At 45.8% G+C, this 72,089-nt stretch overlaps 1 long non-coding RNA gene across 1 annotated transcript; it reads left to right on the top strand.

Moving 5' to 3' along the window:
* The first annotated feature begins 23,669 nt into the window (after positions 1 to 23,669).
* On the top strand, positions 23,670 to 43,078 carry LOC117066533. The gene is made up of 3 exons (XR_004430382.1): positions 23,670 to 23,754; positions 42,473 to 42,647; positions 42,975 to 43,078. It is a non-coding gene; the product is annotated as an uncharacterized LOC117066533 (long non-coding RNA).
* Positions 43,079 to 72,089: the final 29,011 nt, after the last annotated feature.

Genomic DNA, 72,089 nt, shown 5'->3' with positions numbered 1-72,089 from the left:
CTGCACCACTGCATTCCAGCCTGCATGACAGAGCAAGACCCTGTCTCAAAAGAAAAAAAAAAAAAAAGAAAAAAGAAAGAAAACAGAAAATTTAGAATAATGCAATACCTATTTTACTTTTCTATTCTCCAAAATATTAGCTTATGCACAACAGCTCAGGGCAGCAGGTAGAGCTCTGTGGCAGATCACTAAAGACTGGGTTTCTGGTTGGTCAGTTCTCTCTGAGATTACCTGTTTGCCAGCTTGATGGTCACCTAACTGGACTGTCACCTGGTTCCATGGTCACCAAGTGTTTTAGTTGCTCACCCAACTTTGTATGAGAGAATGCTTATACTTTTTGAGCACCCTGTCTTAAGACAGGCACATTTATTTATAAGTCATACTATTACCAATCTGCAGAATAGTGGTACATTCCTGAACTATATGTTAATATTTAACACATAGTTTAATTGCTTATTTTTATATAGAAATATAAATGTTCTAATATTTTCCTCCCACACTATTTACTGATTTTCTCACACCCCACTGATTTAATCCATTTTGCCCCAGTCCAGAGACAGTTTTGTAGACAGACATGATATCTTGTGAAAAAGGGTTGAAAAAATGTGTCATTTTGCACCAAATCCCACTGTAGGAACTGCTGATGGGGTTGGCACAGTCTACCTCAGTGGGAAAACAAATCCTATCTTTCACTTACAAGACAGGTCAGGGAGGGAGAAGGGGAAGAATGAAATCTCGAGGCCAGGATCTGTGTTGATGGAGGATGCCTGCAGAGACCACAGTCATGCCAGTTTTTTGCCTCTTTGGCCTGGAAGGGTAAGCGCTGGATCCTGATGGGGTTAGGACTGAATGATTGGCATAATAAAGTGAGAGGAGGCACACTGAATGGGGGGTGAATAATATTCCATTAGTATTAAGTAATTAATTCCATCCAATAATAGCCCATTATATGTATAAACCACATTTTCTTTATCCGTTCATTAGACAAAGATGGACAGTTGAGTTGCTTCTATCTTTTATTATTATTATTATTTTTGAGACCTAGTCTCGCTCTGTTGCCCAGGCTGGAGCGGAGTAGCACACGGGAGATAAAATGTGATGAGGCTGGGCATGGTGCCTCACACCTGTAATCCCAGCACTTTGGGAGGCTGAGGCAGGTGGATCACCTAGGGTTAGGAGTTCAAGACCAGCCTGGCCAACATGGTAAAACTCCATCTCTACTAAAAATACAAAATTAGCCAGGCGTGGTGGTGGGCGCCTGTAATTCCAGCTACTCAGGGGGCTGAGGCAGGAGAATCGCTTGAACCCAGGAGGCAGAGGTTGCAGTGAGCCGAGATCACACCATTGCACTCCAGCCTGAGTGACAAGAGTGAAACTCTGTCTCAAAAAATAAAAAAAACAAAATTCTGATGAGATGGAGGCACTGGAGGTTAGGAACTTGGGCGCTGGTGCCTGACTTCCATAGTTAGTGTCCTAGCTCTGTGTCCTTGGGCAAGTTACTTAGCCTCTCTGTGCCCCATTCTCATCATCTGTAAAATGGGGCTAATAGTTTCTACCTGCCAGGGGGCTGTGAGGAGTGGATGGTCTAATATGCACAAAGCACTCTGAACAGCTTCATAAATGTTAGCTGTTACTTTCGAGATGAACACCAGCCAGAATGTGAACCTACAATGCAGAGTTGAAAGTGATCCCCAGATGTTGAGCCCCTGAGAACTCGGAGACATCTTAGGATTCAGTGCTTGGGCCAATCTTATTCCAATGTGAAAGGACAGGGTGACCTCAGCTGAGCAGCCCAATTGCCGTGGTGACCGGGATTTGGTTCTCACCTCTCAGCCTGGCCTTTGTTTTCTAATATGATGAGGCCCTAGTGCTGTCATCTCGAGAGTAGGAAGAGAGAGGTTTTCTCTTCTTGTTCAGTGCCAACCAGGCTCCCCCTACCATAGAAATCCCCAGGGGACTCTTCCATCAGAGCGAATATTCGTAAAGTGCTTTAGAGTTGATGGAGTCCCTTTATATCCATTATCTTATTTGATGACCCCAATAATATTATGACCCTTTTACTGCGGGGGCACTGAGGGGAGTGAGAGTGGAGGAGAGAGGTAGGAGGGAAAGGGAGGAGGGAGAAAAGAGGAAATGAAAGGGGAAGGGAGGGGTAAAAGTAATGCTGAAATGCTGAGACTGGCTTTTATTTTATTTTATTTTTCATTTTTTCAAAAGTAGAGATGGGGTCTTGCTATATTGGCCAGGGTAGTCTTGAACTCTTGGACTCAAGCAGTTCTCCTGCCTCAGCCTCCAAAAATGCTGAGATTACAGGCTACCACACCGAGACAACTCTCTAATTTTGATTTTATTATATTTATTTTTGTTTTTAATAAGAGCCCGGGTCTTTTTGGCTCATATATCCATGTGCTTCCTGCTTTACTAGCTGGCCTTTGGGTGGGAGTGAAAGGACACAAACACATCACAGCCTTGAGCACATCACATCCCCCCATATGCCTCCACTTCCTGGGCCGGACACAAACACATCACAGCCTTGAGCACATCACATCCCCCCATATGCCTCCACTTCCTGGGCCGGACACAAACACATCACAGCCTTGAGCAATGCCTCCACTTCCTGGACCCGACACAAACACATTCCTCCATATATTTCAAAGAAAAACAACACCTGGAGAACCTCCGATAAGGTTACAACTGTTTGTAAAAGCGCAGGAACCAATAAGAAAGCTGCTAAAAGCATAATTTAAAATGTAAACCAATTGTAATGCCTTGTTCCTCTGTAACCTGACAAGTCCTGTTTACCCCAAGCTATAAAAAGCAAGCGCACGCATTGTTCCGGGCCCTCTTGTATGTTGTAGAACGGAGGGACCAAGTTTGAACTTGTATTAAAGATCCTTGCCGCTTGGCTTTGACTCTGGACTCTGGTGGTCTTCTTCGGGGAATAAACGGTCTGGGCATAACAGGAGAAGCAGGCCCTCTGTTTGCTCAGCCTGGGGTCAGTCACTGACCCAGTGCCCAGCACAAGGTGGGTGGACCCCCCAGGGGCTCTTGCTACCCTGACCAGGAGCCACGCTGAGCTACAGATCTGATACCTGGGTCTCTGCCAAGGGCTTGCGCTAACGCACCCTGTATGGACTCAGCCAGGTGAGCCACGATGGTAACAGCTGGCTTGCCAGCCTCGCCTTCCTTGCAAGAAGTTATTGAATAACAGCAGAGCTTTTTGAGGCAGGTGTTAATCATGTCCCCATCTTACCGGTGAGGATGCTGAGTCTTGGAGCAGCTCCCATGTGTGAGTAAGTGTTGGAGCCAGGCCTGTCTGACCTCGAAGTTGAACTTCTACTCTCCATTCCAAGGAGAAGCGTGCTTAGGGAGGCACTGCTTGTAGAAAAGGATCCTGGAGAACTATTCCTTTGCCATCACTCAGGCTAAAAGAGCAACAGAAGAAATGATCAATGAAAAACCCTCCAAAATTTGTCATTGGCTTGGGTTTATCCTGCTTTAAATCATAACCTAAGCAGCCTGAAATGCTATTTCCCAAAGATGGGAATGAAATTCTGGTTATTCAGGGAAGAAGCCAAGGGCTGGGGGTTTGCAGGAGCAGTTTCCAGACTCCCAGAGTGCAGGTAAGCTCTGAAGAGGTGGAGGGGCAGGGAGGGAAGAGCAGGGGAGGAGAAGGGGCTGGAGCCCACCAAGAGAAGGACAGGCCTGGCTAAGCCCATACTGCACTGGGGACAGCTCTTCCCCTGGGGCCAACAACAGGCTCTTATCATCAGCCTTGTCCCAAGATGCCCCACGGCACAGTTAAGTGCTTTAAGTGGCAGCTCCGAAAAAGGCCATTTCCCGCCAAGAGTATAAAATGGAAAAATGGAGATGCTATATTCACGGCAAAGAATCAAATGAGCAGAGCCTTAACACGGAATTTATAAATCAGTTACCAGGAACATTAAAATGCCTCTTGCTGCACTTAATCTCCAGCTTCCTTTCTTTTCTTCTTCCAAATACCTAACGCATCAGTCTTTTTTACTGGCTCTGGTGGACTCTTCAATGAAGTCTGTTCCTTTTTCAGAATAAATATATGTGTATTCTCTTCTCTGACTCAACTCTACTGTAAAACAAATAATGATACATGCTTACTCTGGTTCTTCAGATAAATACGAGAGGAGGCAGTTTTGTTTTTCTTTGGCCTGGGACCTCCCTGGGAGCAGGAATCAGGGCTGTGCCAAGCACAGTTTCTGTAGCTGCATCCCATGCGATCTTGTAAGTAGGAACACTCAGAATGTAACACCAGCAAAGCGTGGTCTAGATGTAGTCAAGCTTGGCCCAGTAAAATCAGGAGAACCAAATTGCACTCCAAGGCATCGCCAAGACTCTTGTATAATAAGAACAGCCAGCGCCTTCTACCTTAGGCAGGCTGCTGTCCTAAGCACATTGCATTTATCGACTCCATTTAATCCTCACAATAACCCTAGTATTGTTATGTTCTCCATATTATAGATGAGGAAACAGAGGCACAGAGATATTAACTTTCCCACTTTCATACAACCAGTGACTGGAGGAATTGGCCTGTGGACCCAGACAGTCTGACCCAGCAACAGGGCTCATAAATTTTATGCTATACGGCTGTAATAAGCAGGCTAGTTTTACCATTTACCCTATGATATGGTTAGGCTTCATGTACCCACCCAAATCTCATCTTGAACTACAATCCACACAATTCCCATAATCCCCATGTGTCAAGGGAGAGACCAGGTGGAGGTAATTGGATCATGGGAGTGGTTTCCCCTGTGCTGTTCTCATGATAGTGAATTCTCAAGAGATTGGATGGTTTTATAAGGGGCTCGGCATTTCTCCTCCCTGCTGCCTTGTGAAGAAGGTGCCTTGCTTCCCCTTCCCCTTCTGGCATCATTGTAAGTTTCCTGAGGCCTCCCTAGCCATGGTTGTAAGTTTCCTGAGGCCTCCCTAGCCATGGTTATAAGTTTCCTGAGGCCTCCCTAGCCATGGTTATAAGTTTCCTGAGGCCTCCCTAGCCATGGTTGTAAGTTTCCTGAGGCCTCCCCAGCCATGCTGAGCTGTGAGTCAACTAAACCTCTTTCCTTTGTCAATTACCCAGTCTCAGGCAGTTCTTTATAGGAGTATGAAAACAGACGGATACATCCTCCTTCTGGGAGGATTCAGGGACCCAGGCCGCAATGAGAGGGCAGAGCTGTTGGGAGGCACTCATTTGGTTATTCCCTGGATGTCTGTTTGCTGGGCTGGTATGTTGTGGGTTGTTTTTGTAATCACTTTAAAGCACATTTGGTCAAATGTTATGAGAGGCTTCTGCTGGAGCTGTTCAAGTGGTGGCAGCTGAGGCAGGCTCCGTCACTCAGGGAAGGCAGCCCTGTGAAGGACGCCTGAGTCTGGATATCTGCAAGGGAGAGGCTTTCTCCTGGAGAACTGTGGGGAAGTCTGGCTCAGTCAAGAGGAGGCAAGGTGGCCTGAACACAGACACTGGGCTGAGGTACCTCCCTAAGATGCCTGTTGTGTGAGCAGGAAGTGCTTCTGACCCTGGATTGCTGGTGATATTCCAGCTGGTGAATGTAGCATCCCAGCCTGAATTTCAGCATTTGGGTCCTCCTTGAAAGGTTCTGAGAATTTCCTTGCCAATATCTGTTTCTGGTCCTTGCAGACACCCAGACACTGCTGGACTTAGTCACTAACTCTATAGACCAGCCCTTTCTTTCATGCCTTTCTGATATCGGTCCAAAGAGGGCCCCACTGGCTCCCTTCTGGCCTACCCCCACCCCCACACACCTACCCAGGCTTCTGGAATATTGAGGCTCAGCATGAGTCCAGTGTCCTGGAGTCCCCTTGTCTTGAGGGGGCAGTGGGCAGTCCTGGTCTATCATCCTTAGTGTGAATTCCTGACCTCTTTGAGCTTAGTTGGAATTGTCAGCCTGGGCTTTCCTCATTTTCCATAGGTGTGGCCGTGAGGCTGCACTGGCACTAGGGCAAACTTCACCAGGATAATCACATCCACCATGATGAGGTGGCAGGAATTCTGGGCGGCCAGTGAGGGAAGTGTATTGTAGAGGCCTAGAGTGAAATCCAGATGATTTCACCTGTACAGTCTCTTCTCACCCTGAGATTCTGTCATTTAACATGGAAATCTAAAGGGAGATTGCAGATGAAAGACTGCAGCTAGTGACTTAGATGACAACCTCCAGCTCAACAGCTGAGTTGTGAGCAAGGAAAAAGTAAATAGTGAAGCCAGGCAGCCAGTGTGGGTTCCCTGGGAACAAGTCATACCCAAGGATTTCCCTGAGAGAATTATTAGCCCATTCTAGCATGAAAACACTATAAAACAATCTCATAGCTAGAAAATACTTCCTGGTTTTCAAGGCATTTTCCTTTGCTATTATTTCCCCCCCTCTTTCATAACAGTCGTGGGAAATAGGCAGGGGAGTATAACATGCCCATTGTACAGACAAGGAAACAGAGAGAAAATGGGATTTACCCAGGATCGCGCAGCTAAGTTATGGAATGTAGACTCAGCAAACTGAGCTCTTCTGTCTCTGCTTTAGGACCCTTTCTATGACTCTGCATGCTGTATTTTGATTTTTGCAAAACGCCTGACAATGGGCATGATCTCCTTGAGAACCAGAGGGAGCAGCGTCCCCGATGTGATGAATAAGCACGGTGGGTTGAACATTGAGGCCTATTTGATGGCTATGAGCCCATTTGATGGCTGAATGCAGAGATCTCTGGTGCACACCTGCCACAGCCCTTTTGTCTGGGATGACTTCCATGAGACACCGCAGTGTTTATCAGGCTTCCTGATGACACAGTGCTGGAAGTGATAACTAATCCACTACCTCGGAGAACTGAGTAGAAAACAATTGAGAATGTTTGATATATTGGAGAGGGCATAGGCTGTGGAATCAGACCAGCTGCAGAACCTTGGGCAAATTACTTAATAAGAGCAGATGCTCATTTAATGCTCCTTCCCCTTCCTTTCTTCCTTCAGGCAAAGAAAAGGCAGGGTTGCTGTCTTCTGATGTTTGAAGCTCCATCTTAATAAAGCAGGTGCTGCCTGTGTCAATACCCTAGTGGCTACCAGCTCAGCCCCTGGAAACTGACTGCCCTGGTTCCTTTCCTGGTTCCACTACACACTAGTTGCAAGATGGCGGGCAAGCTACATCTTCTCTCAGTGCCTGTCCTGTAAAATGGAGACAACAACAGCACCCATCTCACAAGATTGTCACTAGAAAGCACTCACAGTGGTATCCAGCACCCAACACGTACTATGACAAATTTCCTTTGTTGTCGTTATCGTCCTGTGGCCCCTAAAGGTAAAATGGAGCTGAACGCTGTAACTTACAGATAGTGGGGTTTTTATTTGTGTAGGCGAGAACTTTTTGCATCACTGCTCTGCTGAAACTTTTCAATTCCACTTCATTACCTTAGGAGAAAGGCAGAAATCTTTAACGTGACCTCCACGGTCCTGCTCATGTGGCCCTTGTAACACTGAAACCGCCTGTGCAAAATTATCACTGAGATAGTGAAAGAGATCTAACTTAACTGATTCCATTTTGCTTCTAACCTCCAAGCTGTCCTTGTTCATTCCTTGGTGTAGGCTGAACTAACTTTGGGAGAAACTTTATAGTTTATAGTTTACAGTTTAAACAAAGACAGTAACAGCCTTTCCCAAAGCAGATCTCTTTCCTTGCCTGGGGACTAGATTGCCTTTGTAGGACTAACGTGCCACATTAGAAATGAGCCGAGATTAGAAACATAAGCCAAGAAATGTGCCAAGATTAGAAACATAAGCAAAGATGAGAAATTATGGTTTTGGAGTCATGCATCTGGAGGCTACAAGATCCTGACCCTCCCTAAACTGCTCCTAAGATCAATGCTTGAGATATTTTGCAGACCCTGCCCTTGATGGATCAGCTGGCCCCACCCAGATCAATAAACTGGCTCATCTGATCTTGTGGTCCCCACCTGGGAACTGACTGCGCACAAGAAGACAGCTCCAACGCCCTATGATTTCACCTCTGACCAATCAACACTCCTGGCTCACTTCCTTCTCCCCGCCCACCAACTTATCCTTAAAAACTCTGCTCCCTGAATGCTCAGGAGACTGGTTTGAGTAATAATAGAACTCCGGTCTCCCGCACAGCCGGCTCTGTGTGAATTACTCTTTATTGCAGTTCCCCTGTCTTGATGAATTGGCTCTGTCCAGGCAGCAGGCAAGGTGAACCCCCTGGGCGGTTATAACAGGCTTATCTTGCACCCCTCGGTCCCTTGCTCACTGGACTCTATCTGTCATCCTTTGAAATTTCTTGTATGCACAATGCCACCTGCCTCTAGCCTCAGGGCCTTTGCACATGCAGTTTTTTTCTGCCCAGAACAATCTTCTGTCTTCCTCCTGGCCAATCTCTGCCAACCCTTCAATTTTCAACTTAAGTATCATTTCCTTAGAGGAACCTTTCCAGATCTTCTAAGTGAGTCTAGTCCTCCTCCTTACATAGCCTCATAGTATCCTATTCTCTGTAGCGGTTACCACAGTCGTACTTTTTTCATATAATTATTTAATGTCTACTTCTAATGGTACCAGAAACAATCCTTGCCTTACTCACTGCTGTACCCTTAGCTCCCAGCACAGTGCCTGGCAGCAGGAAACATTTGGGGGTTTAATGAATATATTTTCTCACCAGCTTCTCTGGGCAGGGCTACCTTTAGGGGCCATGCGATCCATCCCTGGAGATGTGCAACCACAGCCGGGGACATGGTGAGCTGAAGAAGCACTCAGGTGAATGAGGCCTCTCTGCTTCCTCCGGGGAGAATTCGCTGTCGCTAACCTTCAAGCTCTGAGCCTGCAAAATTGGCAAGACACCAGCTGAGAGTGATGGGGGCTGAGATTGGATTATTCCTTCAGGGAGGGGTATCACCTCCTGGGGGAAAAGAGAAGGGGTGGACACCCCCCAAGTGGGATGGGGGAAAGGAATAGCTGCAAGAAAGGAAGGAAGAGGGGCCCTGGAGGATTAGCACAAAGGCAGGATTTAGCAGCTATGCAGATCAACATCCCGGAGTCTACAACAATAGAAGCCCCTTCCCTCTCCTCCCCTCCAGCTGCCCCTGCCCTCAACACTCACAAAGCCTCTGAACAATTGCCCAACCCATATGGTAAAATATTCATAGGGGCGCCAGGCAAGGCAAGAGACTGAGGCAGCCTCAGAAGAGGGGGTGGGGTTTCCTTGCCGAGAAGTCCTGGGTGCATCCTCTTTGGGCAGCGAGGCACGATATTCTCTCCTTGGGAGCTGCGTGAGGGTCACAGTTTGAGCACGGCTGAACTCCTGAGGTTAGCACGAATATATTTAACATTCCACCAACGTCCAGCTACTGGGGACTTCTGCATTATTTATTTATTTTTGTACTAATGGCCTGAAACGTCTACAGAGCAGCTCTTGGATAGCATGGTGACTAGAAACCCAGGCCCCTTGCTCCTCATCTTCTGCAGTGTGGGTAGAATTTGCAGCCTCAGGTCCCACTGGCCAGCCCTGGGTCTGGAATCCCAGGCAGCACTGGGGTGATTTTCCTCCTCGCCAAGACACAGATTCCTCTGAGGAGAGCCTGGTTATTTTTGAGTCTTCTGTGCTCAATCTTATCCCTCATTTCCAGGAACTCCATTGACACCCGAGGCTCTTGCAAGTGGCAATTTTCTAGAACAAAATAAAATCCCTAGTCAGATGTAAAAGCAATGAAACAAATAGAATTGCATTTTTCACTTGGCGTCAAGACGGTGGAGACACACCTACGCACAACTTGAAAGCACCTTGTTTGCTTCCTTTTAAAGAGGGACTGCGGATCCATCAGCTGCTTTCATTTAAACTCAGGGACACAGGGGAAAAGACAGAGAGCAAAAGCCCCTTTTCTCCTTCCTGGAGTCTGAAACCAACTGTTCCTATTTCTTAAATCTGTGGACCTCCCCTCCCATCCTCTGAACCTTTTCCCTACTTTTTCTCAGGATATATTTCACAGGAATTGAACATCTGGCAACCCAGGTTTCCATGGAAAGGACAGCAGGCTGAGTTTTTTCTCACCTGCAGCTGATGGAGATGTGCCTTTCACGTGGCAGCAGGAAGCCACTGTTAGCCACCGCAGGCTGGAGCTCAGAGCCCAGCGGGTCATGGCAGCGCTGGGAGCTGCCTCTGATTCTAGCTCTTTCCTTTTTTGCTGCACTCTTCTCCATGCTGACTTTCCTCCAGACCTGGCTTTATCCTGCCAGGACATAGAGAATGGTCTTGGAGCTTCCTTGATTGTTTCCAGTGTCTCCAGTCTCTGCTCTAACTCCATGCGGTACTGCCTCCCTCGACATGACCTGGAATATTATTTCGGCTCTGTTCATTGATGGCTTTAGGGGGTGGCCATTTAGGTGGCCAGGCTCTGGCCATCAGTCGGACCAAAGTGGCCATTTTCTCATCTGGAACCCAGAGAGATGGGGGTGGGGTGCATTGGAGATGGTAGAGTCCAGCTGAAGACCCTCGGGCCCAGAGAGACTCAATAGCTGGCCCAAGGTCATACAGCGAGTTAGACCCTGGACCTCCTGGTACTGACTCAGGTGCTCTGTCCAGTGCTCCATAAAGCCTGAGATTTGAGTCAGGCCTTCTGAACCATGTCCTTGGCAGGGGAGGCAGAATGAGATGTCTGGCAGAGCTGGGCTGTGTGGCAGAATGACAAATTGGCCCCTTGTATTGCTAGGAAGTGGGTTCTGGGAACAAGGGCAGCCAACAGAGCCATTTATCCACCTCCCAGTGACTCGGCCAGCCATGGAGAAGTTAGAGAGAACAGGCGGGTGTAACGGCTATGGGTTCCCCAACTCATTACTGGCAGGGACTGCCATCCAGGGCTGAGCAGTACTTCAAATGTGAAATCTGTCGTCCTAAAGGCCAGGGCCAGGTGAAGAACATCCTTTTAATATAAATTGCACGTAAAATCAGTGTTTCTGAATTTATGTTAATTGCAAATGGAAGTCTTGCAATTTCATGTGTGTATACATAGACATATATTTAATTTTTTAAACAGCATAATATACAGGATGTTCTAAGACAGGAGTTTTCAAATGGAGGTGATAGAAGAATAATTTTTTAGGGAGCATTTGGCAAGCATTATCAAAGCTTTAAAATATGTATACTCTTTATCTTAGGAATTCCATTTCTAGAAATACAGCCTAGGAAAATAATCAGAGATAGATACCATAATGTTTGTTGCAGCATTAAATTAGATCTAATCTTAATATCCCACCATTAAGACAATGTTAGAGTGTAGTATATCCATTTGGTAAATTATTAGGAATCATTCAAAAATGATGTAAAGAATTCTAATGAAATAAGAAAATGCTTATGATATAATGTCAAACAAAAAAGTCGACTATACAACTGCATATACATACTTTTCAACCATTAAATCTATATGTTTATTTCTCTTTCTCCACATAATCTTAGAAAGACGGGCAAGAAAAAAACCATGGGAAATATGTATAGTGTTTTCCCTCTCGAAGGAGGTGACTTGGGTGATTTTTAAACACCTTCCTCAATTTTTTTTTTTCTCAGTAATTGAAATTTAAAGGGAATATATTATTTTTACTTGAAGAATTATTATTTGGACAATTGCACTAATACTGATCAATATTTTCTGGGTTAGTACTCATATATTACACGGTATTTGTATCATGGATATCCTATTTGCTTCTTAAAACATCGTTTACTAGAGCTGGAAGTACATTTCATTTTTAAAAAGTGCAAACTGGAGGATTTAAATAGTTTGTCCAAGATCACAACAGTTACATCTGGCAGACAGGAAGGCTTTAAATGGTCTTTTGACCCAAATAGCACTCTTACATTTCTGCAGTGTTCTGTTGTTGTTGTTGTTGTTGTTTCCATAAGTTATTGGCTGCAGGTGGCATTTGATTACATAAGTTCTTTAATAATGATTTGTGAGATTGGTGCACCCATCACCCAAGCAGTATACACTACACCATATATGTAGTCTTTTATCCCTTGCCCCCTCCTACACTTCCCCTCAAGTCCCCAAAGTCCATTGTATCATTCTTATGCCTTTGCGTCCTCACAGCTTTTCTCTCACATATCAGTGAGAACACACAATGTTTGGTTTTCCATTCCTGAGGTACATATCTCAGAATAATAGTCTCCAATCTCATCCAGGTCGCTGCAAATGCTGTGAATGCATGCATTTTTATGGTTGCATAGTATTCCATTATATATATATATATACACACACACATAGATATATAGATATAGATACAGACATATACACAATGCAATACAACCTGTAGTTTTTCTGTATTTAGATTCAAATGGTTCCAGTGGTGGAACACCAGTAACTTGTGTTTTGGGGAAGACTGGAGTGCCAAAGGGGTTCTCAGTGTTTGTGCTCAGCTCCAAGAGTCCACACATGGACTGTAGAGAAGGCCGTCTTTCTACACTCATGTCCCTCTCCCAGTATAGCGGCATTGCTTGTTAATCAGAGAAAACTTCATGGTGGGGCAACGGGAGCTCTTCGTTCTTCTCTAGCTACTGCCCGTCTACGTTCCTTTGCCTCCGATGTGGGGCCTTTTTAATGCTCCTACCATTCCCACAACAAGAAAAACTGCCTAAAACTAGTGCAGGACCCTGGTTGAAAGCTGGTTTTCTTCCCTTCCTCCAGTGGCAATAGATGGCTTTCCCTCGGGGTCAGCATGGGAGTCCAAGGCAGGCAACCTTCTGGCCCTCCCTGAGTGTCAGTCAATCAATGTCTTGTATCACTGGAGGGTCTTGACATCATCAGATTAACTGTCCCCCTTCCTGCAGCAACTGGCTTTTTCCTGGTGTTCATGCAGAGTCCAGGGTTAGTGGGTTTTCTGCCCTCCCTCAGTGGCAGAGCCTTTCCATTTAGCCAGCATGCAGTCCAGAGCAAGTGAGTTTCCTGGACTTCCTCTGTGGCAACAGATCTCTAACAAGTATCATGCAGACCCAGGAGGGCAGGGAGGTTTCTTACCCCACCTCCGGTGCCAATTAGCTATTGCCCAATATCAGAGTAGGGTCCAAGCTACAGTGGACGCCCTGCCCCTCACTCAGCAGCAGGCAGATTTTGCTTAATAAAGATCCAGAACATGTGTAGTTTTCTTGCCTCTCCCCTAGCACTGGCCAACAACCACCTTTTACTCAGGCAGGTGTCAGTGTAAATGGGCTTCTCCAGTTTCTATTACTCCTCCTTAAAACTTAAGAAGACTTTGTTCCCATTTGTTTTAGATTTGCACTGCAAGCTAAAATCCAGGTGTCAGCAAGGCTGCATTGCTTTCTGGAGGCTCTAGGGAGGAATCCATTTCCTTGCCATTCCCAGCTTCTAGAAACTACCTGCAGACCTTGGTTTGGGTCCTCCTTCATCTTCAAAGTCAGAAGTGTTGCATCTCTCTAACCCTCGTACAGCGTCTTCTGCAAGGGGCTCTCCCGCACCCTGCTCGCCTTCTTCGAGCTGGCCTGGCAGCTGCGCATGAACTTCCCGTACTTCTACGTCGCGGGCTCGGTGATCCTCAACGTCCGACTGCAGGTACACATTTAGAGTCGTGACTAAGCTAACGGCCTCAGGGGCTAGCATAATGGCGTACTCACCTTCCTCAATTTTTTATACGTGTGTGTGTGTGTGTGTGTGTGTGTTTAGGATTGCACACACATAGCAGACGTTTTATCTGGGCTGGAGCTGAGATTTGGGTATCTCTAATGGGTGGAGGTGACAACCTCTGTCTCTCACATATGTTTACCTCCATCGATCTCTAGGGGCCTGCAGACTGTCCTTGACTGGTGCTGTGATTTGAATATGTGCCCCAGATTTCATGTGTTGGAAACTTAATCCCCAAATTCATATGCTGATTAGGAATGGGAGTTTGGGAGGTAATTAGGGTTAGATAAGGGAGTTAGAGTGAAGCCCCCGGGATGGGACTGGAGGCTTTATAAGAAAAGGAATGGGCCGGGCGCCGTGGCTCAAGCCTGTAATCCCAGCACTTTGGGAGGCCGAGACGGGCGGATCACGAGGTCAGGAGATCGAGACCATCCTGGCTAACATGGTGAAACCCCGTCTCTATTAAAAAATACAAAAAACTAGACGGGCGAGGTGGCGGGCGCCTGTAGTCCCAGCTACTCGGGAGGCTGAGGCAGGAGAATGGTGTGAACCTGGGAGGCGGAGCTTGCATTGAGCTGAGATCCGGCCATTGCACTCCAGCCTGGGCGACAGAGCCAGACTCCATCTCAAAAAAAAAAAAAAAAAAAAAAGGAATGGAGACCTGAGCTGGCACGCTCTTGCCCTCTTGTCATGTGATAACTTTAGCCTTATTATGACAAAGCATGAAGGTCCCTACAAGATGCTGGTGCCATGCACCTGGACTTCCCAGCCTCCAGAACCGAGAGCTAAATAAACTTCTTTTTGAGAAAAATAAATCACACAGTCTGTGGTATTCTGTTATAGCAATAGCAACAGAAAACAGACTAAGACAATGGGCACGCAGGCATTTATGGATGAGCTTAGCAAGCCTGGGTTGGGGCCCCAACTCCTATCCATGTAAATGGCAAGGCACCCAGGACAAAGGGAGCAGAGCACACAATGCTCAGCAAGCGGGCCTGGGAGTCAGAGAAGGGCTTGTTCTGAGAAACAACATAATGGCTGCTGCTTGAAAGTCCTCCCTCCCTACCTGTTGACCCAATCACCATGGCAACTTGTGTTTACTCTGGGAAGAGATGCTATTGTCAAAAAGAGAGCTATAACTCCCAAGGGCCCAGGCAACCTTTGGAAGAACCCATCTAGGTGTATGAAGTTAGTGGTGAGGGAGCGTGTCTGTAGCCACTCTGCAGTGGCGATAATGAAGCAAGAGCAGAGGAGCATCCCGGGGGATCTGCCCCCGGGGCAGTGGAGAAGTGGGCAGCAGACTTGGCTCAGTGGCAATAGCAGAAAGTGTGGGAAGAACAGGGTGTTGTGCTGGAGACCAGGATCCCAGTGGAAATTGAGACTGAGAGAGGAAGACAGAGGGAGGGAACTAGGGGAAACAGTCTTGGGGTTTGATGTGGTGACTTCATATGTATCATTTGGGTTGCAAATATGAATATGGGATAGTAGGGGGATGGTCCAGCTGGCCTCAACCTGTCTTTGTAACAGTCATGACATTCTGCATAGTGAAAAGATCAGAATGGAGCAGGAGTTTATAAGCTCAAATTCATCTTGCAGACATGTTTCACGGAGGTCAAAAATTGGGTACTTTTAGGCGGGTCCTACCTTCTAATTGCCACGCACCCCACCCCTTCCTACTCTCTCACACCTGGCCCAGTTCACTTACTGCTATCACTTTCCTAAGCCCTGGAGTCATGTGAGTTTGCAGCCCCTGGGTGGATGTCCTCCAAGGGCCTTTCTAGCTCTCCTGTTTGCAGCCCTTGTCTCACTTGCCATCCCTCATCCCACCCCCTCATATCCAGAGCTCCCCTAAGAACCACTCCCCCTTCTCCATGCACATTTGTCTCATGCCTGCCTTGCTTAGGCTGCCCTACCTGCCTGCAAGCCCTTCCACTCTGGAGACCTCCAACTTGTCTTCCAAGTCTCCACTCAGGGTTCTCCAGCTTCGTGATGTCTCTTCCTGGTCTTCTCTGATGCAGTCTGAGCACTCCAATCTTTGTGTCCTCACGTCGGCCAGACACTGTGATGGCTTTTGTCCTGTCTCCCTTGGCTGCTAGCCTTGGAGCAGCATGGGGCCTACGCTCTGCTCATCTCCCAGTTTTTGGTGCCTAGCATGGTGCTATAGGAGGGAAGGTATTATATCTCCATACACTGCTGAGTAATCAGTCACAGGCTCAGAGAGGTTCATGATGCTGTCCAGGGTCACACAGCTAATGAGATAAGCAGAGTTAGTACCAGAATTCAGGTCTTCTTCCTTCAAGTGTCCACTGGGCTTTCTCTGCACCAGGTATCACAACTTGCGGGGAAAATCCAGGATGCTTTAATCATTTAAAATGAACCAGGCAATAGATTAGTGATGACAAATAATGGATATGGCTTATCTATCTATCTATGTAATATATATATGAGATATATATCAGTATATATACTCCACAGAGATGACTGAGTGGGTGCTATTCAGAAAACACATCTGAGTTAGTCCTTTCCCCAGAAAGTTGACTTCCTCTCTTGGGCATCCTCTTCTGGATCGAGGAAGGCCCTGTTGGGTAAGGACTCCCAAAGCATCAGTTGAGTACACTGGCATTGTTCCATGTCAGGGAGTGGACGGAAGAATGCGTGTTTAGTCATGTGGGCTCTGCAGCCACAGTTCAAATCCCAGCTCTGCTACTTATGAGCTGTGTGACCCTCGATAAATGAGCTAACCTTTCTGTGCCTCAGTTTCTTTATTTATAACTAACTCATGGTGATAGTTCCTAGCCTCTTGAGGTGTTGAGAGGATTGATGCTGTGACCTCATATGTATCATTTGGGTTACAAATATGAATATGGGGTGGTAGGGGGGTGGTCCATCTGGCCTCAACCTGTCTTTGTAACAGTCATGACATTCTGCATATATACACTGCCATATATATGAGAGGATTAGATGAGTTAATCCATGTAAAGCACACAGTGAGCCCTAAGGCGAGTGCCTCTGCCATTAATATTGTCAGTTTGTCTGTGAGTGGGCAAGAAGGCCTGGCACTAGAATCAGGGGACGTGGCTCTGGTCTGGCTCTGCCTTTGGCTATCCTTCCCTAACTCTCCTGCGGGGGGCAGGATGGCTGGGTTCCATGTTGTTGGGGATTTTTGCAGTTCATTTGCCCCTGCAGCACTCTCATCTGTTGCTTCTGCAACTGCTTTGGGACAAGCCTCTTGAGTAGACGACAGGGAATGGGAAGTTGAGAGCATCCCCGCTCCCTGCCACCTCCTGCGTCTTCTTAATGAACTGCCACTATCTCTGTGGGGTGTGGGGTGGTGCTAGCTCCCATCTGGAGGGAGGCTGGCTCTGACCTTGTCCTCCAGGTGCCAGCTCACCTCCAGGGAGGTAGTTTCTCAAATGCTGACTCCAGGCCAGGCCCTGTCCTCCAGGGACTCAAAGTCACTTTACACTTCAGGGCAGCGAGTGCAGTGCAGGCCAAGCGCAGGGGACTGGGTGATCCCAGCCTGGAGGGGAGGGGCTCAAGGAGGGGGTCGGGAGAAGGTGGCCCTGGAATCCTGAAGGCCCAGTAAGAGATGATTAGAGAGTTAAGAGTGAGCATTCCAGGAAGACAATGGCCTGGGGTGAGGTCCCAGAGGAATAAGCTAGCCATGTTCAGTTGTTCAGTGGGCTGGGCTGGAAAGTGGCCGGATTACAACCTCCTAGCTTGGGAGGATAACTCCTGGGAGGGAGAACCTAGGCCTCGGCCAGGATCCTTGTGGTCAGGTTGGGCTGAGGAAGGTGGAATGCCGAGCCCACTCCTTCTCTGGTTTTAAGCCCTTTTCAGTGTATCTTGGAAGAGAAAACACACCTCTGGTCTGTGCCCCTTCTTCCTGGGTGGGCTTAAAAGTGGCATTAAACACCTTATTCCCAAAGCCCTGGGATGTCAATTATGGGGTTCCTTGAGGAGCTGCTGGGTGTTGCTCATCTTCACGCCAGCCTCCCAGCCTTCCCGCATTATGAAGGAAGCTCCAGAAGCCCAGCTTTGGCCAGCTGCAAAGCCAGTGGGGGCCCAGTGCTGGGAGGCCAGATGGGGAGCTGTGCAGAGGGGTACCGTGGCCGACCCAGGGACTTCAAGCTGGCCCCTGAGCTAAGCAATCGGGAGTCAGGGCAGGCCTGCCCTTCTGGGCCTTCAGACTTCCCACCATCTGCTTAGTTGGACCCTCTGTTTAAATTCTCCACTTGTCTCGCCTTCCACAAAATAATTAGCATCTATTCGTTCCTAGAGCTCGCTTGGCGACATTAGTCATTGTAGGAGCTTTCAGTGCGGCTCGCAGAAATTTCCATTTGTTGCAAAGTGGAAAATGGCTTAAGTGGGACTCTACAGGCCCCACTTACTTTACTAGCATCTGGTGCCTTGGTTTGTTTCCTCCCACCCGCTTCTTTGCTGCCTTCTGAGCAAGTGTGGGGCCTGATATGACAAAGGGAGAGGAGGGCACTCAGACAAAAGGGGATGCTGTCCTCCTAGGACACCGTGGGGAAGGAGACTCACAAGGAAAACCCATCTGGGGTGGGAGAGGGAGGAGGAGGTTTTTAGTGCTGCAGCCACCTAGGCCCTTCCCGCAGGGACAGAGCTTTTGTAAGGGAGCGATTCATGTGCTGAACTGCAAAGGAGCTCACGTAAACCCAATCCCAGCTCAGGCACGAAATCCGCTGCAGAACAGTTCTCTAACATATTTGCTGTACAAAACTAACATGCACAATTGCAGAGCAATCTGCTCTCTGAGTCATGAGTGGCTCAAAGCCCTTTGGCTTTTCTTGAAAGCAGTTGCTTTGTCTCTCTGAGAACCCAGCTACTCTAGCGTTGGTCAGTTTACATATTCCTGAGCCAGAGAAAGGGAGAAGGTGCTGCCTCCTGGCTCTCCTCTGGGGAATGAATGTGGGGCGAGTAAGTTCCTGAAATCGTGCTTCATGCTCCCTGGGCTGCAAAGTGCTTTCCTATACGTGGTCTTCTTTCATCCCCCCAAACAACCCTCTCAGGTGGGTGTTAAGGTCTTATCTGAGTGAATAGGGAGATGGACATTCAGGGAGAGGAAGGGCCATGCTTGTGATTCTGGCCTTTCTTTGCCTATCTGTAAAATGACCTGGTTGCCTGTAATCCCAGTACTTTGGGAGGCCAAGACGGGCGGATCACCTGAGGTCAGGAGTTCAAGACCAGCCTGGCCAACATGGTGAAATTCGTCTCTACTAAAAAATACAACAATTAGCCAGGTTTGGTGGTGGGCACCTGTGGTTCCAGCTCCTAGGGAAGCTGAGGCAGAAGGATCACTTCAATGCAGGAGGCAGAGGTTGCAGTGAGCTGAGGTCACACCACTGTACTCCAGCCTGGGCAACAGAGTGAGACCCTCTCTCAAAAAAAAAAAAAAAAAAAATTACCTGGTTGGACAAAGTAATCTCTGAGGGCTGTCCACATTTAGTCTCTCCCTTATGGTGTACATTGAGCCTGAGGGATTTTACCCCTATGACGCTCCACAGGGAAGGCCCTGCCCTGGCTAGTGGCCCACACAGCAAGCTGCACGGTGCTGTGCGATGCTTTGGGTCTGCAGTGTAAGACAGATCTGGGTCCAAGCCCTGGACTGGCCCTGTTTTAGCTGTCTGGTCTAGGGCAAGTTGCCTTCCCTGGCTGGATCTTGGTTTTCTTCTCATCCACAAAGTGGGGTCAGCTCCTTCTTCTGCCTGCCTCGTGCCTCACTCCAGTGTGAATGTCAAAGAAAAGAATCGATATGGAAATGCCTTATGGGTAAAAAGGTGGTGTTTGATTTTCTTTTGCAAAACACGATAAATGCAAATTATACCAAAATTCAGATGTCGCAAAAAGATGATGAAAGGTCCCTTCCCACCTGTCTCCCACTTCATCTCTCTAGATATAACCCATTATTAACTCCTTGTGTGCACTTCCTTAGAGCCTTTCCATATGTCCAATATATATGCGCAAAGAGTGACATCTGAAGTATTTATACATCCATCTATCTATCTCACTTACGGATGATTTTTAGGACTTTTAGAAACATTCATTCAGCAAATGTCCACTTTCCTTCTCATCCTCCCAGGAATATGCTTCCTGGCCCCATTGGTGTTGGACTTGGCCATGACTTACTCTGGCTAATGGGATATGAACAGGTGTGACACGAACAAAGATTTGAAATATAGTATATTTCACTATACTTGTGGAATGACTAAATTGAGTTATTTAACATATGCATTACTTCACATCCTTACCATTTTTTGTGATAAGAACACTTAAAATGTACTCTCTCAGCATACTTTTCAAGAATACAGTACATCCTTATAGCACAGTAGAAATCTGTGCTTCTGCCATGACCATGAGAGGAACAAGCCCTAGCTAGCTAGCTGGTCCCAGAAGAATGAGAGTTGTGGACTGGAGCCACTCCAGCCTATCTATGGGAGAGTAGAAGAAAAAGAAAACAGTCCCAACTGATGGCACACCTTTGAGCCTGAAAATAATACTTCTTGTTGTATGTCATTGAGTTTTGGGGATGTTTGTCATGTAGCAATTGCTAACTGATACAATATATATGTTTACTTTTTTTCTAAACTGTGTAGGAATATATATACAATATTGTGCATCTTGCTTTCTTCACATAATGTGTGTTGGAAATTGCTCTGTATTGGTACATGTACATGTCTCTCAATTTTAATGGCTGTATAATATTCCATCTTATAGGATGTTCCTTACTGATGGATGGTTAGGTTGCTTCTGTCTTTTCCTATTATAGGTTGAATATCCCTTATCTGGTGCTTGGGACCAGAAATGTTTTGGAGTTCAGATTTTTTTTTTGATTTTGGCATATTTGCATTATACACTTACTACTTGAGCATCCCAAATCCAGAAATCTGAAATCTGAAATATTTCAATGAGCATTTACCTTTGAGTGTCATGTTGGTACTCAAAAAGTTTTGAATTTTGAAGCATTAAATGATGATTTTGGATTTGGGATGCTCAACCTGTACAACAACATTGTAATGACTCATAATTATATTGTAGGACAAGTACCTAGAAGGAAAAATTACTGGGTCAAAGAGTATGTTCAAAAATGTTGAACCAATTTGCACTCTCACCTTCACTATATGACAACTGCTGTTTCCCCACAACAGGGATATTACTTTGAGGATGACTCTTGACTGCAGCAGAAGTTCTGATTCTTGTTCTATAGCCCCACAGTCTTCAAACCTCACCATGAGGTTTCAAAAAGCAGTGTTTTCCCAGAGTGGTATGTGATTTTAGGTGGTACCAGAGATGATTTTTGAAAGGTACACATAAAATATACTAACGAACAATGAATCAGATAGTGAGAAAATGATTCACTTTCCAAATCTCTTTTGCTCCTCTGATTCCATCAGGGAGAAAGTTGCAGTTGGATGCTGATGTATTTTAACACTTCTCTAGCAGTTGCTAATTTCCCTTTGAGCTCAGAGCCTTCGGTGGGCAGTAGTACTTAGCTTTCATTGGATTCATTTAAAAAATTAATTTGTTCTTAATGGACAAATAAAAACTAAATATATTTATCATGTACAATGTGATGTTTTGAAATGTATATGTTGTGGAATGACTAAATTGAGTTATTTAACATACACATTACTTCACATCCTTACCATTTTTTATGGTAAGAACACTTAAAATGTACTCTCTTAGCATAATTTTCAAGAATACAATACATCCTTATAGTCACTATGTTGTACAATAGATCTCTTGAACTCATTCTGCTTATTTAACTAACATTTTGTATCCTTTGACCAATCCCCATTTCCTGGTAATCACTGTATTCATTTTTTACCAGTTAACATTATTTAATGGCTATTGTTCCTGATTTTTCTTTTTTGGGGAGTGAGAGCAAGTTTCCTTTGAAAATAAATTTATTTCATTACAAAAAGTTTGTGCTCAGATTTATTTACTTTTTTTTTGGTTAAATAATGTTAGACATACAGAAGAGTGGCAAAAATGGAACAGGACTTCCTATATTCCCTTCACTCAGCTTCCACTAATGCTAACCTCTTACATAACCACAGGACAATTATTGAAACCAGAAAATTAACATCGATTTGATATTCTTGACTAATCTAAAGACCTTATTTGAATTTTGCCAGTTTTCCCGCTAGTGTCTTTTTTTCTGGTCCAGATCTAATTCAAGACCCCACATTGCCTTTACTAGTTGATATGGTTTGAAGCTGTGTCTATGCTCAAGTCTCAGGTGGAATTGCAATCCCCAGTGTTGGAGGTGGACCTAGTGGGAGGTGATTGGATCATGGGGTGGATTTCCCCCTTTGGTGCTGTTCTTGTGATAGAGTTCTCATGAGATCTGGTTGTTTAAAACTGTGCAGTACCTCCTGCTCCTCTCTTCCTCCTCCTCCAGCCATGTGATGACGTGCCTGCTTCTGCTTCACCTTCCACTATGATTGTAAGTTTCTTGAGACCTGCTCGCCACCAGCCATGCTTCCTGTACAGCCTGCAGAACCATGAGCCAATGAAACCTCTTTTCTTTATAAATCACCCAGTCTCAGGTATTTCTTTGTAACAATGTGAGAATGGACTACTGCAGTAGTCCTAGCTATTTAATTTCCTCCACACTGTGACAATTCTTACATCTTTATCTTTCATGATCTTGGTAAGTTTGAAGAGAAATGGCCAGTTTTTTTGTAGATCGTCACTTAACTTGGGTTTGTCTGATATTTTCTCATGCATACCACAGAAATGATGTTTTGCCATTCTCAATGCATCTTATAAAGAAGTACATGATGTCATATGGCTTAGGTGACCCATGCTTGGCAGAGGTTTGGGAAGCCCTTGCATAGATGGAGACAGTTTATGGTTGTCCTCTGGTAACTTTTGTGATGTGGATCTGTGTCTGGGCAATAGTCCTCCCAGTACTGGCCTGCCATGAGGAGGCTGACCACCTTCTGCCCATGTCATAACTCATGGTGCAGCTCTGAAGTATCTATGATGGAAACCAGCACCCCCATCCCCAGCACCCTGCTTCCTAAGGTTGGTCCCGAATGGTGACTGAGCTAAGACTCTATGGAGCTTTTATTTCTGTGCCTTCTGAGACATGTTCATGCTGGTTCAGATGAAAGGTGCGAGACAGCTCTTTGGATTTGATCTTCCCTCAGATGAAACATTTTAGGCTAGAAAATAAAGATGTCCCAGGCAGGTGGGAGTCAGTGACACCCTCGATAGAGGCATCTCTGCAGTTTTTCCTTTCAACCCCAAAAGAGATTTTCTCAACTGATTTTGCTCACCATCTGTTGCCAAGCTATTGCTTTGTTTGACTTTCTTTCCCTTCATGTTCAGGAAAATGTCCTGTGAATTCCCAATCTCTCTTCCCTCTGTGATCTGAAGAAACACTCTCTTTTGGCTTCTTCCCCACCTACCTCTGGAAAGACACTGGAGTCTTGGACAGCTGCTGGCTCCTGGGCAGCTGATGCTGGTTTAGGTCTCAGATAATATTGCCCTGAGGAGAAAAGCCAATTACCTTAAGCTAAGACTAATTAACTACCACAGAGGGTAGGATTTCTGAAGAAAATGCCTGACTCTCCCTAGGGTCTGCTTAATGAGCCCATGACTCTGCAGGGATGCCTTTGATAATCCCAGGGCCTGAAACGGATCCCATCACACAACTCACAACTGCATCTGGATCCCAGCGTCACCTCTGGCTCATTTCTGACTCACACACTGACTGGTTTCATGGACTGTTGAAGTTGGTGGATGAAGATGAAAAATAATTTTTTTATTTTACTCGTTAATACGAGTCAATTCCTCCTTTTTCCTCTTCTGTGTGCAAAGTCCTGGTTTAGGTACCAAAAATACATGGGAGACACTACGTGGTAGGCACTGTTATTGCTGCTGGGGAGACAGCAGTGAATGGGCTATAGATACATCACTTGTCCTCTTGGAGCTTGGAATTTAGAATTTAGTGGGAATCCAAGATAGCTTAACGATGAAGAGGAATGAGGTATAGGATAAAGTGTCATGGGAGGGAAGAAGAGGAGACCTAATCCAGTTTGGGGTTGTGGAGCCAATTTCAAGGTGAGGTTTGAACAGTGGGCAGGAATTATGCAGCTAGAGGAGCCAGAGGTGGGTGGGAAGGGAAGGTGTGTCTCGGGCAGAGGCACCAAATGTGGCACAGAGATTAGAACAACACAGTGAAGTTGAGGAACTGTTGAAGTCGAATTGGAACCCAGAGTTCAAAGAGAAGAGTAGAGAGAGATGAGCAGGAGGAGGGTTGGCAGGGAAGGCCTTGTAAGCTCAAGGGTTTGACTTCACTTCTCTTTTTTTTTTTTGAGACGATGTCTCGCTCTGTCACCCAGGCTGGAGTGCAGTGGCGTGATCTCAGCTCACTGCAAGCTCCGCCTCCTGGGTTCATGCCATTCTCCTGCCTCAGTCTTCTGAGTAACTGGGACTACAGGCACCCACCACCACGCCGGCTAATTTTTTGTATTTTTAGTAGAGACGGGGTTTCACTGTGTTAGCCAGAATGGTCTTGATCTCCTGACCTCATGATCCGCCTGCCTTGGCCTCCCAAAGTGCTGGGATTACAGGTGTGAGCCACCGTGCTAGGCCAGGTTTGACTCTACTTCTAAGAGTCAACTATTGTATATGAGAGGGAGGGCTCGAATCTCCATTTTAGTTGACTCGGCTGCTGTGTTATAATCCGTTTGCATTGCTATACAGGAATACCTGAGACTGGGTAATTTATAAAGAAATGGTGAAACCCCACTAAAAATACAAAAAATTAGCTGGACGGGTTGGTGGGCACCTGTAATCCCAGCTACTCAGGACACTGAGGCAGGAGAATCGCTTGAACCCAGGAGGCAAAGGTTGCAGTGAGCTGAGATCATGCCATTGCACTTCAGCTTGGGCAACAAGAGCAAAACTCCATCTTAAAAAAATTGTATAAAGAAAAGAGGTTTATTTGGCTCACAGGTCTGCAGGCTGTACACGAAGCATAGTGCTGGCAAATGCTCCTGGTGAGGGCCTCGGGAAGCTTACAGTCAAATGCTCCTGGTGAGGACCTGGGGAAGCTTACAGTCATGGTGGAAGGTGAATGGGAGCCAAGTGTCACATGGTGAGAGAGGGAGCAAGAGAGAGGGAGGAGGTGTTGGGCTCTTTTCAACAACCAGATCTAATGTGAATTCATAGAGTGAGAACTCACTCACAACTGCAAGAACAGCACAAAACCATTCATGAGGTGTCTGCCCCCATGATCTGAACACCCACCATGCTCACCTCCAACACTGGAGGTCACCTTTCAACATGAGATGTGGAGAGGACACAACATTCAAATGATATCGGCTGCATTGGAAAAGAAATGGCCTCGGGGCAGGGAGAACAATGGGGAAATATTGTGCAGTTTTAGAAAGTGGGGATAGTGTCCTGGTCTAGGGCAGGATAGAGAGGAGGAAGTGGATGAAGACCAGGGTTTTTAGTAACACCTCCCACCCCAGGAGTAACAGCATGGAAAATACAATGGTTCTGAGTCCTAATAGGCGCTACCTTTCTTTACCAACAGAAAGTGACATTTCTGTGTGGCAAAGTCAATGTTATTGTCTATCACACATTGAGTACTAACCAGCGGGGTATGGGCAGAAGTGATGTAAGTCTTTTCTAGGATTGAGCTAAAAACATCCCACTCAACCCTCCAGGCTTCCAGAATGGTGGTTTTCTAAGACAGCTGGAACTTGAATCCCTGAGTCCCCGCTTGGAGGAGAGCCCTCAGGGACAAATGTCTTATCTTGTTTCAAGTTGTGACAGGAACAAGAAACCACCCCGTGTTCAATCATTGAAATTTTGAGGTTGGTAATTATAGAAACTGGCATTTCTTACCAGACTTACCACAAACCAGTTGGGCTCACATTTTTCTTGGCTCTTTCATGGCACTTTGGTGGTTTCTAACTCTCTGTTCATCCAGAGAAGAGGAATTGTTGGGTGTGGAGAAGGAAGGAAAGGCCGTCACACAGAAACAGAAATTATATATACACACAGGTACGTGGGACCCCTCAACCAAGATATCCATACAGGCCCAGAAAATCACTCAGTATAATGAGAAAACAATAAAACTGAAATTCCTTGAATGTCATGGTCTGTGCTAATAGTTGATTAAATCCCACAACAACCCAACAAAGTAGATATTATTATAATTCTCTCTCTCTCTCTCTTTTTAAATTTTGAGACAGGACCTTGCCCTGTTGCTCAGGCTGTAGTGCAGTGGTGCAATCACAGCTCACTGCAACCTTGACCTCCTGGGCTCAAGTGATCCTCCCACTTCTGCCTCCTGAGTAGCTGGGACTATTGATGCATGCTACTATGCCTGGCTATTTTGTGAATTTTATTTTTGTAGAGATGGGATCTTTCTATGTTGCCACGGCTTGCTTCTCCTCCCTCTTCTCTCTCTCTCTCTCTCTCTCTTTCTCCCTCTCTCTTTTTAACAGATGGGAAAACTGAGTTCAAGAGGGGATGAGTAACGTTCCCGAGGCCACATAGGATTTAGACCCAGGTATCCTGACTCAGGAGTCTGTCCTCTTAGCCACAACTCACAGACAGGGGCACGGTGACAGAGGTCTGGGGATGGACACACACACATACACGACAGAGACAGAGAGTGTCTGGATTGTCCTTGTCCTCAGCATGAACACCATTCCATTTTCAGGAGAGAGATGGCCAGATTGCAGTGGTGACAGGAACAGAGCATTACCGTTACCGAAGACTTACTTTAATGAAATTCTCAGCTGGCTCAGGACATTTTGTTTCTCTCTAGATAACTTCCTGATGCTATCATTGTTGCATACCCTGTTTATTTTACCTGCTCTGTCTCTCCATGGCCCAAAAGGGAGGCTCTGTTGGTTTGTTTGATGTTCCTTAGATACAAATGATCCTTCCCTGAATAACAAATAGGATGCACCCTTCAGAGGGATTTATGATTCACCTCCTGTTCCTCTAGTTTCTAAATGAGATACTTCCCCAGAAGGTGCTTTGTCCCAGTTGACACCTGAAACTTTGTCCCAGCAAATGGGTTGTCTGCTGAGCACATGGGCTTAGTTTTTCAGATCCTGGGCTTGAAGTGTCACCCAGACTCTGGCCTCTGAAGCCTTAGGCTGCCCAGAGTGGAAAAGTCAACAGCGATGAGAACCCCTGCTTTGGCATATTTGTGGATGTGGGGAGTAGTTCCTGTGGGAAGTTCCTGGGATAACAGTTTCTAGGATGGGCTGGTCTCTTCATCCATCAGTTCTAGTCGCTATTGCTGCAAAACTGAGCGGTGTCATGCAGCCATTTTTATTATGTTTACAGATTCTGTAGGTTAGGAATTTGGACAGGACCCAGTGGGGATGATGTGTCTCTGCCCCATAGTGTCTGGGGCCTCCACTGGAAAGATTTGAAGGCAGGTTTTGGGCAGGGGGTGTCATTTGATAGCTTTGGGCTGGAGTCATTTGGAAATGTCTTCACTTACATCTGGAGGTTGATATATAATATCTGAAGCTGACCATCAAACAGAGCCAGATGGACAGAGTGCCTCTACTTGGCTTCCCCATGTGATCGCTCTGCATGGGCTACTTTGGGATGGTACACAGCATGGCGATGGGGTTTTAAGAGTAAGCATCCCGGCCAGGGTCAGTGGCTCACACCTGTAATCCCAGCACTTTGGGAGGCCAAGGTGGGCGAATCACCTGAGGTCAGGAGTTCGAGACCAGCCTGGCTAACATGGTGAAACTCCATCTCTACTAAAAATACAAAACTTAGCTGGGCGTGGTGGCATTCACCTGTAATCCCAGCTACTTGGGAGGCTGAGGCAGGAGAATCACTTGAACCCAGGAGGTGGAGTTTGCAGTGAGCCAAGATCCCGCCATTGTACTCCAGCCTGGGCAACAAGAGCGAAACTCCGTCTCAAAAAAGAGAGAGAGAGAGAGAGCATCCCAAAAGGGTAGGGCAGAGGGTATGGTGCTTTGCGATATAGCATTGTAGGTTACATAATGTTACCTCTGTCATGCTGCTTTGGCTGAGGCAGTCACAAGTCTTTCTAGGTTCAAGGGAAGAGGATACTGATCTCACCACTCAGTGGGGAAGTGGCAAGGTTAGAAGAGGACGTGGGACAAGAGACATTTTTGCAGCCATCGTTGGAGAATGTAACTGATACACCATTTCATGTGAATCCCTTCCTTGTAGCCCACCGCATACTCCCGCAGCTTCTGCTCTCCTATATTCCTATCATGGGGAGTTCACTACTTGTCCTGGTTAATTTTCTTTTCCTTTTTCTTTTTTTTTTGAGAGGAGTCTTGCTCTGTTGCCCAGGCTGGAGTGCAGTGGCACGATCTCGGCTCACTGCAAGCTCCGCCTCCCAGGTTCATGCCATTCTTCTGCCTCAGCCTCCCGAGTAGCTGGGACTACAGGCGCCTGCCACCACGCCTGGCTAATTTTTTGTATTTTTATAGAGATGGGGTTTCACCATGTTAGCCAGGATGGTCTCGATCTCCTGACTTCATGATCTGCCCACCTCAGCCTCCCAAAGTGCTGGGATTACAGGAGTGAGCCACCACGCCCAGCTGTCCTGGTTAATTTTCTCTGAGTGTAAGCAACAGAAGCCCACTCTGGCTAACTTAAGCAATGCAGGATGCACTGACAGAAGGTAGGGGGTGTTGAAGGATGGAAGGGAAGGCTGAAGATCCAGGCTTGGCATGAAAAACGACCAGGGCAGTGCCAGAAGAAGTCTTGTTCAGTCACGCTTGGGGGATAAATTCCAAAGCATATTTGAAACTTTTAGTCATTCTGTTCAAAATTTAAATCACAAGGCGAGAAGATCTGAATGGCCCTGTGCTACGAACTTTACCACTTACTACTTGCTTGACTCTGGGAAGGTTACTTCACTGCTTTGTGACTCAGTTTCCTCATCTGTAAAATGGGGACACTCATAGCGGCTACTTCATAGGTTATGTGAGACTTAAATAAGACGGCACTTACAAAGTGCTTAGCCCAAAGTCTAGCACATGGTAAATCTTCAATTAATATTAGCTAACAACTGCAACAATAACAACAACTGCTACTGTCACTGCAACTACTGTTATTATTATTATTATTATTATTTGAGATGGTGTCTCACTCTCTCGCCCAGGCTGGAGTGCAGTGGTATAATCTTGGCTTACTGCAACCTCCGCTTCCTGGGTTCAAGCAATTCTCCTGCCTCGGCCTCCCGAGTAGCTGGGATTACAGGTGCATGCCACTACACCTGGCTAATTTTGTATTTTTAGTGGAGGAGTTTCACCATGTTGGTCAGGCTAGTCTCAAACTCTTGACCTCAGGTAATCCACCCGTCTCAGCCTCCCAAAGTGCTAGGATTATGGGCATGAGCCACCGTGCCCAACCCAGACTATTACCGTTTTGGTTGGCTTGCTTCTGTGCATAGTACAGGGTCAGGCACGCAGTAGGTGCTTAGTTTTAGTGCTGAATGAATGAACAAATAAATGAATGACTTCTGCTCTAATACATAGTAATCAAATTCTTTGAAGTCACCTTTAGACATTTCTTTCTTCTTATTTATTTATTATTATCATTATTATTTTGTGATGGAGTTTTGCTTTCGTTGCGTAGGCTGGAGTGCAGTGGTGCAATCTCAGCTCACTGCAACCACCACCTCCTGGGTTCAAGTGATTCTCCTGCCTCAGCCTCCTGAGTAGCTGGGATTACAGGCATGTGCCACCATGCCTGACTAATTTTTTGTATTTTTAGTAGAGACGGGGTTTCTCTATGTTGATCAGGCTGGTCTCGAACTTCCAACTTCAGATGATCCACCTGCCTTGGCCTCCCAAAGTGCTGGGATTACAGGCGTGAGCTACTGTCCCTGGCCTAGACATTTCTTATAATTAGATCAAAACAAGAAAAATCAACATATAAGAATCTCAGTGCATTTAAATATTAGACGCACCCTCCTGAGTGATTTTTTTTCTTTTTTCTTTTTTTTCGAGAAAGAGTTTCACTCCTGTTGCCCAGGCTGGAGTCCAGTGGTTCGATCTCAGCTCACTGCAATCTCCACCTCCCGGGTTCAAGTGATTCTCCTGCCTCAGCCTCTGGAGTAGCTGGGATTTCAGGCATGCACCACCAAGCCTGGCTTATTTTGTACTTTTAGTAAAGATGGAGTTTCACCACGTTGGCCAGCCTGGTTTCGAACTCCTAACCTCAAGTGATCCACCCACCTTGGCCTCCCGAAGTGCTGGGATTACAGATGTGAGCCACTGCACCTGGCCCTTAGTAACTGAGTTCTGTGTCTGCAGTCCTCTTTCTGAAAAATAATCCTTGATGTTGCTCATAGTCTGAGTCCTTCAGAAATGCTGCAAACAACTCCACTCCAAGGAGGTGAATCATCTGCTGATGGGATTGCATTCCACATCAATTCTCGTGTCATATTTGATTAATTTTGTATCTAGCTTCATTACATCTCATCCCTCACTTCAAAGGTGTCCTTCATAGAGGACACTGGAGGAAGCAGAGAGGGGAGACCGAGCAATGGACATCCTGCTGCAAAGAGTTCATGGGCACCCCAAACAGTAGCAACTGAGATTTAACGCTCTCAGAGTCCCCCTCTGCCCGCGAGATGAGCTCTCTGCTGGTTCTACAGCGTTTCCCAAGCTTGAGTCACAGTGCCCCAGCCACCATGAGACAGCCACTTGACACACCATTAATCGGCAGAATGGCTGGCAAATGCTGACCCACTTAGCGGTGATACCCAAGCAGGTGACGGCTACTGGAGCTGACAGCATCTGGCCGGAGGGCACACATCTCCAGGCAGGCCGTCTGGAGCTCTCTGAGTTCTATGTGGGTTACTGTGAAGCTAAAGGTGAGACATCCAGCTTCCTGGCCAAGAGTCGCTTAAATGGGTCAGGGCAGGATTGAACTCTGGCACACCTGAGTTCTGGCCCCTTTCTCACCAGGGCTGATGACATCTCCTTCCCATTCTTCCCCTTCTACCCACGTCCTACCACATCTTGGAACTCTGAGGATTCATCTAATATTTATTGAATTCAATTTAATAACTTGTTGAGTGGCGTAGCAGAAACCTGTGCTGTTTACGTTATGTCTGCCCTGTTGACCCACTTCTAATTTCAGTTGAAGCTGTGTGCATGTGGCATGTGCGGCCGCCGCTGTGGCTATGGATGGAGGCTGAGCCTGGATCCTGGCCTCAGACCGTGTTGTAGTCGTGGCCACAGACTGAGCCCTCATTTTGGCCACAGGCTGAGCTCTGATCACAGTTACGGACTGAGCCTTCCTCCTGGTCACAGCGAGAGCCTTGATTCTGGTCACAGACTGAGCTCTACAGACTAAGCTCTGATCATAAGAGAACACAGTGAGAAAGAGATTGAGGATGGCTCAGTTCAGCCCACCCTCACTTCCGCAGTCGCAGGTGGGAGCCATGCCCTCTCAGTGGGATATGAGGAGTGGGGACATCAGAGTAAAGGCATCCTGCATCTGAACAAAGACAGTGCCAATGATGGCAGCTCGCATTCTCAGGTTCTTAACTTGGAAAAAGCCACTGTGGTTTCAGGCACAGACTAATGAGGTTTTCAGAGCTGTGTCTTATTTCCTTTAGCGCATAGAGGTTATTGTGTTTCGCAGGAAAATGAACTGGCAATTAAATTTCTGAAAAAGTGTTTGAAACTCCTACAAACGGTGCCTCATTGTTTTGCAAGATTGGGTACACAATGTAATAATTTCATCTGCACATTAATTTTCTCTCACTCACAGCTTCTGATATAACTGCAATGTCATCCATGTAGTCATTCATTCATCCCTCGATTCAGTGCACATTTACTACGAACCTCATGTTGAACCTGGCACTGTGGGGAGGGCAGAGGTGGGTCTCTGCTTCCCAGGCAGCTCCCTGTCTAGAGGGAAGGCAGGATTTTCTCAGAAATAAAGGTCACAGGAGGCAGACTGTGATCATTCCATTAGAAGGAGATTTATAGTGATTTGGACTTTCAGATTTAGGAGGAGGGGGTGAATATCTACTATGTGTCTACATAGTCCTTTCCATACGTTTTCTCATTTAATCCTCACATGTAGTCTTCAAGGTAGGCATTATCAGCTGCATCATTTTGTTGTTGTTAAGGAAATGAAGACTTAGGGAAGTGAAATGATCTGTTCATGGTCACACAACTGGTAAATGATGGAGCTGTGATTCATGCTCAGGTCTGTCTGACTCTGAAGTCTGACTTCTTTTCTTTTCTTATTTATTTATTTATTATTTATTTTGAGATAGAGTTTTTCTCTTGTCACCCAGGCTGGAGTGCAATGGCGTGGTCTTGGCTCACTGCAACCTCTGCCTCCCAGGTTCAAGCAATTCTCCTGCTTCCTGCCTCAGCCTCCCGAGTAGCTGGGGTTACAGGCACACGCCATCATGCCTGGTTAATTTTTGTATTTTTAGTAGAGACCTGGTTTCATCCTGTTGGCCAGGCTGGTCTCGAACTCCTGACCTCAGGTGATCCACCTGCCTTGGCTTCCCAAAGCGCTGGGATTACAAGTGTGAGCCACCATGCCCAGCCCTGACACTTTTCATCTTACTTTGCTGCTTCTTCTGTAGTGTGGTGTATATCCAGTCTCAGAGCATGGTGGACTGTTACAAGGTGCCCGTTGTAGGTTGTTCTTAGGAGTTTGTTTCTGAGATTAGGCATCAGGAAGAAGGGATAATGTCCTGAGGCTCCAGCCCTAATTCTGACTCCTTTCCCCAGCTGGATCCTTAACCAGAGCCAATCATCTCATCCACCTTTTCTTAAGAGGCCTAATCTATCCCATGGCAATTACTAACACTTGTACATAGATGACATGCTAATCCTACCTGGGCCCTTCCCCTGGGCTGCAGACCTTTACCTGTTTACCTCCTAGACAACTCTTTCCAGATGACCCTGCGAATGTGAACCCAGCACGGCCAGATGAAATCATCACTTTCTCCTGCCCTTCCTAATGGTCCCCATTTCAGTGAATAGCACCCTCTAAGAGCCTTTGTTTTCAAATCCTTTCCTCTCTCAAGCATGTAAGTAACAACTTGGTGACTGCATCCTGTCTTTCCTTCCAATGGTTCCCTTACTCCACTCCCACACCACTGCCTTGGTTCAGGCCTCATGCCTCCTCTCAGATGGTTGCTTGCTTTTAGTGTTGCTCTCCCCAGCTCCATACTGTAGCTGGAGTGGTGGTTGCAGGGGGCATGGGCTCTGAACCTGTGATGTGCTGTCACCCACGGCAAGTCCCTTAACCTTTCTGTGTCTCCTCTTCCCTGGAAGTGAAATGAAGATAACAGAACCTTCCTGGTCGGGTTTGTGTGAATTATAGGACATGATACAGATATAGCATGTGGAAATGGATTTGACTCATAATAGACACTCAATAACTATTAGCCAATGTGATTACTATTTAAGCAGAACACATGATGCCTATTCTGCTCAAAGTCTTCTGATGGCTCCTCATTGCTTCTGGAATTAAATCCAAGTTCCTTATAGGCCTTTGAATCTGGTTCTGACCATCTCTCTAGCACCATATCCTGATATCCTGGAGCTCATCCCTCACCCCCATCTCTACCTCTTGTCTGCCCCAGTATTTTTTCTACCTTATTTTTGTATATATTTATGGTGTATGACATGATGTTTTGAAATATCTGTAAGTTGTGGAATTTCCCCCCTTTTAATTCCATCCATATGGATAGAAACTCGGGTTTCTAGGATGTAGCACAAGGAGTAGGGATCTGATGTCTTAGTTCAATCTGCTATAACAGAATACTATAGACTGGGTGGGTTGAACAATGGGAATTTATTTCTTATAGTTTTGAAGTCTGGAAGGCTGAGACCAGGGTGCCAGCATGGTTGGGTTCTGGTGAGGGCCCTCTTCCTGGTTCACACATGGCTGAATTCTCATGGTGTCCTCACATGGTAGATACAGAACACAGAGAGGAAGCAAGCCCTCTTACATCTCTCCTTATGTGGGCACTAATCCCACCATGGGGGCCCTACCCTCAATGCCTAAACACCTCTCAAAGACCCCATCCCCAATATAATCACATTGGTTTCAATATATGAATTATGTGAGTTTATAGTCTTAATCAAATTTGGGCATTTTGTGACCATTATTCCTTTAAATATTTTTTCTGTGCCCCCCCCCCCCACCACCAAACTCTGCCTGTCTTTTTTCTTCCGGTGACTCCAGGTACATGTATATAAAGCCACCTGAGATTGTCCCATAGTTCACTAATGCTATCTTCATTTTTTTTCAGTTTTTTTCTTCTGTGTGTTTCATTTTTGATAGTTTCTATTACTATGTCTTCAAGTTCAATAATTTTTTCTTCTACGATGTCTAATCTGCCATGAATCCCATCCAATGTATTTCTCACTTCAACCATTATAGGTTTAATCTCTAAAAGGCCAAAGTCAAACTTTCAGAAAAAGGATAGGCAGAGTTGGGTGGTGGTGGTGGGGGGGCACACAAAAATTATTTAAAGGAATAATGGTCACAAAATGCCCAAATTTGATTAAGACTATAAACTCACATCCAAGAACCTCAATAAATCCTAAGAGCAAGAAGCCTAAAGAACACTACACCAAGGTACATCATAATTGAATTGCTAAAAATCAGTGATAAAGATAGAATCTTAAAAGCAACTACAGAGAAAGATGTTACCATACCAGAACAAAGATAAGGATGTCAGTAGACTTGCCAGAAACAATGCAAACAAGGGGACAATAGAGAAATGTCTTTAAAATACTGAAAAATACTGTCTACTAGAATTCTATACTCAACAGACATGTCTTTCAAAATCAAAGTCTAAAAAAAATTCTTCACCAACAGACCCATATGCTAAGAAATGTTAGAAGAAGTCTTCTGGACAGAAGGAAAAGGATATCACATGAAAATCTGTATCTGCATGAAAGAATAAAGAGCACTAGAAATAGTAACTACATATACAAGTATATGACATTTTCATATCATTTAAATCTTAAAGATAATGTCTGTGTAATTGAAAATAATAACAATGTACTGCAGGGTTTGTAACATATGCAAACGGAAAATGTACGAAAACATGAACACAAAAGTTGTGTGGGGATAAATGGAAGTATGCTATCGTAAGTTTCCCATACCATACTTAAAATGGTATCATATCACTTGTAAGTAGACTATGACAGGTTAAACATATATATATTATAAACCCTAATGCAATGATTAACAAAACAAAAAGTGATGATTTATAAACCAATAAAGGAGACAACATCATAAAACATACTTGCTTAATCCAAATGAAGGGAGAAAAAGAGAAAAAAAAAGGGACAAATGGAAAACAAATAGTAAGATGACAGATTCAAAGTTGGCCGTAATAATAATCACATTAAATGTAAATGGGCTAAACACCTGAATTATAAAAACATTTCAGACTGAATAAAAAACATGGCCTAATTACACACAGCCCACAAAAAACACACCTTAAAAATAAAATACACAAGTAGATTTAAAATAAAAGAATGGAAAAATATACACCATGCTAACACTAATTAAATGAAAACTTATGTGTTTATATTAAATTTCAGACCCAAAACAAATTACTAGGGTTTTTTTTTTTTAAGAAGATGATTTTGTAATGGGAAAAGGATCAATTCATCAAGAGAACATAATAATCCTAAAATTTTATGAATCTAATAAGAGCCTCAAAATACTTGAAGCAAAAACTGAGGTAATTTCAAGGAAAAAATAGACAAATCCACAATCTTAGATATTTCAATTCTCACTTCTCAATAACTGATAGAAAAATTAAGTAAATCAATAAAGATAGAGAAGTTTTGAACACTATGAGCCAATTTCACTAAATTCACATTTAGTGAATTACTTTTGTGAGTGCAAAAGTAGTTGTGGTTTTTGCATTTTTGGAATTTGCTGTTTGCTATTGGAATACATTTTTAAATAAATGTGGTTATGTTATACATCACTTTAATGGGCATTTCTTGTTTTTTTTCTAATGACTTATTACTTGCTGTTTATTCTGTTTATTTTATGCTTATTTTAGACTATGGAAATGACGTTAGACAAAAAGGAACTTCAAGCGATTTCCTTATTTGAGTTCAAAATGGGTAGTAAAGCAGCGGAGACAACTCGCAACATCAATAATACATTTGGCCTAGGAACTGCTAACAAATGTGCAGTGCGGTGGTGGATCAAGAAGTTTTGCAAAGGAGACAAGAGCCTTGAAGATGAAGAGTGTAGTGGCTTGCCATCAGAAGTCGACAACAACCAGTTGAGGGCAGTCATCGAAGCTGATCCTCTCACAGCTACACAAAAAGTTGCCAAAGAACTCAATGTTGACCATTCTATGGTCGTTTGGCATTTGAAGCACATTGGAAAGGTGAAAAAGCTTGATCAGCTCATGAGCTGAGCAAAAATTTTTAAAAAATCATGATTTTGAAGTGTCATCTTCTCTTATTCTGTGCAACAACAATGAACCGTTTCTCGGTCAGATTGTGATGTGTGATTAAAAGTGGATTTTATATGACAACTGGCAATGACCAGCTCAGTGGTTGGACTTAGAAGAAGCTCCAAAGCACTTCGAAAAGCCAAACCTGCACACAAAAAAAGTCATGGTCACTGTTTGATGGTCTGTTGCCAGTCTGAGCCACCACAGCTTTCTGAATACCAGCAAAACCATTACATCTGAGAAGAATGTTCAACATATCGGTGAGATGCACCGAAAACTGCAAGGCCTGCAGCCAGCACTAGTCAGCAGAAAGTGCCCAATTCTTCTCCATGACAACATCTGACTACTCGTTACACGAACAACATTTCAAAAGTTGAAAAAATTGGGCTGCAGAGTTTTACCTCATCTGTCAAATTCACCTGACCTCTTGCCAATTGACCACCACCTTTTCAAGCATCTTGACAACTTTTTGCAGGGAAAAGGCTTCCACAACCAGCAGGAGGCAGAAAATGCTTTCCACGAGTTCGTTTCAATCCTGAAGCAAGGATTTTTACGCTACAGGAATAAACAAGCTTATTTCTCATTGACAAAAACGAGTTGCTTGTAATGGTTCCTATTTTGACTAACAAAGATGTGTTTCGTGTGGGTTTCATACCAGGGATGGAGGGATGGTTTAACATCTGTGATGGTTAATATTTAGTGTCAACTTGATTGGATTGAAGGATGCAAAGTATTGATCCTGGGTGTGCCTGTGAAGGTGTTGCCAAAGGAGATTAACATTTGAGTCAGTGGACTGGGAGAGGTAGACTTACCCTCAATTTGGGTGAGCATCATCTAATCAGATGCCAGTGCAGCTAGGATAAAAGCAGACAGAGAAATGTGAAAGGATTGAGTCTTCTGGCCTACATCTTTCTCCCGTGCTGGATGCTTCCTGCCCACTAATATCAGACTCCAAGTTCTTCAGCTTTGAGACTCTTGGACCTTTGCTCAGACTGAAGGCTGCACTGTCGGTTTCCCTACTTTTGAGGTTTTGGGACTCGAACTGGCTTCCTTGCTCCTCACCTTGCAGACGGCCTATTGTGGGACCTTACCTTATGATTGTGTGAGCCAATACTCCTTAATAAACTTCCCTTTATATATACATCTATCTTACTAGTTCTGCCCCTCTAGAGAACCCTGACTGATCCAACATCCACAAGTCAGTAAATGTGATACATCACATAAACAGAATTTAAAACAAAAAATCACATGATCATCTCAATAGATGCAGAAAAAGCGTTTGACAAAATCCAGCACCACTTTATGATTGACATCCTTAGCAAAATCAGCATAGAAGAGACATACCTTAAGGTAATAAAAGCCATCTATAGCAAACTCACAGTCAACATTACACTAAATAAGGAAAAGTTGAAAGCATTCCTCCTGAGAACTGGAAGAAGACAAGAATGTTCACTTTTACAACTTCCATTCAACATAGTAATGGAAGTCCTAGCCAGAGCAATCAGACAGGAGAGAAAAATAAAAGACATCCAAATTGATAAAGAGGAAGTCAGACTGTTGCTGTTTGCTGATGATACGATCGTATACCTAGAAAAACCCTAAAGACTCATCAAAAAGCTCCTAGAACTAGTAAATGAATTCAGCAAAGTTTCAGGCTACAAAATCAATGTAAACAAATCATTATACACAAATCGTGTACACATTGTACACAAATACAGCTCTGCTATATTCCAACAGTGACCAAGCTGAGAATCAAATAAAGAACTCAACCCCTTTCACAATAGTTGCAAAAAAGAAAATACTTAGGAATATACTTAACGAAATACATGAAAGACTTCTACAAGGCAAACTACAAAACATTGCTGAAAGAAATCATAGATGACACAAACAAATGGAAACATCTCATGCTCATAGATGGGTAGAATCAATATTGTGAAAACAACCATACTGTCAAAAGCAATCTACAAATTCCATGCAATTCCCAACAAAATACCATCATCATTCTTCACAAAACTAGAAAAAAAAGTCCTAATATTCATATGGAACCAAAAAAGAGCCCACATAACCAAAGCAAGACTAAGCAAAAAGAACAAATCTGGAGGCATCACATTACCTGACTTCAATACTATACTATAAGGCCATAGTCACCAAAACTATGGAGCACCCCAGAGGAGCACCCCAGTCCTGCTGTCATGGTTTTCTTTTGGCTCTGAGAGGAGTCTGAGGGTCTGTGCTTAGCTCAGACAAGGGGGAACAGAAGGATGACAAATTCTGAGGACTTACAGCTCAGCTCAGCTCCTTCCTGCCTTCCCCTCCTCCCTCATTCCCCCTGCTGGAAGTAGTTCCTAATTTCTCTGAATGAAGCATAACAATCTTCTAGGCCTGCTTACATCTTTTCCTAAGATTTCTCAGTCCCCAGCTATTACCACAGAAACCCTCGGTTTAGCTGAATTGCACAAAAGGAAGTATGTCTAGTGGTTAGAGGTGGAATGGGAGGGAAGGAGGTCAGGCCAAGCCAGGCCAGGTCCTCAGGAATTCCCTGATCTCCACTGGGCCACTGCCACCCACTTGCTGTTCAGTCTAAGCCAAGTGCCTCCTGATGGGGAAAATCCTGGAACTGCTAAAAAAATCCCCTTCAAATCAGCAAGGTAAGGAAGACACCCAGACATTCCACCCAAAAAGACAGGGAAAAAGGATGGGAACCAGAAAGGATTTAGGGGCAGGAGACAGACATGTAACAGAACCCAGAAGGCACAACTTAGAGAATTCAGAACTTGGGTTTGAACTGCAGAATTTGGGATTTGAAATACAGAATTGGAAGATAGAACAGAGATGACAGGCTGGGCGCGGTGGCTTACTCCTGTAATCCCAGCAATTTGGGAGGCTGAGGTGGGCGGATCACGAGGTCAGGAGTTTGAGACCAGCCTGGCCAACATGGTGAAACTCTGTCTCCACTAAAAACACAAAAATTAGCCGGGCGTGGTGGTGCGTGCCTGTAATCGCAGCTACTCAGGAGGCTGAGGCAGGCGAATCGCTTGAACCTGGGAGGCAGAGGTTGCAGTGAACCAAGATCGTGCCACTGCACTCCAGCCTGGGCAACATAGAGAGACTCTGTCTCAAAAAACAAAAAAACAAACAAACAAAAAAACCAGAGGTGACAGAAAACCATTTGGGGAAGGGTTCCTAATACTAGACAGATGGAGAGTTACTTGTCTGCTTTTCCCTACATGTTGGGGTTGAGGACATGAATGTGTAGTTCTAGTCCTTTGCAGGGAGTCTCTCCTGCCCTCCCTCCTTCCTGCAGGCAGAAGTATAGACCAGTGTTTCCTTCATCCTGATTCCTTCTCCCCTACTTGACATTCTGTCAGCTCAATCCTTATCCTCTAAGGCCACCAACCGTGTGGACTGGGGGGTCTCCTCAGTGAAAACCATACTTTATGAACCCTTGGGATAGCTTGATTCTGCTCCTCTTCCAGGAAAGCTTATGCTGGTGTTGCTGATGGAACCAACTAGACACTTGCTAAAAAACAAAACACACAGAAAACAAGCACAGCATATACTTTTGTCAAGATATGCCACACTCTGGCTTTTAAAACAAGACACAATAAATTTAAAGGGATTTGGTTCATGCCAAACGGACCCCAGTGGATTAAATTTGACCCCAATGAATTAAATTATAAATCAATGACAAGAAGTTCTCTGAAAAAAATCCTCAAATATTTAGGAACTAAATAGCATACGCTGCTGGTGGGACGTCAAATGGTACAAATACTTTGGAAAATAATTTGGCAATTTATTAATTCAACTCCTAGATATTTATCCAAGCAAAATGAAAGCATATGTCTATACAAAGACTTGCACATAAATGTTCCTAGCAGCTTTATTGGTAATAGCAAAAAAAAAAAAACCCAAACACCTGGTAATAGTCCAAATGCCCATCAACAGATGAACAGATGCACACTGTGGTACATCCATGTAATGGAATACTACTCAGTAATAAAAAGGAATGAACTATTGATACAAGCAATAACAGGGATCAGTCTCACATTGAGTAAAAGGAGACAGACAAGAAAAATGCAAATACTTTAAAATCCATTCATAAAAAATTATAAGAAACAAAAGCTATTTGATAATGACAGAAAGTGGACCTGTCGTTGTCTGAAGAGAGGGGTGTCAGGGAGTCGCTGGAGGGAGAAATTATAAAGAGGCATGAGAAAACTTTTGGGATTGATGAATTTGTTGACATGTTGATTGTGGTGACAGTTTCCTGGGTGTGTACCGTACATACATATGTCAAATTATAGATACCTTAAGGATATGTGATTTACCGTACGTCAATTGAGCCTCTAAAAACTGTCTAAAAATGTGATGGTTCTGCCGGGCGCGGTGACTCACGCCTGTAATCCCTGCACTTTGGGAGGCCGAGGCGGGCGGATCATAAGGTCAGGAGATGGAGATCAGCCTGGCTAACATGGTGAAACCTCGTCTCTACTAAAAATACAAAAACTTCACCGGGCGAGGTGGCGGGCACCTGTAGTCCCAGCTACTCAGGAGGCTGAGGCAGGAAAATGGCATGAACCCGGGAGGTGGAGCTTGCAGTGAGCTGAGGTCGTGCCACTGCACTCCAGCCCGGCAGACAGAGCGAGACTCTGTCGCAATAAATAAATAAATAATAAATAAATAAATAATAAAATAAAATAAAAATGTGATGGATTTTTTTTATTGTGGTAAAATATATAAAACATAACATTTACCATTTTAATCATTTTTGTTTAATTTTTAATTTTTAACTTTTATGGCTACATATATATATATACATATATACTTTTTTTTTTTTTTGAGAGAGTCTCACTCTGTTGCTTAGGCTGGAGTTCAGTGGCACAGTCCTGGCTCACTACAACCTCTGCCTCCTGGGTTCAAGCAGTTCTCCTGCCTCAGCCTCCCAAGTAGCTGGGATTACAAGCTGGCTAAATTAGCTATCACACCTGGCTAGTTTTTGTATTTTTTCTAGAGCCAGGGTTTCACCATGTTGGCTAGGCTGGTCTCGAACTCCTGGCCTCAAGCAATCCACCCGCCTGGGTCTCCCAAAGTGTTGGGATTACAGGCGTGAGCCACTGCGCCTGGCCTACCTTGTATATTTATGGGCTAGTATATTTACGGGCTACATGAAATATTTTGATATGGGCATACAATGCGTAATAATTACATCAGGATAAATAAGGGTACCCGTTATCTCAAGCATTTGTCATTTGTGTGTGTGTGTTAAAGATCCATTTTAACCATTTTAAAGGATATAGTTCACTAGCACTAGCAGATTTATATAGTTGTGCAACCATCACCACCATCCATCTCCAGGACTTTTTTACCTTCCCAAACTGAAACCTGGTCTGACAAAGGCTTTTGTCCTAAGTAGTAATAGAAAGAGTTGGAATAGGCCAGGAGCGGTGGCTCACACCTGTAATCCCAGCACTTTAGGAGGTTGAGGTGGGTGGATCACAAGGTCAGAAGTTCAAGACCAGCCTGGCCAACATAGTGAAACCCCATCTCTACTAAAAATACAAAAATTAGCCTGGCATGGTGGCGTGTGCCTGTAGTCCCAGCTACTCAGGAGGCTGAGCCAGGAGAATTGCTTGAACCCGGGAGGTGGAGGTTGTGGTGAGCCAAGATCTTGCGGTGAGCCGAGATTACGCCACTGGACTCCAGCATGGGCGACAGAGTGAGACTCGCTCTCAAAAAAAAAAAAAGAAAAGTTGGAATAGAAGAAGTCTGGGGCATATGGTTTAGATACTAAAAAAACAACATTTCCAGGACATTTGAAAGGTATTTGGAATCAGGGCTGTTGCTCCTGGAGGAGTAGGTTCCCAGGGAGACTGGGACACAGAAAAGATGGGACTTGGACTCCCGTCTACTGGGTACTCAGCTCAAAGCTCACACCCCCGAGGAAGTCTGTATGACATTCACATGTTACTCTCCTCAAACAGGGTTTCTGTGCCTCCTGGAAATTTAGGTAAGCTTGGTTCAACCCTCCCAAGTTAAAGGCTGTGAAAGCTCAGGGTCTTCCTCATGACCCTGGAGAATTCCTGATGGCCTAATTCTTCAGTCTGTTCTCGTCAGCATTGGAGGGTGCAGCCTCCTGCCATCTTGGACAAAAACCCAGTGTGCAGAGGCTCCACTAAGGTTGCTCCCAACAGATGATTCACAGGTGTGGGCGACTTGCTCAAGATTTGAGGGGTCTCTCCAGGCTCCCCAGAGTCTTCATCCATTTCACTGTTCCTCTCTCCTTCCTCTCTCTTTTCCTCTCTCTCTTCACCTCTTTTTCAGGATCAACAGCCCTCTTTCCAGCATCTGAAGCTCATATGAGCTTACTGTGTGGACCCACTCAGAACCCCAGAGTTGGAATAAAGATTATTTTAAACTGAAGACATTTGAGGTTCAACAGATGCAGAGAAAAGCCTCCTCAGAGCTTCCCTTGTCTGACTAAAAGCAGCAACTTCTGGTAAATGAAGTTACCATAGATCCCTTCTCTGGGGGAGTTTCATGGCCCTGAAGAAGATGGAAAGACCACCTCTATTTGTATGGAAAAACATCATCACACATCTAAAAAAATGTCCTGTTATCCTGAAAAAAATGTATATCCTAAAGAAGCCCATTTGTACTTCCCATAGGAGCCTTTTCTCCCTCCTCCCTTTCCCCTACTAAGTTAGGTATTTAAGCCCCAAATTCTAATCACGACTTTGAGTTACTCATTACTGAACACTCGGGCTTGCATAAATAAACTCTTCTCTTCTCTTGCTAATGTGTCTTTTGTCAACTTAATTTACAGAACCCCAATCACAGAACCTAAAAGTATAGAGGAAAAGTTTACCTCCCCTGCATTATTGATCTTCTGCCTCCACCTGTAGAGTCTCAGCTTCTAACCCAGGTAAGATGATCTGGGAATCGTCCCCACAAAGGCATATTTCCTAAGCCTACTGGTAATTATGAGAGAAGAAAAATTTTCCTTCTAGCTGCACAGGTATAAAATGGATGAGTCAGGATAAACCCACATTACTCAAAGAAATATTTGCATTTTTAGGCCGACCACTATCCACAGAATCTCCAGGCTTAAGAAAAACTATTCCTTAGGGAGAGCACAAGGAGGAAATTGCAGAGCGTTTGTCAAAATATTTGGCCACCAAAAAATTCCTGCTTGCTTCACAGAGACAGATGTGTGAATGCCACAGCATCTCTGCTCTGTGTTTTATGATCCTCCCCAAAATAACAGACTCTGTTGGATTTGCGCTGGTGATTTGAGAATAAGAAACTTTAAAAACAACTAGACAACCAGTTCAAGAGAGCAGATAATGTATATGCAGCAGCCTCCCTCTCCTGCCCTAACTTCTGAGAAGTGACAGAAATAATTATTGTAACAAGTTCTCATTACCATGCTGGGAAGGAAGGAGAGAGGCAGTTGATGGTCAGTAATTATGAGAAGCTCCTTAGATGGAGCAAGGAAACTGCAGTCAAAAATCATCTGTAGGAGAGGAAGAATACAAAAGACGGGCAAGGGGGCAAAGGCGTGGCAGGCCTGGAGATTGTCATTCCAGGACGAGATGGGACCCTGATGCTCCTGACGGAGCAATAGATGGGAGATGCTGCTCCTTTATCAGGTAGAAAACAATGAAATGTCTTGTTTTAAGAGGTAGCAAGGTCGGGCGCAGTGGCTCACGCCTGTAATCCTAGCACTTTGAGAAGCCAAGGTGGGCCGATCACAAGGTCAGGAGCCCAGATCGCGTCACGCCACTGCACTCTAGCCTGGGCGACAGAGCAAGGCTCTGTCTCAAAAAAAAAAAAAAAAAAAAAAGAGGGAGCAGTAGGTGTGGTTTTCTGGGTCAGAGAGGCAGGCTAAGATCTGGGGTGGCTGACAACTCCCAGCAAAACCAGACAGCCCATGTGCCCAGAAGGTTAGTTAATGCCCCTCTCTCCTACCTGTCTCACATCTCTGCCAGAATCAAGAGAGAGGCTGAGGTAGGTGTCTGCCTGGGTAGCACATTGAATCCCTTCCTATATTCAGGCTAGTGTACATCAGTGTAACTTCTCCAGCCTGGTGCACAGAGACTTTTACAAACAAAGATGAGCTTACAAGCAACGATGAGCATACACCCAGAAGCCAACAACACTTGAGGGAAGCCAGCAACATGAAAGGGACATCAAAGTCAACACATGAACTTACGTCTGAGAACAAAATTAAAAACGCAAGTGGAGCAGAGCCTTGCGTACATTTAGTTATTATCCCTAGAAAGAGATAAGAAGGCAATATTATGCAGCCATAAAAAAGAATGAGTTCATGTTCTTTGCAGGGACATGGATAAAGCTGGAAGCCATCATTCTCAGCAAACTAACGGAGGAACAAAAAAACCAAATACCGCATGTTCTCACTCATAAATGGGAGTTGAACAATGAGAACACATGGACACAGGGAGGGAAATATCACACACCAAGGCCTGTTGGCAGGTGGGGGGCAAGGGGAGGGAGAGCATCAGGTCAAATTCCTAATGCACGCAGGGCTTAAAGCCTAGACGACGGATTGAGAGGTGCGGCAAACCACCACAGCACATGTATACCTATGTAACAAACCTACACGTTCTGCACATGTATCCCAGAACTTAAAGAAAAAAACAACAAAGAAAAAGAACGAGATGAGAAGAGATTGCCCTAAGAATCAGTCTGCTATCCCCGTGTTCATATCAGCATTATCCTCAATAGCAACAAGGCAGAAGCAGCCCAAGTGTCCACTGATGGATGAGTGGATAAATAAAATGCCATATTCATCCAGGAGAATGTTACAGAAGAATGTTCAGCCTTAAAAGGGAAGAAAATCCTATCACATGGAGGAACTTGAAGAAGACATTATGCTATGTGAAATACATCAGTCACAAAAGGACACATACTCTATAATTCTATTTATGTAAGTGACCTAGAGTGGTCAGGTTGATAGAAAGTTGAAAGGTGATTTCTAGAGCCTAGGGGGAGGGGAAAACGGGGAGTTGGTGTTTAATGAAAACGGATTCAGTTTGAAAGGATGAAAAAGTTCTGGAGACGGATGGTGATAATGGTTGCACCCATGTGAATGTACTCAATGCCACTGAACTGTACTCTTAAAATAATTAAGGTGGTAATTTTGTGTTATGTGTGCTTTTTTAAAGTTATGTGTGCATAATTAAAATAAAGAATCAACTTGATATCTTGGAAATAAAAAAAAAATCACGATTGAAACTGAAAAAATAGAAAGTTGAGCAGATTGGCCTCAGCTGAAGTGTAAATTAGTAACCTAAAAGACTGAACTGAAAACTTTAGAATACAACACTGAACCAACCAAGAGAAGCATAGGAAAAAAAAGACTGATGCATGCAGCATAAATTTAGAATTTCTAACGTTCCTATAATAAAAAACGTCAGAAGGATTCTGAAGGATTATTAGTATTACTTAGGATAGTAGGATGCAAAAAGTGGTGGCTTAACAAGATACAGATGACTTATCTACCAAAGAAAAGTACAGAGGAGAGGAGAGCTGGCGTATGACTCCAAAAGCGTCATCGAAGACCCTGATTCCTGTCTTCCTGCTTTGCCAGCCCAGCACATGGGCTCTTCAAGCTCACCTAATGGCTAAAAACAGCTGCCGGAGCTCCAGCCACTCCATTTGCATTGCAGGCAGGGAAAAAGAGAAAAGCCAGACCTGCCCAGTTAACTCAAACCCCTTTAAGCAGGCTTCCCAGAATTCTACAAAAGGCCTTTGCTTAGATCTCATTGTCTAGAATTAAAACACATGGCCACAGTGAGCTTCAAAGTAGACATTCTTCCTGACGATATGTCTTGTTAAAATCAGTATTCTGTTTCTAAGAAGAAAGGAGAGAATGGCTATTGGGGAAGCCAGTAGTAGTAACTAGCCACCCCACCCCACCCCAAATAGAGAGAACGAAGAGTGGACAAATTCAAAATAAGGATAGAAGTAAAAAAAAATCCCAGAATAGAAGAAAAATATGAGTCCTCAGACTGGAAAGGTCCACTGAGTACTAAAATGGGATGAATGCAAGAAGACCATTGGACACATTGTAGTGAAATTTCACACCACCGAGGATCAAGAAAAATCATAAAGGCTTCCAAAGAGTAAGAAACAACCAACAATTCTCTATAAAGAAAAGAGAATGGGCCGGGCACAGCGGCTCACGCCTGTAATCCCAGTACTTTGGGAGGCCGAGGTGGGTGGATCACTTGAGGTCAGAAGTTCAAGACCAGCCTGGCCAACATGGTGAAACCCCGTCTCTACTAAATATACAAAAATTAGCCAGACAAGGTGGCACACGCCTATAATCCCAGCTACTCAGGAGGCTGAGGCAGGAGAATTGCTTGAGTCTGGGAGACGGATGTTGCAGTGAGCCGAGATAACACCACTGTACTCCAGTCTGGCCGATAGAGCGAGACTCTATCTCAAAAAACAAACAAACAAAAAAATCTAAGTCCTGGACTCTTTCCATGTGACCTCTTAAAAGTTTTACATAGTCCCATTCCCTTTTCATTCTAATTATTATTCATGCATGCTCACTGACTTATTTCTTTAGGTTCTATTTTTCCTTATCACTGATGCCATTATTTAAACACTGGAATTTCCCAGATTGCCAGTAAATGGTCATTTATTTAGTGTGACACAAAGCTATTGATTAGTGAAATTGGACCTAGAACCAACCCAGGTCTCCATAGTAAGAAGAATAGAGTAGTTATTTTATGAAGTTGTCACAGCATATGGGAACAATGTAAACTTTTACTTTAAAAGTTTAATATATTCTTTGCATTAATAGTATTACTATGAAGTTGATATTTAAGAAATTATCTGGAAATAATATGGATTCTATGGGCTTTTAGGGTCTATCATGAAAGAAAGGTAGGGATCAAAGTCTGTGGTTGGGGGTAGGCTGGGAACTGGTGCACGTGGTGAGTATAAGAGCAGGGAGCCTGGCAGAGCTTAAAATAGACTTACTCACCAAATGTCAGGAAGCATAAGCTAAGGCCTGTGCACAGAGAATTAAACCACGTGTCTGGTAACAAGGAACTTCTGTGTTGAAAATTTGTTAATCAGTATTTACTCAACTTTAAAAATTGCTATTGTCTCACTCTTAGTATTCACACCAGAGCAATACAGTACATTAAATGCGTCTTCAATTATTCAAAGCTGCTTCTGCAGAATTTACTACACCTAAATATTGTGCTTTAATGAACTGTACTTAATTTTTGCACTATCAGGTGACTGTCTGTGTTACATCTTCCTCCCAGGGGTCTGAGACAGTCTGTCTGGTGCTGCAGGAGACACATGGTTTCAGATGTCATCCTGAAACCCCCCTCTACTCCCATCCTTCTGCTTTCCTGCTAAGGCAGGCTCAGTAGTATTCTTTTTATTTACTGCATAAGGTTCTAGAAGGTGAGCTGCAGAGGGGAGGAAGATGCTGCCGTTAGTTACCAAATTGGCAGATCTTTACCTAGAAGAGATGAAATAAAAGTCTGGAAGCGGTGACATCTAGTTGGTGCTCTCAAGCTGCAGAAAGGGGAAGAAAGAACAGAATCACACCCTCTCCAGGAATTTAAGTCCCTAAACATGGACATCCAAGTCCAGGAATGGGAAGAAAGTTAGGAAGAAAAAAATGGCGCAGTTCAAAGTCAGTACACTTTCTTTCGTTTTTTTTCTTTTCTTTCTTTCTTTTCTTTTCTTTTTTTTTTTGAGACGGAGTCTTGCTCTTGTCACCCAGACTGGAGTGTAGTGGCACGATCTCCGCTCACTGGAACCTCTGCCTCCCAGGTTTAAGTGATTCTCCTGCCTCAGCCTCCCAAGTAGCTGGGATTACAGCCATGTGCCACCATGCCTGGCTAATTTTTGTATTTTTAGTAGAGACGGGATTTTTCCATGTTGGCCAGGCTGGTCTCAAACTCCTGACCTTGTGATGTGCCCACATCCCTCCCGTAACTGGGATGACAGGTGTGAGCCACTGCGCCCGGTCCAAAGTCAGCACACTTTCATTTCATTGTTTACTGCTGTGTCCCAAGTGCCAGGCAGATTCGTGTCATCCTTGGCAGATTCATTCTGGATAGAAAGCAGCCCTCCCTCTACTCAGCCCACATTTTATATGACCCAGATGCCCCCTCATGACTCAACGTGAACTGACTCATCTTCAGAGGCTAGACTGCACTGATGACCCCTGAAGGCTCCTTCTTTTTTCCTCTCATGGTTTCACGCAGGTTCGGAGGTTCTCCTGGGTAGGCCAGGGGAGAGGCCACGACTTTAGCTCAAAAGGGTTTGGGCCCCTTTTGCCCACCTCTGTTGGGGCCGAAGCATACAACTGTTATTAGCCAGGGTTACATTGAAGATATCTCATTTTTTCCTCCCGTAACACTTATCATCCACCAATATACTATTTATCCAATATATTTTTATGTATGTATGTATGTATGTATGTATGTATGTATTTTTTTAGATGAAGTCCCTCTCTGTTGTCCAGGCTGGAGTGCAGTGGTGCAATGTTGGCTCACTGCAACCTTTGCCTCCCAGGTCCAAGCAATTCTCCTGCCTCAGCCTCCCAAGTAGCTGGGATTACAGGTGTGCACCACCACACCCGGCTAATTTTGTAGTTTTAGTAGAGATGGGATTTCACCATGTTGGCTAGGCTGGGTCTCAAACTTCTGACCTCAAATAATCCGCCCACCTCGGCCTCTCAAAGTGTTGGGACTACAGGTGTGAGCTATCGTGCCCGGCTCATCCAATTAATTTTATTTATTGTCTGTCTGTCCCCTACTAGAATGCAAACTCCGTAGGGCCAGCTTCTTGATTGCTTTGTTCACTAATGAATTGCTCAGTACCTCCTACATAATAAACATCTGTTAAATAAATTGTATGAATTAATAAGTGGCTGACCATATGTATCACTGCGAGTCCTCACGACTTGGACAGTCATCCTTCCTGACACCACTGCGTTAGCTGGAATGGGTTAGGTCACGCTGCAGAAAAGGTAGGTCTGAAACCTCAGGGGTTTCATACAGCTGAGGGTTACTCTTCATTCACGCCGTGTATCCAAACTCAGCTAGCAGTGGGGGTCAAACTGACCGTCACTCGAGGACCTAAAGTGATGACGTCGTGCCTCTGGAATGTTGCTGGTCACTGCAGGACCAGGACAGACAGCTAGGTGGCCACAGGCCAGCTTTTCTATGCTTTAGCCCAGAAGGGACCCAAGTCATTTTGGCCCAGAGCCTATTACCTCAAACTAGTCTTATAGTTCCTGCCTAACTTCCGGGAGTGGCTGGGAGGTGTAGGGGAATAGATGGAAAATCGAGGGAGCAGCGCTGTCTGCCCCACGCCCATGCAAGCCCATTCACACCCACTCACATACACCACACCCACTCACATACACCCACACCACTCACACCCCACTCACACCCCACTCACACCCCACCCACTCACATCCACCCACACCCACTCACATACACCCACACCCACTCACACCCCACTCACATCCACCCACACCCACTCACATACACCCACACCCACTCACACCCCACTCACATCCACCCACACCCACTCACATACACCCACACCCACTCACACCCCACTCACATCCACCCACACCCACTCACATACACCCACACCCACTCACACCCCACTCACATCCACCCACACCCACTCACATACACCCACACCCACTCACACCCCACTCACATACACCCACACCCACTCACATACACCCACACCCACTCACACCCCACTCACATACACCCACACCCACTCACACCCCACTCACATACACCCACACCCACTCACATACACCCACACCCACTCACACCCCACTCACATCCACCCACACCCACTCACATACACCCACACCCACTCACATACACTCACACCCACCACACCCATTCACACTTACGGATACCCATTCATGTCCACCAATACACATTCTCACCCATAGCCATCGGTCCTCACCCTTAACTTCTCTTGCTCACCCAGACCCAACCGTCTGTGCAAAACCCAGCTGATGCCCCAAGCTAACCTCCCATCCACTGTTTCCACCTATGCCATGATATATCTATAGCTATAGATAGATAGATAGATTGGTTTTTGCCTACCGTACCTGGCTTATAACTCCCATAGCCCTTACTACACTCTTCTGCTATATGGTGGGGCACTTTAGGCCTCAGAAAGAGAATCTCTCTCTCAGACCTTCCCCGGTCCTCCTTTCACCAGCCAGGGAGGGCACGGAGGCTCCATGCCCCTTCTCCCAAACGGATGCAGCTGTTCATCTGTATCCTTTGTACAATAAACAAGTATGCAGAATTCAGTGTTCCTGGGGTTCTATGAGCTGCTGTAGCAAATTAATCGAACCCAAGGGGGAGGCTGTGGGATCCCAGTTGGTCGGAAGCATAGGTAAAACAACCCAGGGCTTGCAATAGGCATCAGAATTGGGGGAGAGTCTTGGGGACTGAGCCCTAAACCTGTGGGATCTGATGGTGCCTCCAGGCAGATGGTGTCGGAATTGAATTGGAGGACACCCAGCTGGTGTCCACTACAGAAGCGATTGCTTGCTTGGTGTGTGGGGAAAACCCCTACCCCTTTTGTCACAGAAGTTTTCTGGGTTGATTGTTGTGCTGTGAGAGCAGAGGAAAAACATTTTGAGTTTTTCCATTCTGACATACCTGTTATGCTTACTCATGGCCTACCACATCTAATTGTGCAGACTCCATTCGTCTTGTTTCTTTCAAATCAAATTTCCTTTTGGCAAGAAAAAGGGAGCTCTCTGGGTAGAGCACTGGATGTCATCTATTAGGATATGAGAAAATCTTTGTTATGTTAAAAAAAGTTATGGACTGCCACATGTTAGCAGCAATGTTCATAGTACTTATTGGCTGAGCAAATACTCAATGTCGAAAAAGTTACCATGAATTCAGTAGCTCTGTCGCCCAGGCTGGAGTGCAGTGGCCTGATCTCGGCTCACTGCAATCTCCACCTCCTGAGTTCAAGCAATTCTCCAGCCTCAGCCTCCCTAGTAGTAGCTGAGATTATAGGCATGCGCCACCACACCTGGCTGATTTTTTATATTTTTGGTAGAGACGGGGTTTCACCATGTTGGCCAGGCTGGTCTTGAACTCCTGACCTCAAGTGATCCACCCACCTCGACATCCCAAAGCACTGGGATTACAGGTATGAGCCACCACGCCTGGCTGAATTCAGTAATTCTTAAGCATCTGTCCCCACTAGAAACATAGTTGTGCATTGATCTGTAAGCAAGCAATTTGTGCAGGTTGCAGACAAAGCTTGGCACACATATGGATTCAAGGATCCTTTGCGATGGTGCCACGGCCTGTGAGTTGGAAGCCACCAAGGCAGAATAGTGTGAATGAGCAGGAAAGCAAAGTCCAAGGAGGTTTTCACTTCTGCTCTCGCTTGCTGGCAGAGGAAAGTGGACCTAACGGCATGAACTGAATGCCTTTGCTCTAACAGTGCCTGCTTATTATCTGTAAGCCTCTGTCAGTACCAACTTCAATTTAACTGCATCGGGGGCCGGGCATGGTGACTCACGCCTGTAATCCCAGCACTTTGGGAGACCTAAGTGGGTGGTCACTTGAGGTCAGGAGTTCAAGATCAGCCTGGCCAACATGGGGAAACTCCTTCTCTACTAAAAATACAAAAAAAAAAAATAGCCAGGTGCGGTGGTGAGCGCCTGTAATCCCAGCTACTTGGGAGGCTGAGGCAGGAGAATTGCTTGAGCCCTGGAGGCAGAGGTTGCAGTGAGCCAAGATCGTGCCACTGCATGCCAGCCTGGGCAACAGAGCAAGACTCTATACCAAACAAAAAAGAAAGAAAGAAAAAAGAAAACCCAATTTAACTGCATCGCATGTTCTCTCCTCATGGACAAATCCCATTTGCAATATAAACCTCTGCTTGCAACTGATAGAAACTGATATCTAGAAAATGTGATCCATTATCTCCCCTGCTGTGGTCTGCTCACTTCCAGGATTTCATTTCACATTTGAGCGTACCTGAAAATGCTAATATTATGTCAAGAATTTCCTGAAAATGAAAAGAACTCGTTTAGGGAGCTCTGCAAGAGGTGGGAAGAGATTCCAGGCATCTGGGTGTGAAGTGTCCAGAGAACAAACTCCGAACCACTGGATTTTTCTCCTGTTCTTCCTCCCATCCCACCTCAGACCACCTGCCCAGCTGGTCTCAAGGAATTTCTGTCTAGGGTCTGCCTCTGCCAAGGGCAGTGAAGGATGGTGTGAAGGATGGTTCTAGAAGCCATAGCTGCTTTGTAGGGGTTCCCAAGTCATCAGTCTGTCCAAGGTCACTTTGTCTTTCAAGATTTAAGTCCAATTGGTTCAAGTCTCATACCTTGTACAGTGAGTTTTGTCTGTATGATCTGCTTTATGGTTGAGATTTCCTCTTAGGCTCTTGTGCTGCCCCCATGAGGCCTGAGTAGGGATTTGGCTGTTTTTAGTGAGTGTTGACAATGGCTGGATGGGTCATGCCTCCAGCCAGGGTGCCTCAGTGGCTGGTCTTCTGGATGTGGGTGCCTCCCGTGCTTTCAAGGAGCCATGAACTACCCTGAGCACTCCCCCCACGACCTCAAGTCCCCTATTCACTGCCTCTCACCTCCCTCTCTCCCTCTTACGTTGTGAGGTCTCTTGCACACTCCTGTGTGTTTCCCTCTTCACCTTGATCTCTTGTGCTTTTTTCCTTCTTACAGAAAGTCCTTTTCATATTCAGGTCGCTGACAAGCCCTCCCTAGTTTTTAAGTGTGACTATGGGTGTATGTTCATTTTTATAATATCTATATAATTTCTATTGATAATTAATAATCAGTATTTTATATTGATTATTGTTTATATTTTTATATAATATAATCAATATATTATTAATATATATTGATTGTGCTATATTTTATATTGATTATTAATTCTCAATAGAAATGATAGATTTTGGCCAGGCGCGGTGGCTCAAGCCTGTAATCCCAGCACTTTGGGAGGCCGAGACGGGCGGATCACGAGGTCAGGAGATCGAGACCATCCTGGCTAACATGGTGAAACCCCGTCTCTACTAAAAAATACAAAAAACTAGCCGGGCGACGTGGTGGGCGCCTATAGTCCCAGCTACTGGGGAGGCTGAGGCGGGAGAATGGCGTAAACCCGGGAGGCGGAGCTTGCAGTGAGCTGAGATCCGGCCACTGCACTCCAGCCTCGGCAACAGAGCGAGACTCCGTCTCAAAAAAAAAAAAAAACAAAAAAAAGAAAGAAATTATAGATTTCTATTGGTAGGTCATCTGCAGCGTGGTCTAGCCTCTTGAGGCCAGAAATTCATCCCGTGTGCAATGGAAAACTTAGTAGCTCTCTCAATACTGCAAGGATTCTTCCATGCAGTTTCTAAGCCCTGCCTCTGTTGAGTTCCTTTCTTTCTTTCTTTCTTTCTTTCTTTTTTTTTTTTTTTTGTGGGGCGACAGGGTCTCTCTCTGTTACCCAGGATAGAGTACAGTGATCAAAGGTCACTGCAGTCTCAAACTTCTGCGCTCAAACAATCTACCTGCTTCAGCCTCCCGAGTAGCTGGGACTACATGTGTGCACCATCTTGACCAGTTGAGTTTTTAAAAAATTGCTTCGTAGAGACAGATCTCACTATGTTGCCCAGGCTGGTCTCGAACTCCCAGCTTCAAGTAATTCTCCCACCTTGGCCTCCAGTCTGCTGAGTTCTTGACCAATCCTATGGCTTTTCTGAATGTTCTGTTCCGTATCTATTCTGCATGGCCTCTGCATAGCACGTTACCTCACAGGGCATTTCCCAATTTCTTCACTCCCCAGACTACCAGCGAGTCCAGCCTAATTTACTAAAGGTTGTGTAAAGCCTAATTTACTAAAGGTTGGGGTAATGGAAGAAGTTTCTTGGAGAGTAGCATGTAAATAACATAATATGGGTATTAGAAATCGTTGCTCACAAATACCTCTTGGTTGTTCCAGGATGTAAGTAACTTCCACCGGTATTTTCATTTCACTGGGCTCCTGGCTCCATTGACTTCTTTTTCCTCTCTGCCTCTGTGCCCCCAGCCCTCTCCATTTTCCCGGATATTTCACACAGAGCAGATCAGCCATACATAGCTTTATCTGGGTCCAGATCTTCCAGGTTATGCACAGAGGGTTTTCTTTTCAAAACCAAACACACACAAAGGTTAGTTTCTATACAAAGACTCACCTCTTTGCGAGAACTAATGATCAGCGCTACACGTCTTTTTCCCTTTGCCTGGGATACGTTCGGTCATAGACTCACGGAAGGTTGGGCTGGGTGAGACCTCAGAGTCTATCAAGTTAAACTCCCCTTTTGATGATTGGATTCCTTTTCTGGTCTCTGAAAAGTGACTGCCATTCCCCACTTGCACCCCTCCAGTGTCAGCGGTAGTCCGGCTTATTTTGCCACCTGGGTAGTTTATGCATCCTCTTGAGCTGCAGTTTCCTATGCTGTAAAAGGGAGATGGTAGAATAGCATCTGCCTCCCAGAGTTGCTGCAAGGATCAAATGAGATGGTGAATACAAAGGGCTCTGCACAGAGCCTGGCAAAAACTCGGCACTTGATAGCTGTTCACTGTCAGTGTCCTGTCATGGGTAGAAGGATGCAGCCTGCACACGGTGAGCTGATCTTCCCTTGAACTTGCTTGTTTTCAGCTACTGTTCATGCATAGCACCCTGGGCAGCCCAAGACAAAAGTCTTTTTTTTTTTTTGAGATGGAGTTTCACTCTTGTTGCCCAGGCTGGAGTGCAATGGCACAATCTCAGCTCACTGTAACCTGCGCCTCCTGGTTCTAGCAATTTTCCTGCCTCAGCTTCCCAAGTAACTGGAACTACAGGTATGTGCCACTATGCCTGGCTAATTTTTTTTTTTTTTGAGGTGGAGTCTCCCTCTGTTGCCCAGGCCGGAGTGCAATGGCTTGATCTCGGCTCACTGCAACTTCTGCCTCCCAGTTTCAAGTGATTCTCCTGCCTCAGCCTCCCAAGTAGCTGGGATTACAGGCACGCACCACCACACCTGGCTAATTTTTTAATTTTTTGTAGAGACGGGGTTTCACCATGTTGGTCAGGCTGGTCTCGAACTCCTGACCTCAGGTAATCCACCCCCCTCGGCATCCCAAAGTGCTGGGATTACAGGCATGAGCCACCACACCCAGCCAACAGTCCTCTTTGAACGTCTGTAGGTGAGAGTGTCTGTAGTTGTCTCTCTACAAGGGAAAATCTGATTTTGTAAAACTACAGAATTTCTAGGAGGTGGTGGCAGTGGGAGAGGCAGGGAGCAGGAGGAGGAGTTGTCCGGGAGGTTCAGGGGAGTAAGCAGGGGTTGGTGGTGTGAACCTGATCCGGGGCAGGGTTGGCCACCAGCCTTGATGGGACCTGAACTATGTGGAATGATGGGGAGGCAATGAAGGCTGGGCCAGGAAGAGACTCCTCCAGAATCTTTGTGACACTATGATTTGTCCTCAGAGAGTGGACTCTGCCTAAACTATGACCCTGGCCACAGACGAAGCAGCAGATGAAGCTGCTACAGCCATGGACTGAGTGCCAACCTGAGTCAGTCACATGTTGGCTGTTACTTCTCGGTGGAAGCTTGCATCACTCAGAGCCCTCTACCCTCCCAGGGGCCCACACTATGGACTCTTGGCAGTGGCAGCAGTTCTGGAGCTGGCAGATGGCACATGTCTGCCTCAGAAGGATTCCCAGTTCTGTTTGCAGCTCCCCTAGGATACCACTGATGTTTCCAAGAGGGGCTGTGAAATTCTCAGATAATTCTCAAAATAAAATTAATTTTGATACATTTTCATTTAAAAATAATAAGTGCTAGACAGAACTGTGTGGGGGAAAAGCTGCAGAAAGAAGTCAGGAAAGGAAGCCAGCCACCACGTTCTGCTGCCCTTGGAAGAGCTGGCGGGGTCCCCTCCACAGTGGCCAGATCCCTAGATTCATCTGCAGGGGCCCACAAACCCCATTGCTCCACCTGTGATGCAGGGACCTGGGACCCTAACTCCTTGGAGGTAGTGCCTGTGGCTGCTGAGAAATGCTTATTGCAGATGCTGGTGTCTGGGAGCCTGAAGGCATCTACTGGACACTGTTACCTTCCTACCTTGTACTCTCTTACTCCCTTTCTCTCTGTGGGGCTGACATTCTCCTCGCATTTTTTTTTTTTTTTTTTTTTTTTTGAGATGGAGTCTCACTCTGTCACCCAGATTGGAGTGCAGTGGGGTGATCTCAGCTCACTGCAACCTCTGCCTCCTGGGTTTGAGCGATTCTCCTGCTTCAGCCTCCCAAGTAGCTGGGATTACAGGTGCCTGCCACCACACCCAGCTAATTTGTGTGTGTGTGTGTATTTTTAGTAGAGATGGGGTTTCACCATGTGGGGCAGGCTGGTCTCGAACTCCTGACCTCAGGTGATCCGCCGCACCTGGCCTCTCCTCTCTCTTCTTGCCTCTTCCTTCTCTTGATGTCTCTTCCGTCTCTGCCTCCTTAATTCTCTTCAGCTCCTGCCTTCCGCTTTCCTCCTTTCTCTGGATCTCTTTCCCTAACGCTTTCTTTTGTCTTCTCCTCTTCCCCCTCATTTAAGTCCTAGAAAGACCGGCTTGCACGCAGAGATTTACAGATTGGTCCAATTCACCCTTCTTTCAAAAAGTGTCCCCTGCCCCCCATCATTTTATTTCATTCTCAGAGTTTTTGTCTTTTCCTCGATGTCTGCCTCCGTTTCTGCCCCATCACCTTGCTTGTGTTGCTCCTCTCCCCTCTGCTCCCCTCCCTCTTCCTTCTCCATCCCTCTTCCCTCACCCTTCTCTCCCCTGCTCTCTGGACTCAGATAAAGCTATGTATGGCTGAACTGTTCTGTGTGAAATATCCAGGAAAATGGAGAGGGCTGGGGGCACAGAGGCAGAGAGGAAAAAGAAGTCAATGGAGCCAGGAGCCCAGCGAAACGAAAATACCAGTGGAAGTTAGTTACTTACATTTGGGAACAACCAAGAGATATTTGTGAGCAATAAAAGTGAGCAGAGGCTCACTTTCTCCATCTCTGCCCATATCGGTGCCCTGTCTTTGTCCCCATATGTCAGAATCTGTAGCTGTTCTCTGCTGTCTGTCCCTGCTGCCATGCCTCTGGCTCTGCCTGGGTCACTCTGGTTCTCCCTGTCTCCTCCATGTCCTCTCTCTCTCATTATCTCCCCCACCCCGTTCTGTCTTTGTCCCTGTCTCTTTCACGGTCTTTCCTACTGGAAGGCTGAGAGGAGCTCAGCCCTTGGTTCTTAGTCATTGGGGAGAAGCTGGGGATTGGGGGTTGGTGGAATCTGACAGGGTGAGGAGTCACGGCTTCAGGTCCTTGGTTCCAGGGCTTTGACTTGGTCCTACAGGGACCCTCACTCAAACCAGCTGCACTTGAGACTTGGAGGTGAGCTGCAGAGAAGCTGGCCAAGGACAGGCTTTCATTGTCCCTGAGGGCACCTGCTCTGAGGTGGGTATTAGTTGACTTGGGATTATCTCCTGGTTGCCACAGTGGATTTTCTGGAGAAAGGCAGTGGGCTTTCCTAATCTCATCGGAGGGAGATTTTCAGCTCACAGTCCTTTGCCTTGCAGCCCCCTGAAATGCCTCTCTGCCTTAAGGAATGGAAGAATACCTGGATTGGGGGTTGGGAGGGGGGTGTGGGAGGAGAAAGAAAGAGAGAGAGACAGAGAGAGAGAGAGAGAGATTATTTTTCAGGTATGTGTATTTTCTGTCTCTTGAACCTGAAGTGACCACCTTACTATTTCCTTCTATCTGTCAGAATCTTTTTCTTCAAGTCCTAGACCAAATGCTACTTCCTTCTTGCAATCTTCCCTGATCTCTTTCCCCTTTCTGCTATTCCCTTTTGTACTAACTCCTCCCTCTGCCGAATCCTAGGACACATGGCTTCTTCCTCTTCTTTTATGACACAATTTCCTACTTCTGTCTTTATTTTTCACTGAATGACTTATAGTAGGGGTTCAGCTTACTGAACCCTTTCTATGAAACTGAGTCAGTTTCTTCTTCTCTGCATAAGTGGCAGTTCTGTCTAAGTCAGCTCAGCTCAGTCATCAGCTCATGGGTGATGGGGATATCCCTGCCAGGCTCTTCCTCACCTATAATATCAACTGCTCACCAAGTCCTACCAATTCTTTATGTTAGCACTTGTTCCTCACCTGGGTCTATACAAGTTCCACATTTCCATGGAGCCACTCTGTTCTTTATTTGGCAAACCAGGGGCTCAGTCTCCATCCCACGTATGGTTGGGAATACAAATGTCATGCTTCCAGATCTCTGGGGATTTGGGTAGCTCTTCCATTTCTCCAGGTCCTGTCCTTCAATCTCACTCTCATGCCTGTCAGACCAAAATTGGTTTCCCCAAAGGACACTAGCATAAGGAATAGGGTGTTACAGCATTTTATTAACCTTTTGGGAGTGATAGAGGAGTATTCATTTGTGATACTGTATAGCAAATACATTTGAACATTGGACATTTCTGATAATTTGGGGAAAAGTTAATTTTTAAACTTTTAAAACCTTTTCATTTTAGAGCCATTCCAGACTTACAAAAAACTGCAAAAGTAGTACAATATTTCCAAGAACCTTTCACCCAGAGTTCCTAAATATTAACATCATACACAACCACAATACAATTATAAAAATCAGGCAATTAACACTGATCCATACAGTATTATTATATAAACTGTAGACCTTATTCCAATTTTTCCAATGGTCCCATTCATGTCTTTACTGTGGTCCAGAATAATCTCACATCAGTTAGAATGGTGATCGTTAAAAAGTCAGGAAACAACAGGTGCTGGAGAAGATGTGGAGAAATAGGAACACTTTTACACTGTTGGTGGGACTGTAAACTAGTTCACCTATATATGTGTGTGTGTGTATATACACACACTTATAAATATATATACACACATATAAATATGTACACAGACATATATATATATTATATATATATACTGGCCAACTGACTTTTCCTGTCCCCTAGCCTGAGTCAAAACAGAAACTGGTTTACTTGGTGCTTGTGGTAGACCAGGAGGTTCCCTCTCTGATGGCTCCTCCATCCTTTGCTTGTGGGTGCAACAGTTATGTGAAAAGGCCATGCCATTTTTGAGTTGTGTACGCCAACCCTAGCTCTAAGCGTTGATTCGATTTCTTTTTAGAAATAAGAAGGATAAGATTAGGAAGCTGATTGGATTCTCCCTGCTACCGTGTCTCCTTCTACTAACCCAGGCATAAGCTGGTGGGTGCTAGACCTTCTGATGAGGAGACTGGTTCAGGAATGGACCTGTGGTCCAAATCAGACCATTGACTCCAAGGAGAGGGGGGTTATGGGAAAGACGGTTGCTCATGGGCCTGAGAGATCTATGGAAGGCGAGCTCCTCTTTCTCCAAGTGTTGGGATGTAGAAGGGACACCTGGAGCTGCTGCAGCCCTTTGCCACCACGAGGTAATCTGACACTAGAGAAGGCAGAAGGGAGATGCAGAAGGCACCAGCTCCTCGATGGGATTATTGAATGACCAAATCCAACCCATCCTGAAGTCTGCCTTACCTCAAAGACTTCCAGGTTCATGAGCTGATACATTCTTACATTGCTTAGATGAGTTTGAGTTGGTTTTTTGGGCTTGGGCCATAAAGATTCCTGGCAGATCAGGCTCTGTTTGGGCTCTTCTGCTGACCTGGCTCCCTACTTTCCTGCTCCCAAGTGATGCTTCTTTGTCCCAACAAAGAGAGGTATGAGGCCTCTGCTCTGCTGACAAGCCTCTAGTGCTGATGCAGCATTGACTTGCACATATGGGAGGTTATGGAATCAGACACCTGGGTGTTTAAATCCCTCACAAACTGTGGGACCTTGGACAAGTTGTCCACTCTCTCTTACTTTAAGTTTTCTCTGAAAAATGAAACAACAGCAACAACAAAAATCAACCTCTCTCTCTTAGGGCTCTTGTGAATGAGATGATGCATAGAAAATCTGGCACGCAATAGGACCACAGCCAATTTCACCTCCATGTCCCTCTGCTCTTGCCTCTTCATTACAGAGGGTGCCTTCCTGTGCTTTGAGCCTTAACAAAGACTCTGGCCCTCTGGATGTTAGCTTCTTAGACTTAGAATGCCAGTGATTTTTTGAAAAGAAAACAAATCCCTATTACCAGAGAAGATGAACAGCTCAGCCATTTGCTAAAACAAATATTAGTTCAGGGCTGTCCAGGGAGAGCAAGCAGCTCCAAGTTCTGCTTGTGTTTTGTATCCTTCGAGGAGCTGGTGCATATGCTGCTGAGGACAAGCATCTTGTGGGGAGGGTGGGAGGAGGGCGGTTGTCCTGGAAGGTGTTCTCCATACCCCACCGCCTGTCCCTCCCGCTGGCATCACTTATCAGGCATCTGGGCCATTTATCCTGCCCCTGCCTTCTCTGTGTCTGGGCTCATGTTCTGGCTTGGGGCCTGGAGCTGACTTCTCTTGGCCTTGACCACATCCAGAGGATCGCAGCTGGATCCACTGGTCCGACTGGCTGTGCATTCAGACAAGTTCTGAGAATGGTCAGGGAGACACAAACTTTCACTTGAGGGTATTCATGGTTCACTTTGTAGTCCAGGGTTTGCCAGCCTGTGTGCTACTGACATCGTGGGCCTGATAGTTCACTGTTGCGTGGGGCTGTCCTGGACATTGCAGGGTGTTAGGCAGCATATTGGGCTTCCACCCACTAGATAAACAGTAGCACTCCCCTCCCCTAGTTGTGAACAACTAAAAATGCCTCCAGACAGGACCTAATACTACCCTGGGGAAAAACATGGCCTCTAATGGAGAACCATGATTCTGGTAGAAGGCAGGGGAGACAGCTGGAGTTAGCTATATCTTGGTTCAAATCCTGGCCCTATCACTCACCAGCTGTGATACTGGACTGATTAACGTAACCTCTCTGAGTCTCAACTTGTGAACCTGTAACATGGGAACCATAACAGCACTATTTCATAGGACAGCTGAGAGGGAATGAAATGAGATCATTTACAGGGAGGTGCCTGGCCCCCGATCTCCTCTGTCCATGTCAACCTGCTTGTGTAGACTGTAAACTCCACGAAGGCAGGGGCATGCCTCTATCGTTCACCACTGTGTCCCCAGCCCCCTGCACAGTGCCTGCTGCGTGTCGGCACCCAAGAAATGAGTGGTATTCTTCCCTGCTCTGGGCTTTCCTGAACTTTCACTTTACTGCTGCTTAATGCCCTTGACAAAAATCCCCTTAGCTCCTGGCTTCCCTGAGGCAGAAAATCTCTACTCAGTTTGGGTTTTATATGCTTATCCGAAGCTCACAGTTGCCTCCCTTGGGAAGGTTCTGGAAAGCCTGCTCTTGCCCTGGCCCACTGTCACCACCCGGGAGTCAGTTTGATGGCAGTGACTCCTGGAACATCAAGCTCCATATTTCTATTGCTGACTCCCTGGGCATCCCCTAGACCATGCCTCATTGGCAGAGTGGAGGTGATTGACATATCCTGCAGGGCATCCTCCAGACTATGGATCATTGGCAGAGTGGAGATGATTGACATCCCCTAGATCCAATGCTAGGGCATCCTCCAGACCCTGGCTCATTGGCAGAGTGGAAGTGATTGACATATTCTGGGTCCAATGACAGATCAAGTCCTTTCCTGCTCCAATGACCAGCCCCACTCCCCACCTTATGAGGCTCCCCTGGATGACTCCTAATCCTGCAAGTAGGCATGTTGGTGGACTTCCTATCATTTCTGTGTCCTAAAAGCTAGTTTAATAATATAAATTAGGCTGGGTGCAGTGGTTCACGCCTGTAATCCCAGCACTTTGGGAGGCCAAGGTGGGTGGATCACCTGAGGTCAGGAGTTCAAGACCAGCCTGGCCAACATGGTGAAACCCCGTCTCTAGTAAAAATACAAAAATTACCCGGGTGTGGTGGCGGGCACCTGTAATCCCAGCTACTCGGGAGGCTGAGGCAGGAGAATCGCTTGAACCCGGGAGGCAGAGGTTGCAGTGAGCTGAGATCGCACCACTGCACTCCAGCCTGAGCAACAGAGTGAGACTCTATCTACAAAAAAAAAAAAAAAAAAGGAAGTAGGGCATTTCACACCAGGATGATGTGTGTAGAACTGTAGTGGAGCTTATGGTGATGGGAAGGCAAGATAAGCTTTTCCTTTGAAGGTGAAGTCGTGCCCCAAAGAGTTAGAGAAACGGATGACTAAATGTTTGGGCTTACAGGATAGCAGATGAAAAACCAGTTGCTAAACAGCTGAAACAGAAACTGTGCCCCAAAGAGTAAGAAACCAGTGACTAAAGGATATTCTTGAATTTGCAGGATTGCAGATAAGAAAAGAAACAACTTATGGCTATGCTGAAACTCCCTTCCCTTGCAGGATAACAGAAATGGCTGAAATCAGTAAAAAACCAATACGGCTGACTGGTGTTTGCACAGAACGATCTTGCTAACGTCACAGCCTCAATTTCCACTGCATGCTTCATACTTACTCCCCTTGAATGTGCACATGCCATCCATGAGGTCGTATGAAGAGATAACTGTGCATGCTGGGGGACTTTGCAGCCTCCCCTTTCCTTCCACCAGTCACCCACCAATCTTAGAATCCATCCCCTAAACCTTTTCTAACAAAGCTGCTGCCCTAAAGGTGGCCCAGGGAGACAGATTTGAACTGGACTCCCGTCTCCTTGTTGGTCCACTTGCAATAAAAAGCTTTTCTTTTCTCAAAAATCTGGTGGCACAGTATTGACTTCTTTTTTTTTTTTGAGACGGAGTCTCGCTCTGTCGCCCAGGCTGGAGTGCAGTGGCCGGATCTCAGCTCACTGCAAGCTCCGCCTCCCGGGTTCCCGCCATTCTCCTGTCTCAGCCTCCAAGTAGCTGGGACTACAGGCGCCCGCCACCTCGCCCGGCTAGTTTTTTGTATTTTTTTAGTAGAGACGGGGTTTCACCGTGTTAGCCAGGATGGTCTCGATCTCCTGACCTCGTGATCCGTCCGTCTCGGCCTCCCAAAGTGCTGGGATTACAGGCTTGAGCCACCGCGCCCGGCAAGCACAGTATTGACTTCTAGTGCATCAGGCAGTGAACCCCCTTTGCTTGGTAACAAAGGCACTGCCAATTAAGTAGGGAAGTCAAGACGAATGAGACAAGTAAAGAACATATAAGCTCCAGAGTGATTATGAGGGATTGTGAGTGGAGCTGGAGAAGCTGCTCAGGTGCCCTGCCCTGACTTCCAAATCCCCCTCCACCTGCTTTACGACCACCGCCAACACCCTGATTTAGGCATCACTGCCTCTGACTTGAAATACTATGAATGGCTCTGAATGGTCTCTCTGCTTTCATCTTCCTCAAATCTGCCTCCAGAGATACCAAACTGGTTTTTCTAAAATGCGAATCTGATTATGCCGCAGGATGCCTGGAAACTGTTTAAGGTTTATCGTGATGTTATCTGCAATCATGGAACATTGGAAACGATTGGGGAATGGTTAAATAAATGGTGGTACATATCAGAAAATATTTCATAGCCATTACAAATAATGTTTTAAAAGAATAATTAGAGACCTGGAAAAATACTTGTAATGAGAACAAAAAACTGGATTCAAAACTATTTGGCATGATACAGGTTTAGTAAGTATGTCCTTAAGCATGTACATGTATACAATTGCAAGACTGGAATTTTATATATATATGGAGAAAAGTAACAATGGTTATTTCTAGTTAGTAAGATACAGAGGATTTTTTATTTATTCTAAATTATAAACTTTATGAAGTCAGAGATTGTCTATCTTGCTTATTATTAATTTTTAATCCTTTACTAGGTATCTTCTACTGGTATTTAATCCTTTACTGGTATATAGTAGGCAAGCACTTGAAACGTTTGATGAGTGGAATTGAGTATGGATTTTTTTTTTTTTTTTGAGACAGAGTCTTGCTCTGTTGCCCAGGCTGTAGTGCAGTGGCACAATCTTGGCTCACTGCAACCTCCGCCTCCTGGGCTCAAGCAATTCTCTACCTCAGCCTCCTGAGTAGCTGGTATCACAGGTGCCCACCACGCCTGGATAATTTTTTGTGTTTTTAGTAGAGACAGGGTTTCACCTGTTGGCCAGGCTGGTCTTGAACTCCTGACCTCATGATCCACTCACCTCAGCCTCTGAAAGTCCTGGGATTACAGGTATGAGCCACTGTGCCCGAATGGAGTATGGATTTTATAATTTCTAAATTTTGTTCAAAAACATCATCTTAGTTTGTGATTGCCTTAGAAGCAGACGCTGAGACAGGGTTTGGGTGCAAGCTGTTTATCCGAGAGGTGAGCTCAGAGTATGGATTTTATAATTTCCAAATTTTGTTCAAAAACATTGTCTTAGTTTGTGATTCCCTAGAAGCAGACGCTGAGACAGGGTTTGGGTGCAAGTTGTTTATCTGAGAGGTGACCTCAGATAGGGGACTGGGGAGGTGATACAAGGAAGGGAAGGGAGCCAAAGTGTGTGTGTTACTCAGCAGGTTACCACATGGGCAGTGGCAGCTCGTCCCACTGGGGAGCTCTAGGAGATTTCACAGAACGTGTTGTAAAAGATCAGAGGGGCAAGGAAGCTGTGGTGTTTATCCTCCAGTTCCCACCCGTGATGGCTGAGGGCAGCACCAGGGAGAGGTGAGCCCAGGTGCTTGTAGCAGGACACAGTCATCAGAAACTGGAATGGCAAGAGCTGAGAAGATGTAGGTAGGAAGCTGATGGGCTCTGCTACAAACATGATAATTTAGAAATAATATGAAAAGGCTGGGTGCGGTGGCTCATACCTCTAATGCTAACATTTTGGGAGGCCGAGGTGGGTGGATCATCTGAGGTCAGGAGTTTGAAACCAGCCTGGCCAACATGGCGAAACCCTGTCTCTACTAAAAATACAGAAACTAGCTGGGCATGGTGGTGCAGTCCTGTAATACCAGCTACTTGGACGCTGAGGCAGGATAATTGCTTGAACCCAGGAGGTGGAGGTTGCATTGAGCTGAGATCACACCACTGCACTCCAGCCTGGGGATCAGAGCAAGACGCTGTCTCAAAAAAAAAAAAAATAATAATAATAATAAAAAAAATTTAAAAAGATTAGCATATAATTATTAATGGCCTTGGGGAAGTTCCTTCAAGTTCCTGAGCCTGTGACTTTGTATTCAAAGTAGAGACAGTAATTCCTGCCTGGCCTTGCTCTTAGAATTTGGCGAGAGTTGTATGTGTGTGTGTGAGTGTGTGTGTGTTTTGTGGATGGAATGTCTGTGACCTCCCAAACTCCATATGTTGAAGCTTAACCCCCAATGAACGTGATTGTATTTGGAAGAAGAAATGCCAGTGCTCTGTCTCCCCTGCCATCTGAGGACACAGTGAGAAGGCAGCCATCTGCAAGCCAGGAAAAGAGCCCTCACTAAATCCAAATATGCTGACACCTTGATCTTGGACTTTCCAGCCTCCAGAACTGTGAGAAATAATGTCTGTTGTTGCTTAAGCCTCCCTAGTCTATGGTATTTTGTTATGGCAGTCTGAGATGACTAAGACAGCGTGTGCATTTTAAAGTAAGAAAGCAATATAAATGTAACTCATATTTCCTGGGTCTTTTTCAGCAGAGTGTAAAAATGGGGTTCTTATAAAGCATCAGTTCCCACTCATGGTGCAGGGACTCCAGCAGCCCTGGGTTCAGCTCATCCTAGAGAACTGCAGGTGCACAGAAGGTGTCTTACAGGTGCTCTGCAGTGAGTCGTCTCAGAGACCCTGTGGAGCTGAATTTCTCTCCCTCCCACCGTCTGCTTATTGTGGTGATGTCTCTGATCCCGTTCATTCGGAGGAGGAAGCAGTGATACAGACGTTTATGGTGTCTAACCCCAGACCACCAGCACCTGGTGCTGAAGCTGGTGAGCCTTGGTGGCAACAGAAGGAAGGACAACACTTTCAGCGCCAGCTTGTCCAAGGCTGCAGGGACAAGATGAGCCAATATTCCCACGAATCTAGGGTGACCAACCATCCTAATTTCCCTGGGACTCTCCCAGTTTTAGCACTGAAAGTCTCGTGTCCCAGGAAACTCCCCAGTCCCATGCAAATCAGGACAATTGGTTATCCTACTGCTAGTGTAAGATGTGTGTGGTACCCCATTCTGTTCCAGGCTGGGCACCTCAAGGAAGATTCCATCAGACAATGGGCATCGAGAGTGCTGAGCAAAGCATCAACTCCTTCCCTAGCATTTTGTCCGGCTTGAAGCACTAGGTCCTCCTTCCTGGAATGAATCCCTAGAGCTGTCCTGAGAAGACCACTATGAGGATGGCATCGAAGAGTCCATCACTTAGGCTGAGCTGAGCCACCGACATGATCAAATGGCAACTCTGTCAATCTCATTAGTGTCTTGACAAGGAGCATTGAGAACCAAGAGCCCTGTTGGTAGCCTGTGCTAAGGGCTACAGAATTGGGGAAAGGAGTTCCCCAGTGGAAGCTATACAACCTGCCCTTTTGCCATTCCCTAGCATTGACTCCAGGGAGGGTCATGACATGCTCTAGGGATGCCATAGCTCTCAAGTAGTCTGAGCCTCTAACTCAAAGTGCCTTAAGCAGTCTCTTTATACAGTCAAAGGCTGGGAGGTCAATGTCAAGCTCCTCTTATGTCTGGAGTCAGAGAAAGAAGCTACAGCAACAAATGAGAACTACATAGGAGAAGAGATTGTGCTGCGGCATGAAGAGACAGGCAGGGAGGTACAGAAGATACGATGGGAGAAATGGACTGAACCTGAGTCCCTCATCCCAGGCACAGAAAAACTCTGTCCCCCATCCTGGATGTAGACTCACCTCTCTCTGGCCACACACTGATCTCCAACCTTGACCAAACCCTGAGCTCTGATCTTTGACCCTTATCAAAGACTGAGACTCTGGCTACACACTGACTCTTGACCCCTGACCCCTAGGCAGCTACTGGGAGAGTCATCTATGGACTTTGCAAATCTCTCTTTGTGTAACAGCAGACACAGGCTCTGTGTTTATGCACGAGCTCGGCTGCTTTTCCCAGCGTCCATCAATGTCTCAATTACCTGCAAACAGCTAACACTCAGAGGAATTCTCTCTGTATATTAATTGGGCCAAGCACATGTTAATCAGGTAACACAGGCCCCCTCCATGCCTGCTGGTGTTATTTGCTAGGCAGAACCAGGTAATTTCATTGCTGGACTTGGGTGAAAGTTGAAAAGCAGTATCAGCGTCTTCTGCTCTTAATTAGCGCTGGGCTTTCTCCGGTAAGTCGCTGATCATTATCAATGAGCTTGTAATTTTATGACCCAGAATTAGAGACTGATGATTAAAGAGAAAACCAAAAGGCTGTGTTGCAGGTCCAGCCTCCAAAGACACGGGCGTTCTTTCAATCTCCATAATTTATTCCACTGTGACCTTTTCCTAGAGCTTCATCGAGACTTCCCGAATTGCAACAGCCCCTTCTCTTTGGGAAGGGGAGGGCTGTTTCTTTGTGCCCATCAGCAATGTAGGCGGCAGTGGCCAGCCCTCTGGCTGGTGGGGAGTAAGCTGGTGGCTTGTATGGGTTCTGAGGTTTTTGTTCAAAGAGGAAACACAAGGGATCTGGGACCTCTTTTCTCTCCCTCACTCCCTTTTGGTTCTGAGCAAGCCTAAAGCTTTATCTGATCTCACTTCTGGGGCTTTGTACTTAGTTTAGGGATGGTTCATGGAACTCTATCAGAACCAAACCAGGATGGCAGAGGCTCGAGTTCCACTGGGCTCCTGATGCTTGGTCAGGACACTGAAACCCGTGCCCTTCTGTGGGGCATAGCGGGTAGATTTGCCTGCACCCACTCCCCTTTCTTCTCTCCATAGCACCTTATTTTGCCCCCTCTTCTCTCAGTACATTGGTGAGGGTGACATCTCCCCCCACTTTCAGGGATGGTCTTGGGGCTCAGCCCTCACTGATTCTTGTATGCTCCTTTCCTATCGCCACGAGTCACTCAGGAATGGCCAGGTAGGTGATCCAAGGAGGCTCAATGAGATTCGATTGTGTTGGAACTGTGGGAGAAGGGAAGCTCTCTTTGCTGCAGTTGCTAAGCTAGGAGGGGGGTCTGCAGGGAGCTGCCAAAGTGTTCAGTTTGATGCTGATTTAAAGACGACACCGTGGGTGACATTCGAGAAGGAGTATTGAATGCCTGCTGTGCACTTAGTTTTGAGAGAATACGGGGACAGAAGATGCTTCAAATATTCTCGAGAGGGAAGGAAAGAGAATTTACTGGTAAATCTCTAACTGATAAACCTCTAAATTAGTATACTGAATACATCATCCTTCCAGATGGAGGTTGCTGGCTTGTTCAAGCCTGAGACGGGGGTGCCCCCACCCACCTAATTCCCAGCTCCACTCTCTGAACTCCCTTCTAGTCACTAGAGTTCTGTGTTGTCTCTCTACTCACATATGTCCTCAGGAGGTAGCACAATGCACCTCAGCGCAGGGGGTTAGAGTCAGGATTCCTGTTTCCACCTGTTTGGGTCACTAACTAAGGCTCTGAATAAGCAACATATCCAATACAAGTTTCCATTTTCTATTTTCATTTTCTATTTTATCTTATTTTATGTTTTTGAGACAGAGTCTTCCTCTGTGGCCCAGGCTGGAGTGCAATGGCACAGTCTCGACTCACTGCAGCCTCCGCCTCCCTGGTTCAAGCAATTCCCCTGCCTCAACCTCCCGAGTAGCTGGGACTACAGGTGTGTGCCACCATGCCTAGCTAATTTTTCGTATTTTAGTAGAGATGGGGTTTCACCATGTTGGCCCGGCTGGTCTCGATCTCCTGACCTCGTGATCCGCCCGCCTCGGCCTCCCAAAGTGCTGGGATTACAGGCTTGAGCCACTGCACCCGGCCCAAGTTTCCATTTTCTATACTGGCTCTGCTTCCCCTCCAGTCACTCTGCACCCCGTCAGACCCCCAGGCTGCACTCTGTCAAGTTGCCGTGAACTCAGACTAACCTGGAGTACATGGAGGAACTTGGGGAGTCGCCCCTCTTCTGAGCATTGCATCACTTCTGGAAGGACATTTCCCTCTGGATACTGAGGTTAAGAACAGATTGAAGTCAGGAAGGACCTGCTTAGGGCCTCCTTGGTTTTTGACTTCTTCAATCGTAAGCAAATTGAGGCCAAGACTCCCAAATTGGGTGGATAAGACCCTGGACATGGCTTTCTGCTGGCCTTACCTCCACTGTTAGTAAGAAGGGCCCTCAAAAGCAGAGCACGTGAGTAGCTTCTGAACCCTGAGTTGCCCCTAACCAGCATCATGGTGCTGCAGAGGATGAAGCTCCAGCACTGGCCGCCATTAATGTGGGGGCATTCCAAGTCTGGCACTCCTGAGCCTCAGTCCCTGCTTCTGTCATCCCAGTCTGACCACATCTCAACCAGGACTCCAGCCTTCACCCCACCTGCAGGCTCAGCAACTGCGAAGGGTTGAGGATCAATGATGGGCCCAGCTAGGAGGGGTTTGAGAGCTTTCACCACCTGTTCTGGGATGCAATGTCAGGGAGCCCTTTGCTGATCCAGGTTTGACCCTGTGTGAGGACCCGCAGCCCCATCTCGGGAGCCAGAAATCTCACTCTACTTCCTCTAAGACTCTGGGCTTCTTCTGTCTTTGTCTGATCTCTGGGCACCTGGAAACCCCTTGTCCCATGGTCCTAGACTATTTGTATTTTGAGCTTCTAAGATGTTCTCCTGCTGGGATAAGGCCCTGTTACCAGCACAGCGAGGGCACGTGGTAAATAGAAATTTGGATAGATGTGTGGAAACGACGTGGTAAAGGAATGGTTGAATGGCTGGAAGTGTCCATTAAATGAGAAAGTAGTGATGGGTAGATAACTGATGGATGGATGATGGGTACATTGGTGGATTGATGGACAGATGGGTTCACGTTAGCAGTGATCAGCTTGCTTGCAGCCTCAGGACCCCCTCTGTCATGCTCCAATGCCTTGCCCTGCTACTTCTGGCCCCTAGCCAGTCTGTCCCAGGCCCCTACCCACTTCCCCATCCTTTTTCCTGGTGCCCCCTGCAGCTGCCTGGTGTGTGGTGGCAGATCCGCCTGGTTTCCGGTTCCTGCCATCCTCAGATTCAGCCTATGCCAGGAACCTCCAGTAGTTCCAGTCCTGGTTGAAGCTGAGGATACCCTTGGGTTAGGGCCAGTTTGGGGGAGGCTGGGAGTGGTGTCCTAAAACACCTGACGCGTCAGCCCAGGACCTACCCTGCATCTGCCTTTCGACTCTCCAGAGGGGCGGGCTCCTTGCTTCTAAAAACTTGCTTTGGCTTTTCTTTTATGAAAAAATAATCAAAGCCCTAATGTAGCTGGCAGAGTTTCTGAAAGTCAATAGGAAAGAAGCAAAGGAAAGGAGCAAGCTGAGGTGGAGATAATGCTCAATGCCTCTGACTGAGGAGGATCTAATTAAAACAAATCTTTAAAGCACAGACCTGGAGGCCGGCCGCAGAGGGACTGGAAATCTCTGAGATGGACACTTCTCCTGGAGTTAGCTGCTGACGACGGGGCACACGCCCTGGCCGCTACTCCTCTTGGCTCTTCCCAGAGCAGCCTGGCTACTGAGGCAAAGGACTCAGGCTTCAGGTTCCTGATCTCCTCTCCCCAGGAATCCAGAACCAGGGTTTTAGGGAGACACAATGAATAGCCTGCCAAGACCTCCCTAAAGCAGGGAACTTGCTTTCTTGAGGCTTCATGAGGGGCTTTTTGTCTGGGTCCAAGGCTGTGTTCCTATGGAAATGTCGGCATCCATTTGTCAAATGTGCCTGTAATTCACCCGCCTCTGGGACTCTCCCTTAAAACGCTCCCATCTGGCGTCAGCCTCCTGCTGGGTCTCGCTGCCTCTACTGAACTGTTCCAGTCCTCCTTGTTTGCGACCCTAGGAGATACCGACGCACATAGGTGAGCTGACATCCCTCCTACGGTCGGATGTTCAAAGAGCCCCTCATCACCAATAAGACGAAGACGATGGCATTTAAAACCCTTGGCAATTTGACTCTGCCCCATTTCCCACCTGTCTGCTAAACCTTAGCTGTGATTCCTTCACTTTTTTTTTTTTGAGACAGAGTCTCAGTCTGTCACCAGGCTGGAGTGCACTGGCGCAATCTCGGCTCGCTGCAATCTCTGACTCTCTGGTTCAAGTGTTTCTCCTGCCTCAGCCCCCCGCGTAGCTGGGACTACAGGCACGTGCCACCACGGCCAGCTAATTTTTGTATTTTTAGTAGAGATGGGGTTTCACCATGTTGGCCAGCATGGTCTCGATCTCCTGACCTCATGATCCACCCGCCTTGGCCTCCCAAAGTGCTGGGATTACAGGTGTGAGCCACTGTGCCCGGCTCCTTCACTTTTAATTTGATCTTACTATTTTTATTTAATTTTATTGGGGTAAAAATCCCATAATGTGATATCGACTGTTAACCATTTTGAAAGTGTACAATTCACTGACATCCAGCACATTTATGATATTGTACAATCATCTGCTCCATCCAGCTCCAGGACATTTCATCACCCCACAGGGAAATCTCGTATCCACTAGCAGGCATTCTCCATGCTTCTCCCACTCTCCAGCACCTGGCAACCACTAGCATGCTTTCTGTGTCCATGGAATCATTTATTCTGAACATTTCATAGAAATGAAAGCATACAATATGTGACCTATTGAGTCTAGCTTCTTTCACTTAGCATGATGTTTCTGAGCCACATCCATATTGTAGCATGAATCAATGCTTCCTTTTTGCGGCCAAATAATATTCCATCAGGATCTAGAACCAGAAATACCATTTGACCCAGAAATCTCATTACTGGGTATAAACCCAAAGGATTATAAATCATTCTACTATAAAGACACAT

This window comes from Trachypithecus francoisi, unplaced genomic scaffold (assembly GCF_009764315.1).
Source record: "Trachypithecus francoisi isolate TF-2019V2 unplaced genomic scaffold, Tfra_2.0 Lachesis_group20, whole genome shotgun sequence".
Classification (NCBI taxonomy): Eukaryota; Metazoa; Chordata; class Mammalia; order Primates; family Cercopithecidae; genus Trachypithecus; species Trachypithecus francoisi.
This window is presented reverse-complemented; position numbering and strand designations above follow the sequence as displayed.